The sequence below is a fragment of the Prunus mume genome, linkage group LG8, assembly GCF_029339155.1.
Source record: "Prunus mume cultivar Tortuosa linkage group LG8, ASM2933915v1, whole genome shotgun sequence".
Lineage (NCBI taxonomy): Eukaryota > Viridiplantae > Streptophyta > Magnoliopsida > Rosales > Rosaceae > Prunus > Prunus mume.
The window spans coordinates 15054690-15125597 of NC_142705.1; the positions used below are offsets into that span (position 1 = coordinate 15054690).

General features: G+C 36.1%; 5 protein-coding genes, 2 non-coding genes and 2 pseudogenes across 9 annotated transcripts; 5 read left to right on the plus strand and 4 right to left on the minus strand.

The window, feature by feature from the left end:
• Positions 1–18709: 18709 nt before the first annotated feature.
• Positions 18710–19703, minus strand: LOC103335867 (uncharacterized; annotated as a pseudogene).
• A 4118-nt stretch (positions 19704–23821) lies between these two features.
• Positions 23822–27840, minus strand: LOC103342431 (uncharacterized). Its single transcript, XM_008246055.3, has 6 exons — positions 27673–27840; positions 26369–26423; positions 26231–26268; positions 25509–25563; positions 25359–25408; positions 23822–24514 (listed from the first exon to the last, which is right to left on the minus strand). Exons 1-6 carry the CDS (start codon positions 27802–27804, stop codon positions 24071–24073), a joined length of 774 nt encoding a protein of 257 aa, XP_008244277.3. The 5' UTR covers positions 27805–27840; the 3' UTR covers positions 23822–24070.
• A 3831-nt stretch (positions 27841–31671) lies between these two features.
• Positions 31672–33536, plus strand: LOC148914818 (uncharacterized; annotated as a pseudogene).
• Positions 33537–38535: 4999 nt separating this feature from the next.
• On the plus strand, positions 38536–40886 carry LOC103342432 (calcium-binding protein CBP-like). The gene is made up of 5 exons (XM_008246058.3): positions 38536–39164; positions 39740–39786; positions 39891–40066; positions 40187–40205; positions 40639–40886. The coding sequence occupies exons 1-5, from the start codon at positions 38621–38623 to the stop codon at positions 40741–40743; spliced, it is 891 nt and encodes a 296-aa protein (XP_008244280.2). The 5' UTR covers positions 38536–38620; the 3' UTR covers positions 40744–40886.
• Positions 40887–46785: 5899 nt separating this feature from the next.
• On the plus strand, positions 46786–51106 carry LOC103342433 (vacuolar fusion protein CCZ1 homolog B-like). 2 transcript variants are annotated; one of them, XM_089042900.1, is made up of 10 exons: positions 46786–47094; positions 47195–47288; positions 47486–47669; positions 47767–47805; positions 47910–48019; positions 48594–48689; positions 48888–49343; positions 49872–50027; positions 50448–50677; positions 50817–51106. In XM_089042900.1, exons 1-10 carry the CDS (start codon positions 46901–46903, stop codon positions 50845–50847), a joined length of 1590 nt encoding a protein of 529 aa, XP_088899026.1. In that variant the 5' UTR covers positions 46786–46900; the 3' UTR covers positions 50848–51106. The 2 variants fall into 2 exon arrangements, with proteins under 2 accessions (XP_088899026.1, XP_088899027.1); XM_089042901.1 differs by lacking the exon at positions 47767–47805.
• Positions 51107–51659: 553 nt separating this feature from the next.
• TRNAK-CUU (transfer RNA lysine (anticodon CUU)) lies at positions 51660–51732 on the minus strand. Its single transcript has one exon. It is a non-coding gene; the product is annotated as a tRNA-Lys (tRNA).
• Positions 51733–51861: 129 nt separating this feature from the next.
• On the plus strand, positions 51862–51934 carry TRNAK-CUU (transfer RNA lysine (anticodon CUU)). The gene has a single exon. It is a non-coding gene; the product is annotated as a tRNA-Lys (tRNA).
• A 319-nt stretch (positions 51935–52253) lies between these two features.
• On the plus strand, positions 52254–59577 carry LOC103342434 (PROTEIN TARGETING TO STARCH (PTST)). Its single transcript, XM_008246062.3, has 9 exons — positions 52254–52376; positions 53100–53134; positions 53400–53709; positions 53868–53957; positions 54619–54687; positions 56122–56227; positions 57564–57652; positions 58947–59059; positions 59132–59577. The coding sequence occupies exons 2-9, from the start codon at positions 53115–53117 to the stop codon at positions 59232–59234; spliced, it is 900 nt and encodes a 299-aa protein (XP_008244284.2). The 5' UTR covers positions 52254–52376; positions 53100–53114; the 3' UTR covers positions 59235–59577.
• Positions 59578–64688: 5111 nt separating this feature from the next.
• LOC103342435 (alpha carbonic anhydrase 4-like) lies at positions 64689–67933 on the minus strand. Of its 2 annotated transcripts, none has more exons than XM_089043638.1 (7): positions 67754–67933; positions 66123–66310; positions 65887–65993; positions 65612–65714; positions 65161–65319; positions 65017–65070; positions 64689–64891 (listed from the first exon to the last, which is right to left on the minus strand). In XM_089043638.1, exons 1-7 carry the CDS (start codon positions 67866–67868, stop codon positions 64814–64816), a joined length of 804 nt encoding a protein of 267 aa, XP_088899764.1. In that variant the 5' UTR covers positions 67869–67933; the 3' UTR covers positions 64689–64813. The 2 variants fall into 2 exon arrangements, with proteins under 2 accessions (XP_088899764.1, XP_008244285.2); XM_008246063.2 differs by having other exon boundaries at positions 66123–66340; positions 67754–67931.
• Positions 67934–70908: the final 2975 nt, after the last annotated feature.

Below are 70908 nucleotides of genomic sequence, written 5' to 3' on the forward strand. Positions count from 1 at the left end.
AATTGAGACACACGACGTTTTTTCATAACCGACGTAGTATATCGATTCAACGACGGTAATTTTAAATGACCGTCGTTGATAATACAAAAAACCACAAAAAATGTTTCTGAAAATTTTATTCTTACCTTCTTCTCAAACTCCAAGGAAGGATCCATGATGATGTCCCTCATGAAGCGCATCACATAATACCCGCATTAACACTTCTGGGTTGCTTTGGTGTGCCTGGCGAGTTTTCAGTTGGTGCTTTACGGCCAGTACGCCTATGTGGGAATTATAAATTTTTAAAGCACTGTTCACGATGTTTTTGCCCTCCTCATCAACCACACGATTTCAGGGAGGATCCAGAAAATAGACGGTTTCCCTCTTTGCCCTCACAATCAGCAAGACCCAATGACGGCTGCACAAAAATAAAATAAAAAACGACGGTTAATATAAAAGTCAGCACGGAGAAAGCGGCGTTTATATAAAAACCGCGTATTATATAGTTTCACGGCGTAATAACTTAATCATCGACGTCATTATAAATTTATCACGACGATAATTAACTACCGACGTGGTTAGTTGTTTCAAACGACTCAATAAATAAATAACCGACGTGGTTAGATGTTTCAAACGACACAGAATTAGTTAAACAGTTTTATAAGTGGTCAATTAGTGAAAATCATACAAACAAAATCCTTTTAAGGAGACTAACCCTGGATTGTAAGGCATCATGAAAATCTGTTCACCATCTGTTTTTTGAAGTCGACTGGCTACAATTCGTGATCTATCAGTTAGTGACCCAGCGTTGGCACTAACTTGAGCAGGGTCGATAAAGCCAACCATGCTGCACATATTTGCTTCTCTCAAAACATCATATAAGCACCTAAATATATAAAACAAACGACGGTTATTTATACACAAACGACGTATTATACAATTTCACACGACGAACTGAAATAGAAACAAACGTGATAACTAATTTATCACGACGGTAAAAAAAGAACGACGTGGTTAGTGGTTTAAAACGACGTAATAATTAAACAACCGACGTCTTATGATATAATGTTTGATATTTGATTAGGACAAACCTCATATATACTGCAACCACAGTAGCCCCAATTTCTTCCATGCCTGCAAACTGTGTAATATCTTCATGCAAGACGAAGGTACTTCGATCTGCACCAAACACCTCCTTCTCAATGTTGAAGGTCATGATCTTCTCCTGAGGCTTTAGTGTCGTTTCCACATAACGACAAAGGGACTGTAAGGAAGATGGCACCTCCACATTCGAATAATCAACTACTTCATTACCCTGTTTAAAGAAATAAAGCAAAATAAAATGACGTGGTAATTCATTAAAAACGACGGTTTAAATTAAAAAACGTCGTCTTATTATAATTTAAACGACGATAATTAAATACCGTCGTTTTAGATAACTATCGACGTCGTAGAAAATAAATTCCGACGTCTAATGTGAAAACAAACGACGGTTTAAAGAAAAATATCGACGTCTGAAATGTGAAAAACAAATTAAAAAGGCAAAGTTATGAGAATATACCTCCTCGTCATGCTTTTCTTCTTCTTGTTTTTCTTCTTTCTTCTCTTCATCATTTGTGTCTTCCTTTTGGCCTTCATCTTTTTTCTCTTTTTTTTCTTCCTTCTTCCCTTCATCTTTGTTTTCTCCTTTCTTCTCTTCATCTTGATTATCTAAAGCCCCAGATTTCTGTTTTAAATAATAAAGAAATATATATATAAGACAGATTGTACAGAGAGTAAAAAAATTAAACCAAAACGTCGTGGTAAGGCATAACCTAAGACGGTATGTAAGAATTATGGACGTCTTAAAATTATTAAACGATGGTAAATAATAAACGTCGTGGTAATTGTATATTACGTCGTTAAGGACTAAAACCGTCGTCTAAAAACCACAAAGTACGACGTCTAGTGGCGTGTAAAACAAGTAAACTAAATACGACGTGATATTTAAATAAACACGATGGGTTATTTATAAAATCGTCGTGGTATGTTTTTAAAACGACGGGTTTATTCATAATAACGACGTCTAATGTAAAAAAACAGAGAATTCAAAGTTCAGTTATGTTACCGTTTCTTCCTGCTGTTTCCCATTTTTGGCAGTATCATCCTCTAAATGTTGGGATCTCCCTTCAGCCCCAGAACAGCTTGCTTTATCAGACATTGGATTTATGGGACTTTGCTGTAGACCTTGGTTTTGAGAGGGGCTAGTTTTCGGTTTAAGCATGCTTGGATCAAAATTGGGGATGAGGTGGGAAAGTTGACTTAGTAAATGTTCCCTCTCAGCCTCTACTAATTGTTTGGTTCTAGCTTCCATCTTCTTAGTCTCCTCTTGAAGGACAAGTCTTACACTTTCCTTCAATTGATCAGCAAACTTTACCCTCTGTGGTCTAGGTAAATTGAAGAATTGCCTAGGGGAAATCCCAGCACCTACCCCTCTTACTCTCCCTGGATGCTCGGGACCCAAAGCCAAGGTCAAGACATCATTATGCGATTACACTCAGTGCCTTCACCACTTGTTTTGCAATTCATCCTAAAACAAAGACATACAAAAAAGTCAGCACAAGAAAACACACGACGGTTATTTATAAACAAAGCGCGCATATATAATTTCACACGACGCACCAAAATAGAAATCGACGTTATAATATATTTATAACGGCGTTAATTAAAACCGACGTGGTTAGATGTTTAAAGCGACGCAATAAATAAACCACCGGCGTCTTTTGCTGTAATTACAGAAAACGAGTTGTGATTCCAGATTTAGATCTTTCACGGCGTTTTTGAAAACATTTCGACGTAGTAATAACATTAAAACGACGAAAAAATTAACCACCGACGTCTTATCTATAATTACAGAAAACAGAGTTGTGATTCCAGTTTTAGATCTTTCACGACGTTTTTTAAAATATTTCGACGTAGTAAAATCATTGACACGACGAAAAAATATAACATAAGACGTAATAAGAATTATATATACACAGTTTAATAAAATTTTAAAACAGAGTGTGTAGGCTTACAATTAATTTTGCTTTCTCTGCCACCTTTGGATCTGGGATGTTACCATGTTTGTCCTGTCTAGCTTTCTTCCATAAGGTAGATCGATCAATTTCTACCCCAGGCATGGTTTCCTCCAATTGATCCTCCAAACCAGCATATCCTTTTCGAGACAATCGATGATTGTACTCAAGTTTCTCCCTAATCTGTGAATGTTGAGAATGCACAGACTCAAATTCTTTGGATAACCTTGAAGCTACAAAGGCATCCCATTCTGCTTTCTCTATGAATTTATATACTTCAGGGGGTTGGCTTAATTTCTCCCTCTCCTTGATGTATGGAAGGATATAATGCCTCGTCAGTGTAGACTTGAAATCCTTCCATTTCTTGGCAGCAGAAGATAACACCGAGGTCTTGCCCCTTGACCTACCACAAAAGCCATGTCAACGGCTTCCCAAATCTGCTCCTTTATATCATTGGGGATTTCAGCCCATTTCTTGTCCACAAGTGGGACTCTGGAGCGTGCCAACACACCAATGTAGGACTGCATCTCAGTATGTGCAGGGCCACATCCTTTCCCCCTTTTATTGTACTCAACAACTGGCTTGATTTTCTGCAATTTTCTCTTCACAACACGAGGCATTGTGCTCATACCTCGACCTGACTTTGAATCCTCAGAAATTGTTGTCGGGCTGCTTGGTTCTGTCTCAGCAGATGAAACAAACTTCATCTTCTTCAAGGGCTTGTCTTGAGGAGTTACCATTCCAAGCTCCTTACCTCCATTTTTTTGGAGCAGAGTACTTACTTTGGTCTTGAGAAACCATGGTTACAGAATAAACAAACCTGTAAGTGAAAATATTTGGAAAAAATTAGAACACAAGCAGCGGTTATTTATAAACTACGACGTGTGATAAGATTTTACACGTATGATAAGATTTTACACGACGTAATAACATTACATCAGACGTAATAAATGTTTAAAGAAGAAACAATATAAATGTTTAAACAACGACGAAACAATATTAAATAAGACGTAATAAGAACTTATTACGGCGATATTTACACGACGTCGTGATATTCATATTAACACGACGTAAATATTAATATACCGTCGTGTTATGGATATTCACACGACGTGAATAATAAGCTACCGTCGTATTTATAAGAAACCAAAAACATTTTTCTTTCTCTGTGAATGTTTGATTGCAGGTTTAATTTCTCTGAAACATGGTTTTTGTTTTCCTAATTTGATAAAATACAAAGAAAAAAAGCTTTGGCATCTTTTTATAGACGACGGTATCTTAAAACAACGTCGTGGTATGAACATTCACACGGCGTCAATAATAAGATACCGTCGTCTATATAAGATACCAAACCCTACTTTCTTTCTCTCTGTATTTTATCAAATTAGGAAAACGAAACCATGGTTCGAGAAATCAAACCTGCAACTAAACAAGAAAATAAAAATTTGACCGTCATTTTAAAAACAACTTAGATCAATTTTAAGACGACGCTAGGACGACTGACGAACCGTCGTGGTCTACATATTTAACCACGTAAATACAAAGCTACCGTCGTCTTATTTAGTTGAATTAGTTGTGTTCAAAGTTGAAACTTTCCCTCTCTTTCTGTATTTTATCAAACTTGAAAGAATAAAAATGATTTTCGCCAGAAAAAAGGTAAAAAGATTTTCAAAACAAAAACAGTATGAGCATGCAAAATAGCAACAAAAATAGTGAGAAATGAAAGCTTACCTTTTGCGTGCAATGAAAGCTTTCTCTCGGATTTTGGTGTTTAAGTTCAGAGGCGACGACGAAGACAAGAGGAAGGCGATGAGATACTCTGCGTGCTCGACAAGGAAAAAAGACGAAAAGTTTTCTCTGGGAGATTGAAATTTTTTCTCGGGTTTGGAAACAGTGCATGTGTAAGTCAGGTAGATGAAAAGTTGTATATGTATACAAACCGTTTCATAGTAATAAGACGGCGGTTTACATATAACGACGACGTATTAATAGACAAACTACGACGTTAATTTGAACTTATGACGTGGTACATAATACGACAGTAGTGTTGTAGGTACCGCCGTAGTAAACTCCTAAATAAAAGTCGATAACTCAATATCTCGCGTCATGGTAGAAATATTTAACACGACGGTTGTTTTAAATTTACGACGTGTATTTTTATAATATACGTCGTTTTATTGTAATATACCGACGTGGATAACACTAAACTAAAACGACGTATTTTTTTACGACGTGGATTCGTTTTTACACGTCGTTATGTGTAATATAACCGACGTGGATTTTATTTTTTTATTATAAATATATTTTTTTCTCCTTTTTCTTCTAGTTTATTTTTCAAAAACAGTGCCTTATACATATAGTTTTTTTTCCCGAGGAAATTAATGTTCTAGAATTTATAAAGTTTCTTTTCTAGGTGACTGATTTAAATCAAATAAAAATATAAAACAACGATTGTTTTTGTTATACCGTCGTTGTTTCTTGTCGTCTTAAGTAAGAAGAAAACGACGTAATGTATTTGTTACCGTGAGGATTATTTTTGTTAAACGTCGTTATGTATAATATAACCGACGTGGATTTGGTTTTTTAATTATAAATAGGGTTTTTTTCCACGGGTTCTTTCAGTTTTAGTATTCGATTAGGGTTTCAACTTCTTCTTGCCCCTTTCTCTGTCTCACCTCATCTCTTGGGAGGCAATTGTTTGAATGTTGGTTATCTGTGGTTGATTGCAAATCACCAATTTTCAATAAATTGTCTCTCTGATTGCAAATCTGTGGCTGCCGTCGTGAAGTTTTAGGAGGCAATTGTTTGGATGTGAATGTGTGTGTGCGTTTGTGTAGATACACAAACGCACACGCATCATTCACTTCAAAAAATTGTCTCTCGATTGCAAATCTGAGGCTGCCGTCGTCAAATTTCAGATGCAATTTTTTGGATGTTAATGTGTATGTGCGTTTGTGTATCTCAAAGACACAAATACACATACATCATTAACCTCTAAAATATTGTCTTCTGGTAAGATTATGATGAGCAACAGAGTTCCATCTTGTAAGATTTCCTAACCCTTGTGATCTCGAATAATCTGATTATGTCGGCGGTTTTCTATATAAACCGTCGTGGTTATTTCAATTCTTGTCGTTAAGTAGATCTACCGACGTAGGATAACAAAATCCAAGAAATAAATTGTTAAAAACAATTCTTATTCAGACGACGGTTTAAATATAATGTATGACGTATAAAGTGGACAAATACGACGTTAAATTCTATAATACGTCGTTATATGAAAACCCCAACTTGGTAAGAATTAAAGATGTCGTCGTAGAAATACGAGAAAGACGTCGTTATATTTACCTTTGCCGTAGTTGTACATTAATTTAATACGGCGGTATTTTGTATTTTACCGCCGTGGATTTATTTGTAATTATACGGCGCCTTATACGAAAACTTGGTCGTGTTAATTTCCGGGTAAAAACGACGGCTTTTTTTGAAACCGTCGTCTTTACTTTCTACGTCGGTCGGTTCATAACTTCCGCCGTTATTTGTTGGCTTCGATTTTACCTCTTGAAAATCCTATTTCAATAAGACGTCGGTTTTTAAATTAAGTACGTCGTGTTTTATGAACAGCCATTTGAAACTCCATTTTTTAGTTGTCTAATGTGTTATTACACGGCGGTTTTATAAAACCGTCGTCTTTTAAAAAACAACGACGGTTTTCACTTAGACCGTCGTGTTTTTCTGGTCGTCTTTTTCACTTTTTGTAGTAGTGCAAATTCATGCCACTATTTACCTTGAGTTGGAGCACATGCATATATCATTTATCTCTTAAGGTTGATGTGTCAAATTTCTAGTTACTTAATCTACTTTTGTGATAGGATTAATATTAGTTTATATTATATAAGGTTTTCCATGCATATTTCCTTTAACCACCAAACAATTATCTAATAGGATCTTTGTGCTTGCCGACTTATACTTGTATAAATAGGACCTTTCAAATTTATAATAAGAGTAAGAAACAAGAAAGAAATGTGAGAGAGAGTAAGAAGGAAAGAGAGTGGTGATGGAACTCTTGGAGCCTGGTTTGGATGATAGTACATGAAGATAGGTAAATAGGTTGTCTTGCCAATTTATTTTAAGGGCTCTCATTACCGAGGTGAGTGGTTTATGTAATGTGTTCTAAAAGTTCTTATTTTGTAATAAAATATGAAAACCATGAATTATCGTGGATTTGTTCTATTTACAAATATCTCTCTATTTCAAGTCAAGCATGTATAATTTGAAGCAATCTTTCACACTATATATATATATATATCGATTGGAATATTTGTGAAGTATGTATTATTCATAGAACATGAGAACTTCAATGTTGGGGTTCCCAAGGGATAGATGTACCACAAGGGGACATAGGACAGTAAGGCCAATAGGGGTCACGTGGTTGGTTACATGCTACGAAGGATAACCGAGATATGAAGGGATGATGTGATATGATATGGATTGGTGTATCTTTTCATGATATTTTCTAGAGTGTGTAAAACGGCATTACTTGACTAGCATATTACATAATCTACTCATTGAGCGATGGTTGCTCATCCCTCACCCTGTTTAATTTTTCAGATGAATTAGTGGGTAAGACAATGACTAAAACAGTTGAGGCTGAATTAGATGATAGTGATAGAACTTTATTTATTTATCGTAAAGTTGTAAGATTTTGGATATATTTTTATAAGATAATTTTGTTTTAAAATCTTGCTTCTTTTCATTTTATTTTACTTTTTATTTTCTTACGTATCGGGTGCGGGGTTTTCCATTGACCCCGTGTCCAGCGTGTGATAAAGAGTGGACTTCCCATGGGCAATCTCATCCACCTAATCGCCAACATTTGTATAATAGCTGTAAGCTTTTGCTCCGGAAAAAGTCCCAAAACCCCAGCAGCATCACACTTTTGAACAAAGTATGCATCATAATTGCAAATATCATGCATGACTTTATTGAACAAATGGGGTTGCATTCTATATCGCCTTCAAAATCAACATCAGAGTACAAAGAAGTTGGGATAAAATAATCTTCCAAAAGATTCTTACCCCGAGAATGCATATGTCTGTCCACATTCGGGCCACGGCTGACTTGTGAACCACAACGGCGACCTTGGTTCTCTTCATCAAGCAAAACCACTGCTGTGACAACTTGTTGATCTTCTTCTCTTTGCAACCTTTGCCTTTCAGCTCGTTTACAGCTTCTCTCATTTGTTTCTTGCTCTTGCCTCTCCAAGCATCTCTTCATGTCTTCCATTGAGAATGGAGTATGAATTCTAAACTATGAGAAATGAAAATATAGAAAGATGTGGTGTGAGAGGTATGAGGTGAGCCTCTGGTTTTATAAATTTTTTTGACCAAATAGAGATGACACGTAGCTCGATTTTAGAGAATGAAAATCTTATCCAAAATTTGAAATTTGAATGTTGAAATTCATCAGAAATTTGAAATTTGAAATTTATCTGAATTTTGAATTTTGAAATTCATCATAAATTTGAAATTTGAAAATTATCTGAATTTTGAAATTCATCATAAATTTGAACCCAAAAGTCTTATCTGAAAATTTTATCCGATTATGAGATATGAATAATCTTGACGCGTAGGAACCCGAAAATCTTATCCAAATTAATTATTGAGATAAAAACATTTGTAAAAAAAAAAATTGAATAGTAATTGCCATTTTCCATGGCAACGGGTAGAAACACACATTGCTTTTTACAAGGGCAACCACTATTCATGTGAATAGTGGCTGCCCTAGTAAAGAGATCATATTTGAACCATGGAGGAATGCTGACCATGGGTGGCTAGGTGGGTTGGATTGGGTTATGGTGGGAGGTTTGGTGGTGGGTGCTGAAGTTTTTTTTTTTTTAATTTAATCTTTCTAATCTTATAAAATATTATTAAAAAATTGTTTTTTATATTTAAATTAGATTTTGAAATTTTTTTAATAGTTAAAATTTCTAAAGTATTTATGCCATGTTAGCAAGTTAACGATTTTACTAACCAAATTGACGAAATTGAGGAACAAGGGACATAGAAATAAAGCACATAGGGTATAGTGACCCAGTTTGAAATGTATGAGGTAAAGTGAGATTTTCGGTAAAGCACAAAGGGCACAACACATCAATAATTAAACCTGAAGTTTATATTTTTATATTGTTCCGCCAACAACTTGAAACGAAATTTATCCTATTGTCTAAAGAGAGTGGAGGATTCATCAAAACAATGAATAATCAAGAAGAGGAATGAAATGTCTACGAGCCAAGATCGGATGTGAATGTCTATTGAAAAAGAAATGCTTAATTATTGATATGTCCCCTGAAACTTAATTTGAGTGTCACCTTACCCTCTGAAACTCGAGCACCTTGGTGGGGTGCACCATAGGCCCTTAACGAGTAATCTGCCCGCGTAAGACTTATTTCAGTTGCACATGTATTGAGGATTCTGCCGTGCCTGTCTGGAGAGCAATAGTCTTGGTTGGACTGCTCGTCCCTAACCATATATGTATTGAGGATTCTGCCATGTGGTCTAGTTAAAAACAGTCCTCGTGTTGAATTGTTTTTCCTTGGTACATAAGGATGGTGAAGTGCATGTGTGTGTGTGTGTGTATGGATATATGTGTGGATTTATTTCCCTGTTGAGGTTTCTTGAGCATGTGCATTGAGAGTACTCTGCACAAGTACGATTATTTGAATATACAGTTTTACAATAAGGATTTGTTGAGGCCTGAAAAATCTAAGGTTAGGCGTAAGTACGTTTCTAGCCCGGTATAACACTTAATCGAGAAAGAAGCCCGATAGGGGTACACAGGAATTTGTCGTATATGTTTACACAAGTTATGATCTGAATGCCACGTCAAGCCAATATGCAACCCACGACGCAGAGAGGTCGCAATGACTGTAAATGTACTTGTCCCAAGAACCCACACTCATTATCCTGTCAAGCACTGCTGGGCCCAGCCATAGCTCGTTACAATGCGGCATAGCCTGAGCACAAACACGCTAAATGACACACAATGTTGAGTGAAGAGAACCTTTATTTTAATATCGAGCCACACTACAAGCTTAAGTGGGTCCAAGCCACGCAAATATCTAAGGCTTGCTAAGCAAATTGTGGTATGGATGGTTACGAGTGTTCATGAGGCCCATTGATGGTCCAAGAAGTGGAAGTTTTGGGCTGCTTGGGAGCACCAAACTCATGCCTATTTCTTGAGTCTAAATATATGGGTAAGCATAAGAGAGAAAAAACAACCCGGCACCTTAAAGAAATGGCCCAACACCTTAGAGAAATGGCTCAGCATCTTAGAAAATATCCCAGCACCTTATTAAAACCAAATCAAAACCAAGCCATCGTTAAAACCAAGCGAAACCCATGTGCACGGGCTGTTGGAAGTAAGACACCTTTTAGACCAGCACCTTTATCCGTTCTTTCCTTTGCAAGTTTTGGTAGGAAAACCAATAGGAAAAGCAAGAGGCGCCTCACCCAAGATGGAAGAAGTCAACTGCAGGAAAACCTCGGAGTCCTAAAATGCTCTGTCCCAATGTGCTTGGATTAAGGAATTCTCACCCAAAGGGATTGAATCAAAGGAAGTGAAAGGAAATAGAGGAAAGGACTTGACAAAATTTGGGGGAAAGTTAGCTAGGGTTCTTGAACCAAAAGAGGCTTCCAGGGCCTATAAAAGGAGGCACCTTATAGCCAACGAGACAACCATCCAGAGCACAAGCAAGCAATCGTAAAGCTGTTGGAAAACCTAATCAAGCCACCCATTCTTTTACCCCCTATCTCTCCCTCTTTTCTCTCATCAAATCTTCCCAAATATCCCTCTCCCCTTGCTCTAAACCTCTGCTTCCCAAAAGAAATCCAAGCTCTCTCTCTCTAATGATAAACTCATGGAGGCTTAGCTTCCAAGCCACAAGCTCCTCAGGCCAAGCCATAATATTGATTTGTAAACAGTTGTCTATCTTGTTGGTGAAAGAACCAAAGTGCTTCCTAAGACTTCACGAATTTTTCAAAGCACTATTGGGGCTTGATTCTTAAACTTAGCACAAGGATAACTATATCCATTTGCTCTTTACAGCAGTCTAGGCCCATTTGCAGCTACTAGAACGAAAAAGCCCATATAGGATTCAATGAACAAGTTTACATTTTTTTCCAATAATTTGAGAAGTATTGATTATATGGTTTTCCTTATTGTACGTTATGATATGAATTTTACTAAATTGAAATATTTTCTAGTATCGGATGACATTATGTACTTTTACTGAAGATGGTGTTTTGGTATTATTTTCTAAAACAGAGGGGGTTATTATGTTGAGTATAATTTATGTTCAAGCTTTATTTTCGTCCACTCACATTTTCTGTTTTGCGCCCCCAAAGTTCTAGATATCCGAGGTCGAGACCACCACATCGAGGCATCACCGTTGTCCGCACCGTAGGACTTCCTTCATAACCCATTGTCTTTATTCCCGGGGTTGTAAATAGTCTTAACTATTATGTGTGCCCTTACCTTGTGCATGTTGAAAGTTAGGATTATTTCTGTGCTGGTTTGCAGGTACTGTAATTTGATAAATGTTCCAATTATAGGGAAGACTTTGCCGAAATTTTGGTAGGAGTCGAATTGTCTTCAAGTTTAAATTACGGCTTAAGGGGCTTATTAGTAAAGTGGGAATCCGGGGTGGTCCTGTCATCCTTGCCATTCGAAGTTATAATACTGTTCTCATTCAATTGGTCCAGGCTTCAATATGCCATCTAATCCGTGGCCTTATACCTCACAATTTTTATTTGAACGCAAGATTTCCCCAAATTTGTTAAACCTCAATAGCACAATACACCCTAACTTGTTGAGTTAGAGGGAGAAGACTGCACTTAACAGAAGATATGGAACGTCTTTAAATTATAAACTTTGGGAAACACAGTGACCTATTTGGCTAAAAAAATTTCTCAGCAACCAAATTAAATTTTCATGTAAAACCCAGCCAAAAATGTATTTAACTCTTTTTTCATACTAAAAAATTCAAAACGCAGAGTTTTGTTAAAATAAAGGAGTTTATAAACAAAACCACATAGTTTTATATGAAACCAGACGTGATGAAACGAATCCCACCCGAGTCTTCTTCTTTGCCAGGAAGATGCCATTGACAGCGCCTCTACTGTACATCAACATCAATTTGGACGACTCAGACTAATCCTCGTATAAGATTCTCATTCAGTGGTTCGCACTAGAGCCTCTGGCCACTTCAAAGTCTTAACAGCCTCTTGTTTTTTTGGTGGGAAGAAAATAGCCTATTTGACAATCTGATATTCACAAATTTAACAAAAACCGATTGAAAATTGCATACGGGAAGTTGGTCAGTGGAGTTGTTTTAGAAGATTCCTTTTATACCAATTCCATGACGTCCACAATATCTCCAAAAATATAATACAATACAGGAAGTCCAATCAATATCTTATTAATTAAGATACATTATTAAGCAGTTTAATTTTTAGAGGAATTTGTAATTTCTATATATAAAAATCATGGTACGAATTATTTTACATAATTTATCATTTTACGCACATCATGATCAAATCATGCATTAATTATATCATTTTTACCTTCGGAATCAACTTTCTTCTTTAAGACTTAAGGGACCTCCAACTAATTAGGATCTTATTGATTGGATTTGTTCTAATTGGTCTACTTTTTACCCTCTCTTTTGAAAAGGTTTTTTTTTTTTTTTACCACTTGTTTGAAATTTTGGGATCAACGTAATATATTTACTTTTCGAAATAAAATTTTCACATATTATCATGGTTGGAGATCCAACATCGAGACGTAGTCACTTATTACGGGTGAAGGAAAATCATAACAAAGCGAAGACAAAAAAAGGAAACCTTATGTCATTGAAAATGGAGGAAGAATGGAGAATGGGGGAAGAAAAGAGAAGGGAGGAAGAGAGAAGGGGAGAGGAGAGCACTGACGGAACCTTATTTCATTATTTTTGTATATATGAAATTTAATTATTTATTTTCAATAACATCGTCACCACCACTACTACCTCAACCTCCATCACCACCACTTTCAACATCATGATCATTTTAATCATTATCCATAATTACAACAGTTGAGTAAAACTGACACATAAGTTGAGTAAAATTGGATATCTTGTCTTAAACCATTTCAGACGGCTTTGATATTGATGATAAGTTTTTTGGCATCCAATTTTTGCATTAAGAACAAGAAGTATCTTGCTTTCTACTATTTGCTTGCTTAATAAACCATTAGAAACACGCCATCTGCGGTTGGCAACATCAACTATTAGTTCTAACAGCATATTGCTTTCTTTCAAGGTTCATGGGTTATAAGATGTTGTCCCACCCCAACCCTCGGATTTACAAAACCTTGGGTTAAGACGTGATTCACACCTTAATTATAGAATTTAATAAAAAAACTATAACTAAAATGTGAAGAAGACATTTAAATAAATAAAATAGATATTTCACATAAAATATTCTGAAACGCGGAAACGATAACATTTGAAACCATAAATTTTTTACATTATTTTACAAGTTAGAACTACTCGAGAGTTCACTTAAAGAGTAGCTCATTATTCAACCACAAGCTATGTTACATTCTATAGACATGCCAAAAATCATCACAAGCTCTAGATTTCAGGTTCGGTACCTGCAAAATCTATTAGGGGGTGAGCGAAACCACAGCTCAGTAGGGACATAAACCTTTTCACAATAAATTGATATAATTAAATTAAGTGACGAATAATCAAGCAGCCAAATTTCACATTATTAGTAACAATGCATGAATGCTCTTCATCTAAATCCCGTTAATTCATATAACTGGACAAGCAGACCTGCACGTCCCATACCATGCTTTTACCACTTGGTCCCGAATGCCCATTTATATGAACTAGCACCCATTTCAATCATCCCATAATTCCCCTTTTGTTAGTCATCTTGTCTAACTCCCTTTCGCCAGTCCCGAATCACCCAATAAAAATCATGTGCACTGTGGGATCCCGAGACACTGGTACCTGCCAAGAGTTAGACTCAACTACACAAAAGACCATTTCCATTACCCTCTTTTCCACCATTATTTTCTCAACCCAAGAACTCCAAATAATTTACATGACATTATATAGTTCACATATAAAAACAATGTAATTATTTAAATATTACCAATGTACATATAATCATGCCCACATTATTCAAATAGTTAAGATTACGTAAACACCCAATACAAGTACCACGCATAATATAATGCTCACAAAATTTAATTAGATCAATCCCTGAAAAAGGCCCCCAAGAAACCCCTACCTTGATACCAAAGCTTTTGCTAGAAATGTAATGTGTTTTCCCAAATTTCTACCACCTTCACAAACTTAGTCTTCCTCTCTATCTTCTTTTCTTTCTCACTTTCTCCTCTTTCGATTTCTTTTTCTCTTCTCATGCACAACTATGCATGATGATTAGTAGTGAAGGGTCCTATTTATACTAAACAGAGGCGGCAACTATCCTATACTTTCATTGGCTGCATGTTGATTTGCTTCAGCTGTGGATAACTATTTCTAAAATCATAACAGCTCATGGTTAAGTTGCTTAGTCACAAAGACAGATGTGAGCCTTAGTGTGCAGTAAGCAAGTGTAAATGAGTTCCACGTTTGCTTAGCTAATATGCAATGCAATGTAAACTTGCCAACTATAACAATTAAAGTTAAGAGGTGTTGCATGCAAAAGGTTACGTTTTCTATTGCCCAACTATAACAAGATCATGAACTAATAGTGAAAATTTGCACAAATGCTAACTACGTATGTGGAGTGTAAAATAACTCTTATGCATGAATTATTTTATTTTATTTATTTATTTATTTTTAAATTTAGATAGAAGAAAGAGTTCAAAATAACTATATAGGATAAGTAAATTACGTGAAGCAAATAAACGAGATGCTATTTAAAAGCAATTGTTTAAGAACATCATTTGAATTTGCATTAAGTGAAGCAAATAAAACATAGACTTCCATAAATAATTATAATTATAATTTAATACTTACTAAAAAATAAAATATTAACACTTTTAAGAATAAGGATTCTCACAATCTATCCCCCTTAAAGAAATTTCGTCCTCGAAATTTAAAACTTACTGGAATCAGAGAACAATTCTGGATACTTCTTACGTATTTCAGTTTCTAATTCCCATGTAGCTTCTTCTGTATTCCCATGTAACCAAAGAACTTTAACCAATGATATTATTTTCGTACGTAACACTTGTTCCTTATGATCCAAAATTTGTATTGGTCTTTCCTCAAATGACAGTTCTTCATCTAAATTGAGCTCTCCCCAATCTAGAACATGGGTTGGATCAGGTTCATACTTTCGAAGCATAGAAACATGAAAAACTTTATGTATATTCGAAAGTTGAGGTGGTAATGCTAACTTATAAGCTACTTCACCAATCCTTTCCAAGATTTCAAATGGTCCAATAAACCTTGGTGCTAATTTTCCAGTCTTTCCAAACCTTTTTACTCCTCTTCGTGGTGAGACTTTAAGAAATACATAATCCCCCACATAAATGCTTAATGGTTTCCTTCTTTGGTCAGCGTAATTCTTTTGTCGACTTTGAGCAGTTAAGAGACGTTGTTTGATAACTTTAATCTTTGCAGTTGTCTCTTGTACCAAATCAGGTCCTAACAACACAGTTTCTCCTATTTCAGTCCAACATACAGGTGACCGACAACGTCTTCCACATAAAGCTTCATAAGGTGCCATTTGAATACTAGATTGATAACTGTTGTTGTAGGCGAATTCTGCCAATACCAAATGATCTTCCCAACTTCCTCCAAAATCTAGAATACATGCTCTCAACATGTCCTCTAAAATTTGAATGGTTCTCTCTGATTGTCCATCAGTTTGGGGATGAAAAGCAGTACTAAAATTTAGTTGCGTACCCTAATGCTTTCTGTAAACTTCCCCAAAATTTGGAAGTAAACTTGGAATCTCTATCTGAAACAATCGAAACAAGAATCCCATGTAATCTTACTATCTCTCGAACGTAAAGCTTTCCAAGGTTTTCAGTGGACTCTGTTGTTTTAACTGGTAAAAAATGTGCTGATTTGGTAAAACGATCTACTATAACCCATATTGCATCTCGTCCCTTTGGAGACCTAGGTAAACCTGTAACAAAATCCATGGTTATATGATCCCATTTCCACTCTGCTACTGGTAATGGCTGTAATGAACCTGACGGTTTCTGATGTTCAGCTTTCACTTGCTGACATGTGAGACACTTTGCTACAAATTTTTCTATATCTCTTTTCATACCATTCCACCAAAAGTTACGTTTCAGGTCAAGATACATCTTCGTTCCTTCAGAATGAATTGTATAGAATGAATGATGTCCTTCTTTCAAAACTTCTTTTCTCAGATCAGAAATTTCTGGTACATACAATCTATCCAAATATCTTAATCCACCGTCTGCGTGGACATTCCATCCATCTGGTGTCTCTCCAGTTGAAATCTTAGTTCGAATGTCTTGAGACATAGAATCAGATTCTTGTGCCTCAATTATTTTTCCAATCAAAGTGGGGTGAGTTACTAAATTACATAGATATGCATGATCCTGGTGCATACCTACATACAAGTCAAAATCATAGAGAGATTATACCATTTTCCACCTTTGATCATATAAACTGGCTATGACTTTTTGAGGATTTCGACTTAAATCATCTGCGACCACATTAGCTTTTCCTGGATGATAATGTAAATCAAAGTCATAGTCTTCTAGATATTCCATCCAACGCCTTTGTCTTAAATTCAACTCCTTCTGAGTGAATAAGTACTTCAAACTCTTATGATCTGAGTAGAGTTCAAAATGCTCTCCATATAGATAATGTCTCCACACTTTCAATGCATGAACAATAGCTGCCAGTTCTAGATCGTGTGTCGGGTAATTTTTCTCATGTGATTTCAATTGACGAGAAGCATAAGCAACAACTCTGTCAGATTGCATCAAAACACATCCTAAACCATGCAATGATGCATCAGTATACACTATATAACTTACACCTCTTTCTGGTATAATTAACACAGGAGCTGATGTTAATCGAGTTTTTAACTCTTGAAATGCTTCCTCACATTTATCATCCCAAATAAACTTAACTCCCTTTTGTGTCAATTTGGTCATTGGATTAGCTATCTGAGAAAAATCCTTGATAAATTTCCTATAATAGCCAGCCAAACCAAGAAAACTTCGAATCTCGTGAACATTTTTCGGCTGTCTCCAATTCAACATTGCTTCTACTTTTGCAGAATCCACGGCAATGCCTTCTTTTGAAATAACATGTCCTAAAAATTTCACTTCTGTTAACCAAAATTCACACTTACTTAGCTTGGCAAATAACTTGTGTTCTCTCAATGCCTGTAGAACAATTGACAAGTGTTGTTCATGCTCTTCTTGAGATGATGAATAAATGAGAATATCATCAATGAATACAATCACAAATTGATCCAGATAAGGTCGAAAAACTCGATTCATTAAATCCATGAAAATTGCCGGAGCATCTGTCAACCCAAAAGGCATTACTAGGAATTCATAATGTCCATATCGCGTTCGAAATGCAGTTTTCGATACATCTTCTGCTTTTACTCGTAATTGGTGATAACCAGAGTGAAGATCAATCTTTGAGAAGTATCGGGAACCTTGCAGTTGATCAAACAGGTCATCAATCCTAGGTAAAGGGTACTTATTCTTAATGGTGATTCTATTCAGTTGACGATAGTCAATACACATCCTCAGACTTTGATCACTTTTCTTCACAAAAAGTGCAGGAAAACCCCATGGTGAAGTACTAGGACGAATGAAACCTTTTCTTTCAAGTTCTTGAAGTTGTATTTTGAGTTCTTTCAACTCTGCTGGTGCCATTCGATGTGGAGGTATAGAGATAGGTGATGTGCCAGGATAGATATCTATAGAAAACTCCACTTCACGTTCTGGGGGTAATCCAGATAAATCTTCTGGGAAAATATCACTGAAATTCTTTACTATAGGAATAGCTCAAATTTCGGATCACCCAGATCCTTATTGGCCATGTGAGCAATCAATCTCAAATAATTGCAATTTTTATTATCCAAGATTGATTCAGGCTTGCAACTATTCCTATTTCCATAAAAACTGAATGTTTTCCCCTCACTGACAGTCATAGTCACCATCTTTTTACCGCAATCAAGAATAGCTTTAAATTGGGTAAGTAAGTCCATTCCTAATATTATATCATACAACATGAATTCCAATATCATCAGGTCAACAACAAGTTTATGATTTGATATCTCTATTGGGTAGGATTTACACAACTTATTAACTTCAACACATTTACCCAATGGAGATCCAATCATCAACGAGGATGATTTCATAAATTCATATTCTATTCCAAGAATAGATGCAAATGATACGGATATGAATGAATTTGTAGAATCGGGGTCAAACAATATTCTAGCCCACGAGTTAAAAACTAGAAATGTACCTTCCACCACAGTAGGTTCATTCGGCTCTGTCACTTGTCCAACAGCATATACTCGTCCTTGAGTGAGTTGTTCTGACCTCTTTGCTGTTCCTGGTGCCCTAGGCCTTTGTTGTGTAGGTTGTCCCCTTGGACGTTGTGTCTATTGATTAACAGGACCTATAAACTGATTCAGTGAATCTTGATATGGGGCTTGGTACGGAGCACGGTACTGTGTTTGTGGGGCTTGAAATTGTTGTTGTGGTGCACGAAACTGTGGTTGTGGTTGTGGAGCAACAGGTATCTGATATGATTGTAGCTGGGGAAAATCCCTCCGGTAATGTCCTATCTGTCGACAATGATAACAAAATCCTGAGTTTTGAGTTGCCTCAAATGATCTTGGATTTTGATATCGAGAACGAGAGGGAAAAAATCTTTGGCGTTTGTTACTTTGTCCCCCGTTAGGATTCTTAGGTTCAAAAACTCTCTTAGAACTAGGTATCCTTTGTTCGGCCATTAAGGCACGATCAACAACTTCAGCATACTTTTTCAATTTAAAAAGTTCTACTTTCTCCTTGACTTCTAGTCTCAACCCTTCTTCAAATTTCTTTGCTTTTGCAGACTCATCAGGAATCATGTAAGGAGCAAAACGCATAAGTTCTTCAAACTTAGCTTGATATTGTCCCACAGTCATATCACCTTGATAAAGATTAGTGAACTCACGTACCTTCATGGTTTTCATAGTTTCAGGAAAATATTTCTCCAGAAACATTGTCTCAAAGACAATCCAAGTTGCAACCTCAACATCAGGCATAGCCAAGACAGATTCCCACCAATGATAAGTTTGTCCTTCCAAATAGGTAGAAGCAATGGTCACTTTCAGGTTTCCTAGGAACTCTTTGTTCATTCATCTTTCTCTTTATTTGTCTTAACCATTCTTCTGCTGCCATAGGGTTTGGATCACCCTTGAACACAGGTGGTCGTGTCTTACGAAATTCTCCTTGAATCCTCATTATTTGATCATGTTGAGTTTCCTGATGGGGTTCGTGGTTCTGTTGATTTGTCTCACGAATAGCAGATGCCATATCTTGAATGGCTAACATTATTCTCATACTATCACTCACATCATTCTCATTTTGTCCTTCTACTCCAGTCATCTTAGTAGTTAAACCTTGATACCAAATAATTCCACAAGATTAAAATATATATATATATATAATATTAAAATAAGCATATTTGTTATATGCACAATGTAAGACACATAATGACAGATACCAATAAAAAAATGTTGATGCTAACAAAATTTAGTATGGATATAAATAGATTAGTGAATCGAAGAGTCAAGTAAACTAAATAAAATGACTAAATGCTATACGCGTTAGCAATCAAGTATAACATGAATAGACTATATCAAAATAATAACAAGCACCTTAACACATTCACAATACGAAGTATGAGAATGTTGCATGCTATATTTATGAAAACTCCAAACTATGCTGAAATGTACACAAGATTTTAATAGAATCTAACAAAACTAAAAACTGCCACTAGTCTTTGTAAGTTAAATGCAAACCTATATGATACAGTAAAAAGAATTGCTAGTGTGTAAGCTGATGAATTGCACATAACTGAGTTAAATCACTCAATATATCAAGATCAAAAATACTGGCATGACACAAAAATAATTGTTTGAAGTAACACATATTATGAAAAATGAAATTGACAATTAATTAATTCATGGCAACTTTTTATGCAATTAATCATGTCAATAGAAATCAGAAAGAAAAACATACCTATATATATAAAATTGATAAATTATATGAAAAAAAAGAAATATTACAGAAAATCAAACATGCTCATTAAACATTTATAAGTTGTTACAAACCTATTTTAACAAAATAGTCACAAACCTATATTACAAGGAACTTTCTATTTAAAACCCTTCATAAGGCTGCTTACCAAAAACTATACATACCAAAATCAACTTGTTAGACTTACACTATCTTATTAGTCAAACTTCTGAGAGAATCTATTCATCATCAGAACTAATATCTATAACTTCAACAGGAGGGATAATGGGCTCGGGATATTCATTTTCATCATCAGAACTTATATTGATGATAGTTGGACTAGGATTTTGTTGTTCAATGATAACTACTGGAGCAGATGACGCAACAGATTCAGCAGATAAAGCATCAAGGTCCAGAAGTTCCAAATAGGCTTCATCTCCTGGGTCTGGCACAAGGGGTAAGTTTAAGTCCTGTGGTTCTGGAACATAAGGTAAGTCTATTCATGGTGGTGGCCACATATCAGCAGCAATAATTGCAGCATCTTCTAATACCTGGTTGTAAGAGTGTGCTTCAATATTCAACTGATATTGACTCCTTATGCTATTGGCCTGCAATCAATGTCTAACAACAAGTCTTTGCATTTCTGGTGTATAAAACATCCTTCTATACCCTATCTCTACAACTTCATTAACGACGTCCACATAGGCTTGGTTACGTAGACGGCTATGGTATACTTCTTCATCTATTGGGATAAGGCCTTCGGGTCCCATTTGGAACCCTCCCCATGTATCATTACTCTGATCGGGTTGCATCCTAAACAATAATTTAACAGGTCAGTGAATAACAAAACAATTTAATGAAATCGTAAAACTATGCTCTGATACCAACTTGTCACACCCAACCCTCGGATTTACAAAACCTTGGGTTAAGACGTGATTCACACTTTAATTATAGAATTTAATAAAAACTATAACTAAAATGTGAAGAAGACATTTAAATAAATAAAATAGATATTTCATATAAAATATTCAACAGAAACGCGGAAACGATAACATTTGAAACCATAAAATTTTTACATTATTTTACAAGTTAGAACTACTCGAGAGTTCACTTAAAGAGTAGCTCATTATTCAACCACAAGCTATGTTACATTCTATAGACATGCCAAAAATCATCACAAGCTCTAGATTTCAGGTTCGGTACCTGCAAAATCTATTAGGGTGAGCGAAACCACAGCTCAGTAGGGACATAAACCTTTTCACAATAAATTGATATAATTAAATTAAGTGACGAATAATCAAGCAGCCAAATTTCACATTATTAGTAACAATGCATGAATGCTCTTCATCTAAATCCCGTTAATTCATATAACTGGACAAGCAGACCTGCACGTCCCATACCATGCTTTTACCACTTGGTCCCGAATGCCCATTTATATGAACTAGCACCCATTTCAATCATCTCATAATTCCCCTTTTGTTAATCATCTTGTCTAACTCCCTTTCGCCAGTTCCGAATCACCCAATAAAAATCATGTGCACTGTGGGATCCCTGAGACCTGGTAACTGCCAAGAGTTAGACTCAACTACACAAAAGACCATTTCCATTACCCTCTTTTCCACCATTATTTTCTCAACCCAAGAACTCCAAATAATTTACATGACGTTATATAGTTCACATATAAAAACAATGTAATTATTCAAATATTACCAATGTACATATAATCATGCCCACATTATTCAAATAGTTAAGATTACATAAACACCCAATACAAGTACCACGCATAATATAATGCTCACAAAATTTAATTAGATCAATCCCTGAAAAAGGCCCCCAAGAAACCCCTACCTTGATACCAAAGCTTTTGCTAGAAATATAATGTGTTTTCCCAAATTTCTACCACCTTCACAAACTTAGTCTTCCTCTCTATCTTCTTTTCTTTCTCACTTTCTCCTCTTTCGATTTCTTTTTCTCTTCTCATGCACAACTATGCATGACGATTAGTAGTGAAGGGTCCTATTTATACTAAACAGAGGCGGCAACTATCCTATACTTTCATTGGCTGCATGTTGATTTGCTTCAGCTGTGGATAACTATTTCTAAAATCATAATAGCTCATGGTTAAGTTGCTTAGTCACAAAGACAGATGTGAGCCTTAGTGTGCAGCAAGCAAGTGTAAATGAGTTCCACGTTTGCTTAGCTAATATGCAATGCAATGTAAACTTGCCAACTATAACAATTAAAGTTAAGAGGTGTTGCATGCAAAAGGTTACGTTTTCTATTGCCCAACTCTAACAAGATCATGAACTAATAGTGAAAATTTGCACAAATGCTAACTACGTGGAGTGTAAAATAACTCTTATGCATGAATTATTTTATTTTATTTATTTATTTATTTTTAAATTTAGATAGAAGAAAGAGTTCAAAATAACTATATAGGATAAGTAAATTACGTGAAGCAAATAAACGAGATGCTATTTAAAAGCAATTGTTTAAGAACATCATTTGAATTTGCATTAAGTGAAGCAAATAAAGCATAGACTTCCATAAATAATTATAATTATAATTTAATACTTACTAAAAAATAAAATATTAACACTTTTAAGGATAAGGATTCTCACAGATGTTTTTCCTTTTCCTTGTTGTGAATCTCTCATTTATAATGTTACTAGATAATACATGCAATCTTTAATTAGTTCATAAGAAAAAAAATTATATATGAAGATAATTTTTTCCTTTTTGTTTTGGCATGGACTAGATATACATAGATATTGTACAAACAAAAACAAAAACAAAACCAAAAAAAAAAAAAGAAGGATGAACATAGATCGATGAAGAGGGCTATCATCTATATGATATGATGCATAGAAACAAAAAATTAAAATAAAATAAAATAACAGCAACTAAAAACAAAAAATTAATAATAACAGCAACCAATAAAAAATAATAATAACAGCAAACCTTGACAAGCACACATGTTATATGATGTGCATCGAATACAAGATGTGCAATTGCTTGGATATATGACGGAAAAGTAGAAACAACAATTGCTTGGATATATGACGGCAACAATAACTATTCAACTATTCATACATGATGTGCATCGAATACAAATAACCACAATTGCTTGGATATATGATGATGTATAGCAACAACAATTATTCAAGCACGGGAAAGCGTAGAAAGCGTAGAAAAAGAGGAGATTTTTTACATCCACTTGACAAGCACACACATTCAAGGACTGGAAAGCGTAGAGCACATTCAAAGTTTCTAGGATTCACATAAGATTTGTCAAAGCCTTTTGTATTTATACTTGCCACTTTATTTTCTAACGAAATCGGGCAACTTATTAATTCCTTCAAATTAAATTATTTTTTGAATACACCTAAATTTTGTTTGACTTTTAAAAAGTCCTAACTAAATACACTTAGATTTCGATGCATTTTTTTAATATCAATTGAAATATGAATTGAATACACCCAAACTTTTACAAACTCTTTTAAAATCTGAATTGAATACACCCAAACTTTTACAAACTCTTTTAAAATAAAATCTGAATTGAATACACCCAAACTTTTAAACTATTCTAAAATCTTAATTGAATACACCCCTCTAAAAGTTGAAAATGAAAATAAGATAATCTGTACACTTGAAATACACCACCATCAATTGAGCAAATTGGCAATTTGAAGTACCTCTTTGTGCTTTCACCGTCTTCACCAATTAGTCTTTGTTCAATCTCCGCGTTCATCACAGATCTCATTTGGATTATCATTTAATCTTTTAGCAATTAAGCATATAAGAAAGATGGCAGGCCAAAGGGATACTTTGATAGGATTATCAGCATGCAGAAGGAAGCAAGCGAATTGAACAATCGAGCAAATACACTGGGCAATTCCCCCAAAAATTCCCATAAAGTCCAGAACAGTACCAAAAAGCCCATGCTGGGGATGTGGATGATAGAACCACCACAACCGTCCCCACGGCCTCAATACAACTCTTTCCTTTCTACCCTTGTAAATGAGCTCCCAGATGCAGACGAGTACAGCTGCAATAGCGAATATCATAGCAAACAGTGCATATAGGGGCTGGCTTGGGGAGGAAGCCTGATCAAAAGCAAGTGACAAAATCTCTAGGCAGAGGCCGGTGACTAAGAACCCCCACTCTCCCGAAGTTGCCTACAAAAGAAACTAGTATTACGTCATAAAAGTTCATAGATATCTTGTAATAAATAAACGTTGGTTCATGGTTAGGAAGGAATTCATTCAGTTAAAGTCAACAATCTTGTACACCAGCTTATTCTAGAAAAATAAGAAAGAAAAGAAAATTGTACAATAGCTTGGATACTCGATCAATTCCTACAGCTTGGATAATTGACAGACGTGCTTTAAAGAAAATTACAACATCATTCCAAAACCAAAAACAAGAAATCAACGAAGTGGAAACAGGGTACCTTTGGGCTAAGCCTACGTTGACAAACTGATTTATATAAGCACAACTGCCTGCTGTGGTGAACGTTGACCAATCCTCTTGGGCTACATTAAGTTACTAGAAAAAAATATATAAAGAAATTGAGAACAAAAGTGGGACCACCCACACGTAGCGCATTGTAAGCCGAAACAAATCCCTAGCCGCCTGCTTGTTTGGCAGCAGAGAAAATCAAGGAAAGAAAAAACTCCTTGTCTTTCTCTCTTTCATTTTGTGAGTTCTAATCCAAAATGCTCATCAAAATAAATATCATCCATTCAGTAGAAAATGACGATCTAATTTGCAACCTACGATTAGCGATCACTGAATTTTTAGCAGTCCAAATTACTCAAATTAAAATGCTGAAAATTGTTTTAATTTCTTTTGCTATCCAACCCTTTTTTTCTCCGTAACCAAACAATCAGGCCAGCAAAACCTCTAAAACCACCACGTTACACCAGTTCTAGATCTTAAACGGGGGTGTGTTCCTATTTTTTTAACGAAATGAAAACAAAAACGTAAAAACTGCATAAGCTGAGAGAGAGAGAGAGAGACCTGGATTTGAAGCTTCTTCTTCTTTTCATTGGATCGATCACCAGCTCCAGCTTCATAAGATCACATAACAAAGACAGAGAAGGAATGAATACATGACATAAGCACACACATAATGAACTTTTACTTGGCCTATAAGCTTAAAGATGATACCATCAATAAACTGCAGTGCTGCTATTTGAACGTACATAAGAACTCGAATCTCTTCCTGGTAAAACAAAGATGAATAACAAAGTAAAAAAACTGATGACAATCATAGTCCCCCAGAACTATAGCAGCAGTAAAAGTTCACAAATAAAGTCTTCAACTGAAAATAACAGAGTAACCACCAGCTATATTCAAACATATATAGCTTGCAACCACATTTGTGCATCTGCATGCCTATATGCAGTTGTTTCTCTTGTACAGTCCTCATCCCATTATCAGTTATTACATCAGATTTGAACCACTCTCAATGCATCTCAGCATTCAATATATACAAGGTATTAAAAGTTGTTGCAGGTCTGAAAACACAAACATTTACAGAACTATTAACAAACAATTGATATAACTAAATGGAGCCCAAATGTTACGAACTAAAACTTTGCTTTATTTCTAAAGGAAGAATTCAAAAGCCTATTTTTCAATTATGTTTGTTTTGATCAAAATAATCTTTCGGGTTAATTATCACGCAATATATCAATCCTCAATTCTTTAGCATGACCCTAGTATTATACCATAAAATCAAAATTAAAATTAAGTTTTTCAGGCCCATAAGATACTATTTTGAAGTATCTTTCACTTTCAGCATTAATATAATTTAGCAAATTTCACTTGGAAGTTGGAAGTCGGAGCTAATATATATATATATATATATATATATATATATTTCAAACCTGTCCTCGCTTTTCATTGGATCGATCACCAGCTCCAGCTTCATAAGATCACATAACAAAGACAGAGAAGGAATGAATACATGACATAAGCACACACAAAATGAACTTTTACTTGGCCTATAAGCTTAAAGATGATACCATCAATAAACCGCAGCGCTGCTATTTGAACGTACACAACAACTCGAATCTCTTCCTGGTAAAACAAAGAAGAATAACAAAGTAAAAAAACTGATGACAATCATAGTCCCCCAGAACTACAGCAGCAGTAAAAGTTCACAAATAAAGTCTTCAACTGAAAATAACAGAGTACCACCAGCTATATTCAAACATATATAGCTTGCAACCACATTTGTGCATCTGCAAGCATATATGCAGTTGTTTCTCCTGTACGGTCCTCAAATAAGATCTTGTCCTATTATCAGTTATTACATCAGATTTGAACTAGTCTCAATGCATCTCAGCATTCAATATATACAAGGTATTAAAAGTTGTTGCAGGTCTGAAAACACAAACATTTACAGAACTAAATGGAGCCCAAATGTTACGAACTAAAACTTTGCTTTATTTCTAAAGGGAGAATTCAAAAGCCTATTTTTCAATTTTGTTTGTTTTGATCAAAATAATCTTCTGGGTTTGAAATAGTATATTATGGGATTTCAACAACTATCATGATCATTTGGTGGAGTAATGGGATTTCAAAAGACAGTAGGACCAACAAGATTTTCAGGCCCTGAGTAAAAAAAATCATGAATCCTAGTATATATAGGATTCCTGGTGATTAACTCTGAAGTAAAGGAGGTTGCAAACAACACAGTTATGGAAGCAAGAGATGCTACATTCTTTGAAGATATTTTCCTGTACAAGACAAGAATTTCTAAGGAAGTACAAATAAGAGAGAAGTCTTCTAGCTCAACTACGATCGAAAATTTAGAATCTCAAGAACTTAGAAGAAGCAAAAGAGCGAGCTTTATTATCACGCAATAAATCAAAGAGTCCTCAATTCTTTAGCATGACCCTAGTATTATACCATAAAATCAAAATTTCAAACCTCACATTTTTTGTTTCAGTAATGCACGCTGATGATTTTCCTATCTCAACGGTGTAGAGGAGCCCATCAATACAACAGTACACACAAGGTAGTCGGTCGAACGTGAGTCCCAGCTGGCGTGGGGGCATCAATACCACGAGCTCTCAAAACGGACGGCGATCGAAAAACATAACTACAATAAAGAAATTGAGAACAAACGTGGGACGACCCACGAGTAACGCTTGTCTTTCTTTCTTCCATTTTGTGAGTTCTAATTACTCAAATTAAAATGCTGAAAATCGTTTTAATATCTTTTGTTTTCCTACCCTTTTTTTCTCGGTAACCAAACAATCAGGCCAGCAAAACCTCTATAAACGTAAAAACTGCATAAGCTGAGAGAGAGAGAGAAAGAAACCTGTATTTGACCCTTCTTGTCGGCCTCGGACACCTTATCGAGATCGGCGACGGCTTTTTTTCTCCATGTCCAAGAATTTCCCTCCGAACGATTCTTGTTCCCCGACTCGAGGTCTAGCCACTGCATTTCCATTGTTTCTTTCTTGGAGGATGATTTGTTAGCCTCTCGCTTGGCTTTTTTTATAGAGCCAAAGGTGGGGAGTGTCAGTCCCAGTCTTAAGCCAAAAGGGCAGATTCCGTGCATGTGCGTGCAAACGTTTGTCCTGTGACCTTCCGCCACGTGACCCATGTTTGTGGCAAAATTAACCAAATTTTGAGTATATTTAACTGAGTTTTTGGCTAATTTTTAAATTTTTTATAAGAACTAACATTTATGAAATTACGAAGAATTTTCAACAAGCCGCGTAATTTTATATGAAACCAGACGTGAAGAATTTTCAACAAGCCGCGTAGTGTTTTATATGAAACCAGACGTGATGAAACGATTTGACAATTTGTAAAGCAATTATCCGCCTCTTGTTGTTTTGGTGGGAAGAAAATAGCCTATTATTATACATTATTAAGCAATTTAATTTTTAGAGGAATTTATAATTTCTATATATATAAATCATGGTACGAATTATTTTATATAATTTATCATTTTACGCACATCATGATCAAATCATGCGTTAATTATATCATTTTCACCTTTAGAATCAACTTTCTTCTTTAAGACTTAAGGGACCTCCAACTAATTAGGATCTTAATGATTGGATTTGTTCTAATTGGTCTACTTTTTATCCTCTCTTTTGAAAAAGTTTTTTTTTTTACCACTTGTTTGAAATTTTGGGATCAACATAATATATTTACTTTTTAAAATAAAAGCGGAGATTCGATGTTGAGACACAACCACTTATCATGGGTGGAGAAAAATCATAATAAAACGAAGACAAAAAATGAAAATCTTTTGTCACTGAAAATGGGGGAAGAGAAGAGAATGGGGGAAGAGAGGAGAGGGAGGGGCACTGAGGAAACTACAGCGAGGGCTATGGTGGGCTGTAGCCCAAGTAAGCTTTGAAAAAAACTAATAATCAATATGGCCCACCAGACTTCCTTTTGCTTTGAGCAAATCCTCTCCTCTAATCGCTTAGCAGCCATGTTTGTTTTTTGCCCGTAAAGTGTGTTGCTTTTTGGTTTTTTTTTATTGGCAAAGTCTATCCTCTTTTCACCAAAAAGAAGTAAAAAAATAAAGCTCTTCAACATTAGACTCAATAAAATTCCTAGCAGGTCCTTCAATCCACAATTATAGAGGCAAGAAGTAACAGGAAGTGGTTTTCAAAAGTGGAATAGTATGTTAACCTAATTCTATTCTTATTGAGTTTACAACTAATATATATATATATATATATGAAATTTAATTATATATTTTTAATAACAAAAAATTTCAATAACATCGTCACCACCGCTACTACCTCAACCTCCACGACCACCACTTTCAACATCATGATCATTTTAGTCATTATCCACAATTACAACAATTTTATACTAAAATTTATCAAATTGTTTGACACTAATTTTTATACTAAACGTGGAACTATTTTACTTTACAACTAATTATTTTCAAAACATAGTAGAAGCAGCTTTTTTAAAAGTGACAGCAATCCTAAATTGAAAATTAGCATTTCGAAGATATAATTGAAGGAGATCTCAAGGATTTATATATGTTGAATTTTGTAAATGACAAAAATTACAGTGAAAACAAATTCCTGCTCAATTGGAATTGTGAAATGACGACTCTTTTGGTGGAAATTAAATTCGGGAATTTCGATCCCCAATTTCCATGATTTTTCCCGTACGTCATTTAATAAGTTCCATGTTTAAGTTGTCAAACAATGGAAATATCAATTTCTTCTTTTCAATTCCTGACTTTTAGCTAAATCTCGAGTTATTTTCCTCCATCCAAATGAAGGGTAACTATTTTTTCAATTCATGTTATACCATCATAAATTATTTTAAATGACATCGTCACCACTACTACCACTTGAACCACCGCCACCTCCACATGATTAGTACTTTCAATATCATGATCATTTGTCATTATCCAAAATTACAACAATGTTATACCAAAATTTATCAAACTGTTATACACTAATTTTTATACCAAACCCGAAGCTATTTTAGTTTGTAGCTAATTATTTTCAAAATATAGCAAAAGGAGCTTTTAAAAAAGTGACAGCAATCCCAAATTGATAATTAATTTAATTTCCTTCTTTAAGATTTTCAAATCGTTATAATTGCCCATAATTTTTAGGAAACAAATATGATTGCAGACTCTTTAGCAAAATTTAAGATATAATCTTGGCTTAATTATGTACATGTCCCCTGTGCTTTTAAGTTTTTCTCGATTACCACCTGTGGTGGAAAACGTCTCAAAGTACCCCCCAACGTATAAATAACCGTCTCAATTTACCCCATCCACAAATTTTTTGACGGTCCGTTAATAGTGGGCCCCACTTCGTTTTAACCTTTAAGCTGTTCGAATAAGGGTTTCTCAGTTTGTAACAAAGGGGAAATTGGGTTTAGGGTTCATTGGAGAAGAGGGTTGTTGTCAAAATCTGAGGGTTCCTTCGATTTTGGGAGAAATTGGAGAAGAAATCATTCGTTGGCGTTAGACTTTAAGGCTAGAAGGTGCGAAGATGGTGGTGCTTAGAGAATCTGGAGGTTGTCAACCCATATGTAAGTGGACCCATTGTTACTCGATTTTCTTGATTTTGGCATGTGCATTGAACTGTTGTTAGGATTTTGTTTTTGTTTTTTGTATACTTTTTGACTCTGCTGGTTCTGGTGTGATCATTGTGTGGTCCTTGCATGTTCCTAGTGTGGTGTGTTGCTGGAAATTTTTTGTTCTTTCATATATTTTTTATTCTGTGCTGGCCCCAATATACCTTATGTGGTCCTTGGGTGTTCCTTGTATTATCCTTTGTGTGGTCCTTCTTTTCTCTTTGTGTGTTTTTTTCCATTTGTTAAGTGAATGTTCCTGTTACGCAGATAAAGATGCTGATGAGGTTGTCACATTTAAGTTTTTCCATGGAGGTAAACTAGTGAAAAATAGAAAGGACAGTCAGTGGTCTTATTTAGGTGGTGAAGTCAGTTGGTTTGATTACTGTGAGGTTGACTATATGTCCATGTTAGAGCTATTTGGAATGGCTAAAGATTTGGGATATGACGATGGGTATGATGTGAGTTTTTATGGTGAAGAGTTTGGAACTAGCAGACTCATTCAAATAATATCTAATAGTACACTTTTAGCTTGTATGAGCATGGTACCTAAAAGCAATAGCAGAGTCGTAGTTTTGTACTTGAAGGTAGTGAGCTTAACTTCAAGCCAAGTGGGGAATGATAGCAGTGATAAAGAATATTCTTGTTCTGAGAATGATGATAGCAGTGATCCAGACTTTGAAGACAGTGACTATGCACAGAGTGATGAAGAGATTGAATTATTGAAGAATGATGATAAGTGGTTTGAAGGTTATGTGGATCATAGTATTTTTGACAATGATCCTAATGCAGAGCAAAATGATGAGTCAGACAATGGAGAAGAGTCACCTACACTTACCTGCCCAAATAGTTCACAAAGTGAAGATGATGCAGTGGGTGAAGTAAGAAGGAAGAAGAATAGGATGCCAAAAGGTGAAGATTTCAGACCTGAAATTGATATGGGAAGCCCAAGTTTCAAAATAGGTTTAAGGTTTGCAACTGCCGAGTTGTTTAGAAAAGCTGTGAGGATATACTCCATTAATTGTGGAAGGGAGTTGATTTTTATGCATAATGACCGTAACAAAATAAGAGCAGTATGTGAAGAGGGCTGTCCTTTTGTTATCCATGCTTCAAGTGTTAGTGGTAGCACTTACCTGCAGGTGAAAACCTTTAATCCTACACATGTTTGTAGCAAGGGGACTAAAAATATACATGCTACTGCTGGCTGGTTGGTCAAAGATATTCTAGGCAGTTAAGGCTCAATCCAAATTGGACTGCTTCTTCTTTTGTAGAGCAAGTTCACCAAGACTATGGTTACAGACCATCTAGAGCAACTGTGTACAGAGCAAGAGCCATGGCAGTTGACATTGTAGAGGGGTCTTACAGCAAACAATATGAAGTATTGTGGGAATATTGTCATGAGTTAAGAACCAGGAATGTGGGAAGTACAGTTATCATTAAATCTGAAATGGAAGGTGATAGGCCACGGTTTCAAAGAATTTACATCTGTCTTGCAGCCTGCAAGAAGGGGTTTTTAGATGGTTGTAGGCCTGTGGTTTGCTTGGATGAGTGTCATGTCAAAGGGCCTCACCCTGGGCAAGTGCTTTCTGCAATGGGAGTTGATGCAAACAACGGAATGTTTCCACTTGCCTATGCATATGTAGAGATTGAGAGCAATTCAACATGGCTGTGGTTTTTAGAATTATTGAGTGGTGATCTCAGAATTACAAATAGCCATGGTTATGTATTCATGACTGACAAACAAAAAGGGTTAATAGATGCTGTGGATGCTCTATTCCCTCAGGCAGAGCATAGACATTGTTTGAAACATCTATATGGGAACTTCTATTTGGAACATAGAGGTCTTGCCTTGAAACATCAAATGGAAGCAATTGCTAGAGCCACAACAGTGCCATGGTTTCATGCAGAGATGACAAAGATGTTGCAGTTGTCTAAACCTGCACATGATTGGCTCATGGAGAAAGATCCTAGGCATTGGAGTAGGGCATATTTCAAGAGTGATTCCAAGTGTGACATGCTTATGAACAATCTATGTGAGGCATTCAACCGTAGCATAATGGATGCCCGAGACAAGCCTATTCTGACTATGCTAGAAAGAATTCGGTTGTATATAATGTTGTTGATGGCGGGAAGAAGGGTTCTCTGTGAGAAATGGCATGGACAAGTTGGGCCAAGAATTAGAAAGATATTAGAGAAAAACAAAGCAAAGCTCAGTGGTGCATTCCTAAGGTGCTGGACATGAATCAGTTTGAAGTAATGCACCATAGTGGCCGCACCTTTGCTGTTGATTTGAATGGCCACTCTTGTTCATGCCATGCTTGGGATTTGAATGGAATACCATGTTTGCATGCATGTGCTGCAATAAGTTAGTTTCATGGGAATCCAGAGGACTTTTGTGATGCAGTGTACAAGAAAGAGGCTTATTTGAGAGCCTATCAACCAATGATTATGCCTATGACTAGCCAAGATCAGTGGATGAAGGTTAATTTACCTCCATTACTCCCTCCGAAATACCACAAGCAGCCTGGTAGGCCTAAGAAGACAAGAAAACAAGCTGTTGAAGAACCTAAACTTCCTTCTAATCCATATAAGCTTCCTAGGTATGGCATCCCTTTAAAGTGTGCCAATTGCGGTGGAGAAGGGCATAATCGAAGTAGTTGTAAGGTATGTGGTTTTTAGAATTATTGCTTTACATTTAAATGTATTTGATTTGGTTTCTAACTTGATGACTTTGGTTATTAGGAACCTAGAAATCCCAACATAAAGCCTACTAGGAAGAGGAACATTGCCAAGGACAAACTTGCAGTAAGTGCCACAGTTTCAACTATGTTTTCACTCATCAAAATTTTATATCATGGAAACTTGTAATTATTGTTTTAGGTAAGAAGGAGAGATGGTGGAGACCAAAGTGGCGGACAACAGAGTATGCAATTAAGGCAAAGGAAACACTCAAGCACTTCCCAAGGGCCTTCTCAATCCCAGGCATCTCAAGTAGTCTGCTGCTTTCTATCCCAACCATCCAAGCAGCTGATGCTTTTCAATCCCAGCCATCTCAAACACCTGAACCTGCCAAATTATCTCGAGTACAACAACGTCGGAAGAGGATGAAAGATCAACAGAGGAGCCATTTTGTCAAAGATCCTTTTTTTCATCCTTGAATGTTGTGGAAGACTTTAATGGTTGTTGGTTGTTATGTTTGGAACCTGTTATGGTTGGACCTGTTTTGGAACCTAAGTATTTGATGTATGTTATGGTTTGAATATTTGATGTATGTTATGGTTGGACTTGTTTTGGAACCTGAATATTTAATGTATGTTATGGTTGGAACCAATTTTGGAACCTATTTTGGTTTGTGCATATTTCCTAAGGTTGTTATGGTTGGAATCTGTTTTGGAACCTGTTTTGGTTTGTGCATATTTCCTAAGGTTGTTATGGTTGGAATCTGTTTTGGAACCTATTTTGGTTTGTGCATATATTCATAAGACTGTTATGGTTGGAACTGTTTTGGTTTGTGTTCTGCTTTGGAACCTGTTCTGTTTTGGTTTGTGCTTATAATGACAGGTGCTTTTGCTAGTTTTGGGCTTTGCCTCTTGCTTTCCAGATTCCAGTAAACTTTGGCATGTTACCAAAAGCTACATATCCACCATAAACTTTGGCAAAGAAGGCAGGTCCTGCTTTTTTAGGGAAAACTGAATTTTGGTTATCTTCTTCTACATTCATCAAGAAATTACCATTCAATTTACCATTCATATCACATATCAAACTTAACTAGCATTACATTACTTAACTAACTAGCATTACATTCATGTCACCATTTGTAACCTCTAAACAGCTTACCATTCATGTCACCATTTGTAACCCCTAAACAAATTACATATCTAGTAAACTTAACTAGCATTACATTACATTACACTGCCAAAGTGTCTTACATTAGATTAGCATTTGTTCTCAAATTAAATTTGCCCATTAAACTACTGCCAAAGTGCTTAACTACTGCCAAAATGCTTAACTACTGCCAAAATGCCTTACATTACATTAACATCAGGTATCAAATTACAATGCCCAATGAACTACTGCCAAAGTGCCTAGTTCATCTTCATGGCAAACACCACCAACCACGAAAGCAACATAGCAGCCCACAATATTTTTGACTTTGCTCGAATATTTGCATTTTCCTTCTCCACCCTATCAATCTTCCTCATCAAACCAGGTATCAACGATTTTGAACGCTCACACATTTCTACATCAAACCACTGAAAAAACCTACATCCTTTTTCTCCCCTTCCCTGTATCAACCAAGAACAATGACTGAAAATTTGGGTGGTAAAATGACTGAAAATTTCATCAATCACTGACAATTTCATCACTAACAACTCTATCAATTTGTGATGCCCAAAATAATGACTGAAAATTTTATCTTAAACATGCTTACCTTTGACTTTGGGCAGACTAGAAATCTTCGCCCTGGGTTTGAACTGGTCCAAGAAGTCTGCATCCGTGCTAACTTCCCACAATGACACCATTGGCCATGCCCTCCTTCTCCTTGCTTCTCTCCTGTTTCTATCATCCCAAATCTTCTACTCCACAATCTTCCAATTTCAAACTCCACCTCAGAGTTTTACAAAGAATGATTTCTTCTCCAATTTCTCCCAAAATCGAAGGAACCCTCAGATTTTGACAACAACCCTCTTCTCCAATGAACCCTAAACCCAATTTCCCCTTTGTTACAAACTGAGAAACCCTTATTCGAACAGCTTAAAGGTTAAAACGAAGTGGGGCCCACTGTCAGAACGGACCGTCAAAAAATTTGACGGATGGGGTAAATTGAGACGGTTATTTATACGTTGGGGGGTACTTTGAGACGTTTTCCACCACAGGTGGTAATCTGAGATAAACGTAAAAGCACAGGGGGCATGTACATAATTAAGCCTATAATCTTTATAACATCTGTATTTATTTTAGTTATTTTCCTTATACTGTTTTTCTTCTTTGGCTGGAGGAGGGTCAATGACGTGTTCAGAAGCAAAGGAAAGGTTATTTGGCTGAAGATGGAGTTAGTAGGCCACGACTCTCAACGGATATTAATGTTATTTCATTTTGTTATTGAAAACAATTCCATGGCTTGGGATGGAGAACTGGTTCTGAATTCAACTTGCAATTCTGTAAGGTCGAAATGATAGCTTCACAAAGACTTTTGCAAATGGAAACAAAAGTTGGTCTTGCCAAACGCGTAGCTTAGAGTTCTTTATTTCCCCCAAGATTTGAAAAACAAAAATGTTATAACACGTAAATTAGTTCGTAACATGATATAAGAATGTGACGACAATCACATCATATCCTATAAATTTTTCTACGAAAAAGAGATGTTCAATATCTCAGATGCCATTGATAATATAATCATCATTACCTTATTTGTCTTGATGCTTAACATAGACATGTAGACCTTGAAGGAAGTCCAAAACTAGCAAATAAAGCTGGCAAACACATTCCCGTTCATTCACAATTATAACATCTCTTATGAAACGACCCGAACTAAATTATACTTTGAAATCCGGGCCGAATCTCGCTTTAAATCGACACTGTAATCGTGGGTCGTAAATGACCAAAGCGCCCAAAACAGTAATATAAACCCTAAGCCCTAACTCGTGGCTCGCGCTGATAACTATAGGCTACGCACTTTACCGAGGATCAAGCCACACGTAGTTCTTTCCTCTTCTCGACCTATAATCGAATCGCTTACGTGAAACGCTCTAGGGCTGACCATTCGAGTATCACGGACTCCGTTTTGCGATCCATCAAATACTATACGATCCTGGGAAAGTCTATATTAACATATTTGAAATTAACTACGATCTAATGGTTCAAACGTATTGAACCCGGAAATCGCACAGTATGCGAGATCCGTTCGGGGTTCAAACGATATCCGAATTAAGATCCGCGAAATCCTACACACTCATGAGGACTAAGAGATCATTCTAGGACTGACTGTGGTCTCAACCCTGCTGCCCACGCGCCGCCACATGCGCTGGCAGTGCGTGGTGCCTAAAGCGATAACGCCTTGCCGGAAAAAATTCAACATCTCGGCTCAAGACTCCTACCCTAGATACAACACCCTATTTGGAACAATTTTTGTTCTTGGACCTACCCTAAAAAGTGGCCGGAAGTGGCCGAAACCGTGATCTCAAAACCGGCCGAACCCTAAGTTCGAAATTAACCCTCTCACGCTAGAAATTCCTCAAATCCTACTCAACCATCAGCTAGAGCATGAAAAATAGCTAGAAATCCATACCTTACTCGACTAATTTGGTGGCCGGAGGAGGGAGAACGGAAGCTCGAAAATTCTGCTAAAAATCGGCTATTCTGGGCTAATTACGGCTCCTACCGGTTTCGACGGTGGGGTTTGATCGGAAAGAGAAAGGGAAGCTGCCCGTCCGCTTGAGTCCGTCTCATGGCCCGTCGTGGCTGTGGTGGCGACGTGGCTCTTGAAGCCACCGACTGGAGGGAAAATTTGGGGGTTTGGTGCAACCGAGAGAGAGAGAAGATGAAGGTTTTAAAAAACTGACCTTCCAAATTTACTATTGCCCTCGAACTTATTTTGACAGTATCTCCTTCAATACACTGATTTGGGCCCACTACGTGTCTACGAATTCATCTCGCTGCGCTCTACGCAACGGTATAACTAAAATTTTCAAATTCCTTCTTGGCCAAAAAGTCAACCTTTGACCTAATAAAAATTCTAAGGGCATTTTAGTCTTTTCTCCAATAAATTAATAATTAAATATTAATTTTAGGTTTGGGTTATTACATCTTATGTTAAGTATCAAGACAAATAAAAAAAAATTCATTTAATGATATATTGTAATTCAAAATTGTTAATGGGGACAAAATGATCATAAAAAATATTCATTTAATATTAGCTCATTTTCTTAAACTTTCTCATGATAAGAAAAAACAAAACCCAAGTTCAGAGGAGAGCTTCACTTTCCCCCTACTTTCTCATATGACGGTAACCATTTCTTATGCATAGACTTACTAAACATGGGAAAACAATTGATTTCTCATTCCCAAATTTCATTTTCCATAATCCAAATAGGACCTAAGTTCCTTGCAATTATTAAAATAATAATAATAATAATAATTTGAGAATTTCTCCCATTTCTTTTTATTTTTGTTAATAGAAAAAGAGAAAACAATAGGGTTTTAATCCAGGCAAGCACATGGTTCTAATTTTTTTTACTAATCAAATTGTTTCTCAATCCAAAATTTAAACGTTAATCATGAAGATTAGTCTTAGCTAATTAAATAAGATAGAATACTTATTTTAAAATTAAAGTTGTTGTTTTGAAATTAATTATTAAATTCTTGGCTTAATTATGTACATGCCCCATGTGCTTTCCAACTTATCTCAGATTACCACTGGTGGAAAACGTCTCAAAGTACCCTCAACGTGCAAAAACTGTCTCACGCTACCCTTTCATTTTTTGAAGTTCCGAATGTTATCGTTCATCTCCCAAAATTCCGCAATAGCCCTCCCTTTGTTACTTGTTCATCGCTTATTTACCCTCCAAAACTCAGAAATTTCTCCTAACCAACACAACTAGCAGCAAGAACAACTCGAGAGGTTGAAAAATCATACCGGATCAAGAAAATGGTGCTAATTGCCCGAACGAGCAATGGAGATTTTGGGTAAAACCGCCAATTTCTTGCTTTTTCGGTGATCCAGACGACGGTTGGCACTGAGATGTGAGGGTGGTAGAGGACAATGTGCTGGTTCTTTTGATATCCATGTCGCCGCTTAGGGTGGCAGAGGAGGCGATGGCGGCAAAAAGTGCGATGAGTAATAAATGGGAGGAGCATTGCGAATTTTGGGAGATGAATGAACGTCAGAACGGAACTTCAAAAAACTGACGGAAAGGGTAACGTGAACAATTTTTGCACGCTGAAGATTGAGACGCTTTTCACCAGTGAATCGAATAATTGAAAGACATGTACATAATTGCTCTAAATTCTTTTTATTATTTCATTCAAAGAAGCCAAGGGCAACGATGTAATTACACAATTCTTCGGTCCGAGCTTTCAACTTCAATTATATATAGATCTGTTTTCCATTAGCTCAAAAGCCCTCTCTGAAATTCTCAGAACATTTTCTCATCTTCAAAAAGCTTCTGTTCTACAAGAAAACAAAATTAAAAATGTCTGGATACCCACACCAGCCTCCCGGCTACGGCTACGGCAGCACGCCTCCACCAGGCAAACCCTACGCCGCGCCGCAGCCAGGCCAGCCCGGCCAGCCCGGCCAGCCCGGCCAGCCCGGCCAATACCAAGCGCAACCGTACGGAGCTCCGGCTGCACCTTACGGCGCGCCATCTGCACCCTACGGCGCGCCATCGGCACCGTACGCCGCGCCGTACGCGCCAGAGAAGCCTCACCAGAGCCACGGAAGCAGCGGGCCGTACGCGCCAGAGAAGCCTCAGAGCCACGGAAGCAGCGGCGGGGGATACCCGCCGTCGGCTCCGGGCTACGGAAGCCCGTTCGCGGCTCTGGTGCCGTCGTCGTTCCCACCCGGTACGGACCCGAACGTGGTGGCTTGCTTTCAGATGGCGGATCAGGACGGCAGTGGCTTCATCGACGACAAGGAGTTGCAGAGAGCTCTGTCGTCATACAATCAGAGCTTCAGCTTGAGGACTGTTCATCTTCTCATGTATCTCTTCACCCAAACCAACACCAGGAAGATCGGTAACGTTTCACAAACCCTAACTCTCTCTGTTCTCCATAAGCGTGTGTATCTGTGAGTTCTTTCTCGTCAAATTGGGAAATTAGACAACTGCGATTCTTAGAGTTAACGGTGCGTTCTGTGATTTTGATCGGCGTACTCCAGACGATGTCGTTCTGGCATTGTTGCTCCCAGTCAGTGACCGGACGCTGAGTCGCCGCTAGAGGCATGCAGGCGAAATGTCCACCATGCCCTTCTTCTCTTTCGATTTAGTGGTTGTTAGTGCTGTCATTGAATGGTATTTCACGTGTCCGTGTTGTGTTAACGTGTCAGTGTTTGCGTTGAATGCGAGTGTGTGGTGGTCACGGTTCGTGGACCGTTGGATCTCAACGTCACTACGCGTTATGCTTGAGTGGGTCCCGCGTCTTCGTTCGAGATATCTCTGCTTTCTGGTCTTTTGAAAGCTATGGAATATTTCCGATGCTATAATTTGTATTCTGCAGCTTAGTTTTTTAACGTTATTCAATAAATATCTCTATTAATTAAATGAAACGGTAATTCGTATTGATTTCTTTTTCTGGGTAAATTGTGAAAACAGGGCCTAAGGAATTCACTGCAGTGTTCTACAGTCTTCAGAGTTGGAGGGTAATTCCCAGAAATTTTTTAAAAAAAAAAATATAAATTCTTTTTTTTCCTTTTGAGTAAAAAATTTGGTTTTGTGATTAATAATTTGTGTGACAACGGATCAGGGAATATTTGAGAGGTTCGACAGGGACAGAAGTGGGCACATTGATGCAACTGAGCTGAGAGATGCACTGCTGAGTCTGGGTTTTGCTGTGTCACCCACGGTTTTGGATTTGCTGGTCTCTAAATTCGACAAGACCGGAGGCAAACACAGGGCCATTGAATATGACAATTTCATCGAGTACGTTTCCCTTTTCCTTTCATATTTTACATTCATTTTCTTTTTGGTTTGTTTCACGTTGTGTTTGCTTTTATCAATCTCTTAATGTATATATTTTTTCTTTGTTGTGATTAAATGCAGGTGCTGTCTTACTGTTAAGGTGAGTTTACTTGTGACTAAATCGATTTACCATGATTTTGGGCACTCAATTTATAGTTTTAACTTGGGAGCTTCTTCTTCTTCGTCACTTGGCTCTCCGTTTTACTTTTCTAATTCAGCGTTCTTTATGTATTCTTTCTATGCTAAAAGCATAAACACAAGTTTTTGGATCCTGCTTACTTTATATGGCTGGGAATTCAGAACTTGAATGTATTGCTGCAGTTAGTTCAAACCTGCTTAACAAGAGAAGAAAAATAGCCCTTTCTTTCTTTGCTTGATTTTTTCAACTGGGATATCGGCAATTTTTATTGTACATTACTGAATCATGTAGTTTTACCAGTATTAAGAACTTCGAAAAATGGCTTTAAGTACGGCTCTAAAATGGAGATTTTCTTTTTGGCACTTATTTGTTTTGTTGTTCTTGTGTCTTGCAGGGTTTAACCGAAAAATTTAAGGAGAAGGACAAAGCGTACACCGGTACTGGAACTTTCAGCTATGAGGACTTCATGTTGACTGTGCTGCCTTTCCTCATTGCATAGGATGCTAAAAGATTTTCTGGAATTCTGGGTTTAGAGGTTAATGTAATATCTAGTTCTTTTTGCATGTTTTCTAGTGGACTGGTTGTGTTTGCTCGCTACATATAGCTTTTGATATAATAATGCTTCAGAATTTGGTTTGATCATGTTCCTCGTTTCCTTTCCTTGTAAGTTTCCTCGTTTCCTACATATAGCATTGCTTGTATTGTCATGCCTATGCAATATAAAAATGCTAAGCGTGAAATGTGAAATTAATTTGAAGGCCAATGTTTCCGAAGTGGGATATGCCGCGTTTGCAGTCACGGGCCAATATTAGGATCAATTCAAAAATGAAAGTGACCCTTTGAATTGAATCATAAAAAAACATTATTTGCGATTTGGTTTACTTGCTCCTGCATGTTTAAAAATAAAATAAAGAAAGAGTCGAGTTTGGTAATCAGATCCGTAGATTGTGTTTTATCTGTTGACCGGACGCATTCATCTGCATGTGAAGGAGGTGCCTTCCCCAAATCAACCTAGAAAGAAACTTATTTGGTGATTGTTTAATACATAGACATCCTAAGACCATCTCCACTCGATGTGTTAATACCAACTACCGACTTTGATGGCAATTTTTCTATAAGTGGTTTTATTTAGGGTTAATTCATTTCACCGCTAAAGTATATACCAGATTCCTGCCAATAGAGTCTAGCCCAATAAAAAAAGGGTTGCAGGCTAGTGATCTCAAATTCAAATCTTCATGCAGTGGCAAAACTAGAAATTTTAGAAGGAAAGTCAAGTGACCCTTGTGGCTGCTCATGTCCTTATGGTACCTTGGTAATGTGTGTGTAAGAACCTCTCCTTAATGTTTAATGTTTAACCTATCGTTTGTATTAAATATATATATACCATGGTGAGCCACTCTAGACTGACCATATTTTACCACTCTTCTATTATATTATATATAATAAATAGAATTTGTAATAAACAACTTAGAATTGAAGTTAAAATGTCCTCTAAAACAAATTAGATATGACTTAATTAGAAATATTTAGCTCTAAACATGTAAGTATTGTATATTTAAGTGTTTTATATACTTATATTTTCTATTTCAACTTTACAATTCTAGCTCCGCCCCTGAATATATACATGATTCCTTGTAACTTATTGAAGAAGGTATGCAAGTACAATCAGGCCTATACTTGTATACAATCAGGTATATACCCGATTCACACTCTTTATTTGATACACTTGTACTGCCTCCTCTTTCATGCTTTAAGTATTGAATATAAACTATGAGATGAAAAGTATACAATATTGGAGAATTCTGTTAAAAAAAAGGAGTAAATTTCTGTCCGGCTTCCTTGTTTTGCTCCGTGTATTTTCACTCAAATCTCACTTTTCACTTGTATTCTCAATTGCCCCATTCTGGCCGTTGTGCTTTCACTCTGTCTCATGTAGCCCCGTCAACTCTGTTATATTATTGTAACTTTAATTATTAAAAAATTGAAATTCAATTTTTAAGATTTTTTTAAAATAAAAAAAAGGTGCCTGCAGGCTAGGTTGGGATTGTTGTATTTATTTAAATATATATATATATATATATATTTATAAAGATGATATTGAGAGAGGGCAAGGGTAGAATCAAGAATTTATCAACGGATGAGCTAGCTAAAGTTATTAGCTTAAAAATCTAATAATCATTTTCTTTTGTACTTACAATTTCTATTGTCTTTCTAGAGATAAAAGTATACATTAAATCATATAAATCACGTTAGTTCCTCAAGTGCAAGGCTACATGCTAATTTCCCATAAGTTTTAGCATAAAACAAATACAAATTAAATGCAACCAAAAAACACATATGATCAAAATGAAAATATGTTCAACAACATAATTGAAAGTGTGCATATTTTCATGTATATTTCTATTGATGTCTTGCAACTAAATTCATAAAGAATTGAACTTTTTAGACTTTAATAGGTGAATACATACTTGGCTATATTTAAAACAAGTCAAATATATAGGTTTGATATTTTTTTAATCCCAAAAACCTCCCTAGGCTACAACCCATGTAGCCATTAGCCTAGTTCTGCCCATGAGAGAGGAAAAGCGAACCTAAGACCTTGAGTGTATAATAAATGCTCTGAACTAATTGAGTTACAAGTTACAACTTACAAGCCATTTACTATTTTTATATAAATTTTAAATATCTTTAATTTTTAAAGTTTTTTTTTTTTATATACAAGTGATATTTTTTTGGGGTGCCAAAGATGGGAAGGGGAGGGTGGAAACTCACAAACCTGAGTATCATGGAGGCTTGAACCCAGGACCACTTGCGAGCACACCAAAGGCGAATTCAACTAACACCCCATTGGTTTGATACAATCGATGTTGGGAGAGGAGGTTTTCCCACACAAGGAATACTAGCAACCTTCTCTCTAACCTTCTCATTTGGATCTTCTCCCTTCTCCTTATGACAAGTGTCACTTTCCTTACACTTAAAATAATATAATTAATGTATCACATAAGTTAGATTTTGTTTTCCAAGTTTACCCTTATTAAATGTATTAGCTTTTATATTTCCTTCTATTTATCCAAATTTTTTTACAATTTCTTTAGCACGTTGTTAAAAATTAAATAAGAAAGAAACATAAGAAAAAACGTCATTTAAAAAAAAAAAGGTTAGTTTCATGACATTGTTAGCTAACAACCCCAGACACGTCATTCTTATGGCTATTGCAGATTGGACACATGCCAATATTGAAAAAACTAGAAAACCCACCCACTCTCTCGTTGCGCTCTCTTGGCAATATTCGAATGAAGGAGTGATTAAAATCACTACCGACAGTTGCAGAAAAGGTGACGATGGATGCATTGTTGCTGGAGGTGTACTAAGAGATATTTCTGGGCAGTGGATGAGAGGCTTTGCTATTAATCTTGGTGTAGGACAAGTCTTGGAAGCTGAGTTATGGGGCATCTATCTTAGATTGAAAATTGCTTGGGATATAGGTTGCAGTGCAGTTTTGCTTGAGTCTGACTCATCGACCGCGGTACACTTGCTTAACAAAAATGTGGAAGACCTTCATCCTCTTGCTGCTATGTTGTGGGGATGCCAAGACTATATAAACAAAAACTGGGTTTGTTCTATTCATCATGTATATCATGAGTGCAACATGGTAGTGGAAAAACTAGCTAATTTGGGTTCATGTCTTCAGTTGGGTTTGTCAACTTTCCATGACCCTCCTGACAGTATTAGGTCCTTTCTTAGTGAAGATTTACTTGGAGTCTGTAGGCCTCGAGCCATTGTTCAATTTCTTTGTTGGGCATTAGCCACGTTTCTTCATCCAAAAAAAAAAGTGATATCATCATTATTTTGTGTTTAACAAAACATACGTCCTCTTTGGAGAAAAAAAAAACTTTAGTTTTCCCCATTTTAGAAAAATTAGTGCATAGTGACAAAAAACTTTAGTAATTAACATATGATACATTACCTATTTTTGTTTTGGATATGGTGGATGAGTTATAAATTTTATTTTGTTAAAAGCCAATGGCCCTACTCATGTGCTCTTTAAGCTTGTTTAATTTGTATTTAAAATTACACTTTTTACCCTTTGTATTTTATATGGGAGCCAGATCACGCCCTAGCTTTGGATTCAATCTCAAACGGAGACCACGAGGTCCTAATCAGCACCGACAACGACCATGGCTAAGAAGGTCACTGCAAAGCACCAGAGAAAGGCCTTTTCCTATGGAGAAGCAATAGGAGGACCGACTGCGGAGAAAGGCATCTTCTGTCGTTTTCTGGCGGAGAATCAATAGATGACGGAGAAGGCGTTTTCTGGCGGAGAAGCAATTGATGACGACCATGTTTTCTGGCGGAGAAGGCGTTTTCGTACCTTCAGCTTTGCCACAAGAACCAGAACCAAACTATTGTGTCATGGTTGGTTTGCCTATAATCTTCTGAGATGGATTAATCATGCATGTTTCGGTCAGATAAGTTAGATGTTTGGCCTTACACGGGTATCACTAGAACACGGTGAGAGACTGGAGTCTGTAGATGCAGGGCCAATGCACGGTGGTTGAAGGCTAGCTTTTTGAGAGGAAGAACATTCCCTCAAGACATTGAAATACATTGAAATGAGCTTTGTAAGCCTCGCTCTAAGCAAATGCTCAACGTTCTTCTTCTTGTAAATAGTAACAGCTCCTTCTTTTTCACTTTCCAAAAAGCCTTTCTCAATCTGTGTGTTTTGCTCAGAGCTCGAGAGTGAAAGCACTTTAGCCTCGTATTTGTTTTTGTATTTGTATAAGCCCTGTACAGCTTGATCAGCTAGAGCTGCTTGCAAAAGGATTTTCAGAATATAAGTGCTTTTGTCAGCATCACAGGAGTTTTGTCAACACAAGGGCCAGACTTGAGCAGCTGTTTATGAATTGCAGTTTTGGAAACTGCACTGTAATTTTGAAATCCCTTTTCCCATTCTGTCAATAATATAAGAAGCTCTACTTGTTTCAAACATTTAACATTAGAATTCTGTGATTCTACATGAACAAGAAATTTATATATACATTCTGAGTGGATAAAACACAGAAGGAAAGAAGATCAATGTAGGACTAAATTAGCAAGCCAGCCATTTATTCTTTTTAGTAAGATCAATTTGTTCAGCTAATGTGAGAACACAACACAACATAGAAAATAGAAAACTTTGTAACCATAGATTTTCTATGTGCATGAATAAAATACTGAAAGAAGAGAATCCCATATTTCCTGATATAGAAGCTAAGTCGTTCAGTTTCCTCAGACATCAACTAAAGTTCATCATTCTTCCGATCCGAACAAGAGTTATTTTGAAACCTCAGTTCAACTACAACCTCAAAATTGTAAAATCTCTCAAATGCTAGATCATATCATCTGCCACCTGCTTACGACAGCATAGAAATGCATGTGCTACACATCCTTCAAAACAAGTAGAGCGCCTGGCCGGTGGTGGGCGACCGGAGGTGGCAGTGGCGGTTGGCCGGATGTGGATATGTGGCATTGTGTGTAATTTTGATATTTTTTAATGATATTATTGTAAAATTAGGTACTATATTTTAGTCTTTGGCCTAATGCTAATTAGATGAAATTGTATTCCTATCTTCCAAATTAGCAAACTATATTGTGGTTTAAAACTAAAGCTCCCTTATATTTTCTTATTTAATTTTTTAACAAAGTAGAAAGAAAGTTGTAAAAAAACCTAGCTTGTTATTAAAAAGAGTTAATACATTCCATAAGGGTTAACTTAGAAAACAAAAACTAATGAGTAATGCTACACTTACCACATTTTTATCCCATATTTCTATACCACATGATGTGTCATATCCATGTTATATGCCACATCAATTAAATCATTGAAGTGTATTTTAATTAAGACAATTAGAAAAATAAATACTAGAATAAATCATAAAAGAAAAGAAAATATTAAATAATTTTAATTGACGTTGTCTCATTGCCACATAAGATGGATATAGGGATGTGGTATACAAATATGGTAAGAGTAGCATTATTCAAAACTAATTTGTGTGATGCATTAATGACATTATTTTAAGCATAAGAAAAGTGACACTTGTCATGAGAAGAATGGAGAAGGTCCAAAAAAAAAGATTAGAGAAAAGGTTGCTAGCGTTCCCCAACCGGTTGGCATCTTTAAAGTTTTTTAATTTTTCTCTAAATTGAATTTTAAAATGTTTAATAGTTGCATATTACCAAAATATTCATGCTATGTCGACAGGACCCACCTTGAAAGTCCTGTGTTCCTTTTTTTGGTCAAATCCTTCCCCTCACTATCACTTATATTTTTTTAAAAAAAGTGGATAAAAACTGCAAGAGTGAAAATGCAGGAAAAAAACAGCAATTAAGCAAACAGGCAGACACAGTAATTAGTGAAATTCTTCCACGCAGTTACCTACCATTCAAACTTTGAAAAAAAAAGGATCAGTGCCTAATGGCCGAGCAAATTCCTTCCATCTAATCTAATAAACCTTATTTGGTACCAAAATCAAAATCAAAGCCCAACAAGAAGCTTCGCTGTGCTGTGAGTAAGGCGTTCCAATCTCGCAATTCCTTCTCCTTTCAGCAGCTAACGAAATTTAGGGTTCAATTTGTTATGCAAATTGTTTGATTGTACCATCGTTGCAGGAAGAATTATGGGTTTGTCGTCTGCTAGTACCACATCTAGCGCAACCCCAGAAGGACTGCAATTGTGCATATTTGATTTGAGGAGGGGACAAAATGAAGGGCAAGAATTGGACAAGATATTATTTTTCTTCCCTGCCGATTTGCCCTTCTCAGCACAATTCTCTGTGATTGGGCTCAGTGAAGGACTCATCACATTTACCAGGTTTCTACTTTCTATCCCTTTTTCTTATATACATTTTATACAAGTGTTTTTTGTTTTTGGGTTTTTGATTTTTATAAGAACTTGTTTATATTTTGTGCAGAATCTTCTCTCCAGAGGCTGCTTGTGAAGCCATTGAAGCAGAGAGGCATTCGCATGTTTTTTATGAGGCGGAACCAGATATCTGGATGGTGATGGTGAGCTCTGTTTTCCTTACAAACATTCCTGTCATTGTTAGTCCTTTTCAATTATGTGTTTAGCTAGTGTTCATATATTGTTGGTAGCATGTTATAACTTATGGGTTTTTTCGTAGCTAAACTAAATTTTTTTAGAAAGCAGTTGTAGGCACTGCTATTTTGAAGTAATTTCAAATCATTGCTTCACCTTGTTGTAGGTAGTGGAGAAAAGCAAGGAGTTTGAAGCTATTTGGAGAAGTGATGCATTGAGAAAGGTTCTTAAGGAAGTCCATTATCTTTTTGTGATGTTTCATGGATCTATAAGAGCGTTGCTTGACAAAGACCCTGGTGGAGGACTAACTCGATCTCATTTGTACTATTTCATCATGGACTATCTTGGTGGTAAGTCATCATACAGTCATGTACCTACTAATTACACTGAAGTCTAGTTTTATATTGCCCTTGGTTCAAATTTCATTGTAAAATCACTAATTGCCAGCATTTCAAAAGCGGTCTCCATTCGATGGGTGCTGCTGGGGTAATACTGAAGTTGCTGTATCATGTCCTCTCGATTGGATTTTTCTACCTAAGTAATGCTGAAGTTGCTGTATCTCATATGTATGGTTTTACTCTCTGGGGCAGATTTTCTGGTCGGGAAGAAACTACTGTTACCATCATTCCGTGACTGTTTAAAGGAGCGTGGAACTGTACAGATGCTTACTGTAGGGCGGGAAGCAGCAATTGAAGTACAGGTTTGTTTTCAGAATATAAATTGATCATATGTTTATTTAATGCTACATTTTTATTCAAGATTCTTCCTTGGAAGTGATTAATGTTTTAGCATGTCCTAGTCATAAACTTGTTCTAGGTTTGGTGTATTAGTTGTTTAGATGCTCATTTGGGTCCATGAGTTCCTCTCCATGGTTGAATGTTTTTTTTTCAGCTTCCAGATTGTGGTATAATTTGGAAAGATGGTTGTAGTACATGTACTGGTATTATGTTTATTCTCTACTTTTCTTATCCATATTCCTTATAAGTTTTATAGACATACCTTACTAATTTTTTTACCATAACTTATAATACAATGCTTCATTAGTATTAAGCCTGTCTATCATCACTAACTATCCTATTATCTTCTTTCTTGCCCACTTGTATTCTACAAAACTGTGCATTTCTGCACACATGTGGGCTTTTATAATCACCCTTGTTCCGACCTGACTTCTAAGTTCTACCTGAATCTCCTAATTTTAGTCTTTTACTTGTTAATGCAATGTTGTACAATTTTTCTTTTGTGTATGTTTTGAATGGTTTCATTTGTCTTTGCAGTCGCTTGTAAGGGTGCTCGAATCTTGTGCTGGGAACATACCCTGTCACTCACTGATCTTGTTTCAGGACCTGTTGGTGTCCACAACACTTTCTCCTGTATGGTTTGATCTTCTAGGCCTTTTAACTGTTTTAAATCATTTCATATGCCATTGTGTTTTAGTCTTAAAGTTTAGGAGGAGCTTAAGAACTGAGTTACATTTTTCTTGTGTAGAATTTTCATAGAAAGAGGTGCTGAGTGCATTTATTTTGTCAAATGCTAACTTTCGTGAATTTTGTTTTTCCTATCTTTGTTAGGATGACACCGTAAACCTATTTGCATATGCTGTTTTAAGGCTGACTCCCCGTGCTTTATCCTCTGGAGTAAGTTCCTGGTCCTATTTACGCAAAGGAGCTACATCCCATGTATCCTCAAGTTCTATCTTGGCCCGTCCTGGTGGTGTTCCAGAACAATTTCAAGGCTCAGATGTCAACTCTCCTGCTGGAGATAACAATTATCGTGTCATACGGCCCTTGCAGCAGGATAAGTGGTCCAAAGGGAAGGATGGTTTTCTTGTCACTGATATTTGGGGTGCAGAGGCTGGTAACTTGATTTCTGCCACCCCAACAGTTTTGCTCCATCAGACAGAGGAGAGAATGTATCTGTGTGCCCATCAGCATAAGAGCCTTACCTTAATTTTTCTCATTCCTGTTTCTTCAGTACTAATTGGGGATCAAGGTGTTTCTGTGGTGAAGCAGCAAGTTCTTGAAAATGTTAGCTTCCTAGCCCTGCTAGTAACTCTAATGCTTATGCTATCAAACTGCTTCTTTACATTTTAAACTTGTCATTAGCACTGTCATGTGGAAATCGTTACCCTAAATCAATAGAGGTCAGCAATAGAAATCCTATTTATATTGGTTCTCTACCAAAACCAAATTTCTTGTTAGATGTGTTGAAGCAACATTTTAACGTCTTTTTCATATCTTTCCCTATTTAAATTTTTATTGATTTAATTTGGTTTAATGTACTCATATCCTTTATATTCATCGGCAGGAAAAAAATAGTTTTCTAATATCCTCTATATCCTTTTTCATGTCCTCAACATATGTTGTCTCATTGATTCCTAATGAAATAAAATGTCTACTTAATCGATAATTTCTTGTAATAAATTATTTGGAATTTTACTGGTGCAATAATCATTGATTCTGATTCATGCTATTAGTTGTATTATAGAATTTTTCTTGAGATGAAAGCTGGAGTGACATCGTTTGAATTTTATGTTTGTATTTACTATTTTCTAGGTATCCCTAAAGCTGTTGAAAGTTGAAGAGAAACTATCAAAAGGATGGGTTGGTGAGAATGCATATCATGTTAGTGGATATCGATATTTACTAGTGGACGGAGACAGAAATGTATCCAGGGCTTCTCCAGCAGGAAAGGTCACAACCCTTACCAAGGTAAAGCATCCCACCACAGTTTGGCTTGCTCTCTTGTTCTGCACAATACGTGTTAAAACGTAGCCATTTGGTTGAGGATGTTCACTTTGTTTACCTGCAGCAAATATTGTATAAATATACTCCCCTGCAGCAGCTAAGGAATTATGGGAGAAAACTTAGCTGCCTATAATTATGTTCTTTTTCAGTTTTCTATTTATATGACTGGTGCCATGTTCACAAGTCTCCAGCTAGACTAGGTTGCATTCTCAGTGCATTCTTTTACCTTGGGTGTTCTCTGTGGCGGCTTGGCCTAATGCAGGTGTTTGCTGCAAAAGATAGGCTTAGTGGTCACTGACCAGATTAGATCTCATCATTTTAATGTCAATTTATTGCTTTTATGAATTGATGTCCAAGAAGTTCATTTTTCATGTTCTGTGGCAGGATTCCTTACTTGCCTTAAGTAAGCTTAGAGAAGAAGTTGATTTGGAAAAGAGTAGAGCACAATCAGATAATGCTGGTCATGAGAAAGAATTGGAAGTTAGCATCCGGGCGAAAAACAATGCTTGGGTTGTTGCTCGGGTTACAAGAGGGAAGGAACTTTATATGGTTCTGGAGAAAGCCAATGAAACCCTTCTTTATGCCTCTGATGCTGTTGAAAAGTTCAGCAACAGGTTAGTGTATATTTCCTTGGATGCCCTGCAAGTTGTTTGTGCAGTGTTTGTCTATGTGGACAATCTTTCGAACTTGTATTACTGTATACAGATTTGCTTTTATAATTTACTGGTTTGCTAATTTCTTTGAGTTGTGCAGGTACTGCAATGGAGCTTTCTCGTTGAATTAGGGGAATTCCTTGGTTTTTGATATCCATAGTTACTAACATGATAACACAAAATGAGGGGTCCTGCCTCTATGCTCCCCAAGCGATGAAATGTCAGACCTGGCGCTGTAGAGTTCTGTAAAACATCACACTTGCAAGGGGAAAATAAATAATTAAAGTTATGTTCTTCTATTCAAAGTATGTTGTAACTTGTATCCAATTTTTTATGTACTTGTAAATTATTTTTTGTTTATTAATTTACAAAGAAGTATCATCTACAAAATCTTGCTGGAAAAAAGAAAACGAAGAACAGAGAGAAGGAAAAGGCAGGTGCTTGTATGTATTAGCATTACGGGTCCATTTGGATGGAGCGATTCCAAATCTAGGGTACATTATAAGGTTAAATTGTTTGAATAAGAGAGAAATGAAGCAAACAAATGGATATCAATTTGTTTGCTTCATTTCTACATTCTTTTAACAAATTTATAGCTTTGTTGTCAAATTGAAATCCTTCTTATATATCCATTTGTTTGCCTCATTTCTACTTTCTTTTAACAAATTTATAGCTTTGTTGTCAGATCGAAATCCTTTCTTTCAAATACCTCCATTCAAACAGAAGCTAACAGTTTGCCTCCTCCACCAAGAAAGAACAATGATTTTTATTTTTATGGAAGTACAAAATTACAAGGCAAGCCAAAGGAACGATTGAATTGGAACCAAGAAACAGCGACGAAGTTTTCAAAAGGGATTTATAATTTGTTTTGGATTCAAACCAAACAAAGCACACGATAATGAATTAAAAAAGATGAAAGAAAAAAATCAATGTAAAGCATTATCGCCCACCGTGGGGCTCGAACCCACGACCACAAGGTTAAGAGCCTTGCGCTCTACCAACTGAGCTAGACGGGCTTTGTTGCTTGGTCAGCGTTTGTTCCTTTTGATAACCTAATGTCTACGCTGTTCCTCCCCTTTGAAATCTTCATTAAGCTGCTTGACAAATTCGATTATCAATGTAAAGGACTGTTGACCAAACAACAAGCCCGTCTAGCTCAGTTGGTAGAGCGCAAGGCTCTTAACCTTGTGGTCGTGGGTTCGAGCCCCACGGTGGGCGATCTTTATATATATATATATATATATTTTTTTTTTTTTCAATTTCTCTTCTGTTTTTTGGGTCAGATTTTCAATTTCTCTTAAGACGAGAAAGAGAGCCCACGGTTAGTGAAGCTCAGAGCTTCACCTGAGTTTGATTTTCTTGCCAAGACTGCTTCTTTAGCTTTCAATTTTAGGCCTTTATTTTCGTTCGAAATACCAAATTGGGCACCATCATGTACGAGTACGACACTGAAACTGCAATTTGCCACGTATCATATCCACAATTTATATAGCAATGCAAACGTGGCAATTATACATGTGGCCTCTGTTTATTGGTTAAAAAATGCCTTCGTTGACCCCTTTCTTTCTCCATTAATTTAGCACCTCCTCCAACTACCTCGTCTCTTCACACCATCTTTGCTACCTAAGTGCTAACCAGAGCTGCTAATCAAAATCTTTCAGTAAGTCAATTCATATCCTTTTTTTTTTTTTCCTTCTTTTGAGTTGATTTGTATTGTTATTGTTTTTATTCAAATTTGAGGCAACCCGTGTACGAAAATGTATTCATCACTCTGCTATGCAATAATGGTTCAACACCATTGTTCAATTGATGGGTGTACTCCGAAATCATGAAAAAAGAAACCATTTTTATGAAAACTCTAATTGTATTGTGTGTGTTGGGTGTTGGGGGCTGTGTGCTTTGAGCTGATTTTTTGCAACCATATGGCTCAAAAATTCTCACTTTGCTACAGCGTGATGCTTAATTTCATTAGATTTTGCGGTTAAAGTAACTTAAAACTATTGCACATGAATTACCATCACTAGTGATTGTGTCCTTTTGACAGAGAAGTACATGAAAAGAGGTTCAAAGTTCCTCCACTGTAGTAAATCATCAATGATGGAGTTTTTGCAAGTTCTGGTTTGTTTATGATAAATTACGGTGCTCTATTTAGCTTAATGGCGGAGTAACTGTGTTATGTGTGTGTGTTTGGGGTGGGGGTGGAGGGATCATTTGAGATTATACCAGATCCTTTTCCATCTTGCTCCCTTTAGTTTCTTTAATAAATAAATAAGTTCATAATTATCATTTTGATTTAAGAGAATTGTTGAGTTATCCCAGGTTCTAGCATGTTTCTACGACCAAGTTAGTATCGTGACCTCTGTTTGTTATATCAATTTTTCAGGAGGAACCTATCAACATGGAGATAGGTACTGTGAGGTAAAATTTTGTCCCTTTGTAAATAAATTAAGATGATTCCTCCATGTAGTAGTTGAAAAAACACTATACTCACATTGTTTTTTTCCTGGTTCATTTGCTTTGACCCTTATCGAAAACTTTAGTTCTGCATGATTTGCTCTTGCATTGTCAATCTAGTTAGTTAACATTGCTTATAGTAAATCTCCATAGCCTTTCATATTCATGGCATTGTTGATGTCGTTAAGCATTTATCAGTTTCATTATTATATCATTATAATCTCGACAGGTGTTGCCTTGACAACCAAGTACTGTGGTTGTCAAGAGAAAGTTCAAGAAATTTAGATTGGAGAAATATCCACCCATTTTCACATATTGCAACTACTTGGAAATTAAAGGTGGGATATCAGAGGTTGATAGATTGTCAAGTATCTACTGGGAAGCATTCACTGAACCATGTCTTCTGGAGAAGACATTCAATTCACACTAGTTTGGAGGAATCATCATCTGTTCAGGGAGAAACTTATAGTGGAAATGATGAATATGCACATAAAGATTCGCAGGAGAATCATCTTTCTCAACCTTTAAGAAGTAATGAGGTACTCATGCACTGGTCCAAATTGTTTTGATTTAAAAATAAATAAAAAATCATTGACAGCATCCAAATGCATGAACTTCCATTTTCTATTGGTTTAGCATTCCTGGCTACTTCAGTTTTAAATCTCAAGAGCTAACTTATGTTAAAACTCTATATCAGTTGAAGTCACTGCTGGCTGATTCTGAAAGAACAAAGCTTATCAAAAAACTAAGTGAAGCCAATCAACAAAATCGGTTTCTCAAACGACAGGTTTGAATGTATTCATACAATGTCCTTTCTAAATCGACTCCTACTTTAGTATGTCATTTAAATTCATCTTCATTGCAGTGGCCCACATTTTATGTTGCCATCTATGTTGATATCTTCATAGATTTGACTGGATTGATATCCATTTAGGAATGCATTCGAGCAGCAGTAGGCATGTTAATTCATGCGGTTGGTGCAAAAAGCATAGGACTGAAGAGTAAAGACTTACACAACAGGAATGTAGATTAATGCTTAGTGGGTCCAATTGAGAGATGAAAGCATTAATATTAAAATTGAGTTGTTGGCTTGTTTAGCATATGAGTATATCAAATTTATAGATATAAAAAGGTTCACGTATTCACAATCTCATTTCTAACTTGAAGGTGGTTGAATTGAATATACTGAAAGATGAAGATGCACACACCTCTTTCATCATTTGTGAGAAAAATTTAAAAATATATTTGATGAGTTTCTGTTCCAAATTAGTTTCTTCATATGATATCTCATTTGTCTTAACTGTATCAAGAAAATTAATGTACATGTAACTATAATTCTTGGATGCTATTAATTGGAGAGAGCGTGTATGGTTATATGGTTATTTCATTTAATTGTTCTATCAAGTGTAATAGATTTGACATCTTATGTTGATCCATTATCTCTACAGTTGCATATAAAGGAGGATGAGTTGGTTAACTTCAAGAGTGAACTTGCTGTCTTGGAACTTGAAATTCAGGTTACATATTTTACGACTGGTGGTTGTCTGCACATCTTGCATGAGCATAATGTTATCACTTGTGAGTAATTTAAGTCCCTAGAGATCAGCTTTTTTTTTTTTTAAAAAAAAATTTTTAATCACATGTGAGTAATCTGAGTCTCAAGAGATCAAGATTCTTACTTCCATGTGTCGTCACTTTAACACTCTACAAAACCTTTCGTAGTACTAAAATGGTTGTAGGTCAAGCACCATGTGGAAGGATAAAATAATTCCAGTCTTGAATCTCTTGACTTTGATATATTGTTGGAATCATATCCTGTGCAAATTGCATTTAGTTAGATGTCTGTTATTGCCTAATTTCAAGAGCAATCATGACTGAATTCTGCTAACATAGTAAGAAGTATTCTCTCAGCAGTCCAAACATAAAAAATGGGATCCTTATATCATAAACCTTTAACCACTACGACAACCACTTTACTCATACCATTCCCATCATAGCGCAAGAATGGTAGTTGTCCCTCATCCGCATCAGATTGCTTCTCTCACTGCTACTCTGCTTTGAGATACTAGACAGGCTTGAAAGTTGCTTAAGTTGTATGCTAAGTTTAGAAAATCTGTAGGTTTTAGGATTTGGTTGGGTGGAGAAAAGGCATTTAACAGTTAAAGTGGAGTTGGATAGTAGAAGACAAGTGTAAGCTGCTCTCTGGTTTCTGTAGCAGTCAGTGTAAAAGAAAAAAGATGTCCAGTGATAAGTTAACCAACATAAAAAGGAGACAAAAAAATAGGATCAAAATTGGAATGTAGATAAACAAGTCCTAGGGCACGAGACCCATGAGAATTCTACAATCTGATTACTTTTCCTGAAAACTGCATACAAATTCTCTTAAGCAAGTATGTATACAAGTGTTACAGCAGCCCTAGCTTTGATTACTTTAGTAGCTATCTAGTGTTAAACCTTCAGGAATACTTGAAAACTTGCATGACTGTCATCTGGAAAATAACGTAACACATAAAAACTGACCACTAAGTGAAAGATAAGTTCAAAACTGAATCCCAACTAGAACCCAAACCAACTTTACAGAGGGCTTACTGAGTCCTGGATAGCTATGTAATTCCTGTCAAATCTGGATGTGAAACTTGCGAGAAAGTTTGAAGACTTTCATTGTGCCCCCACAACATTTTTGGTAAAAAAATCACAAAAGAATAATAGGGAGTTACTTTCCTATATTTTAATTTCTTTTAGAACCAAATAGACCCTTAAGGACTAACTCAGACTCTCTGAAAATCTTCGTTGTAAAACATTGTAGAGGATTTGCAGAAAATTAAATTCTAAATGCATCCTAGATCAAATGACTCATGTTAAAGGCTATGTTGTCATGCATCACGGTTCACGTGATTGAATATAGTTGAAGACTTGTGATGTCATGATTCCTTTAGTTGTTCTAATGGCAGGCTTTGGTGAAATTGGCAGAAGAAAACACTAAATCTGTCATTCCACAAGGTTCAAGAAAGATTAATGGGAAATACATTCAGTCTCACCTTCTTTCTCGTTTAGAAGGTAACTTGCTCAAGCATGACTTATTTATTCCTTCTTTCTTATTCTCTTTCCTTTTGCTGCTAAAAATTGTATCTCCTTCTGTTGACTGAGAAAATGCATTTGAAAGCATCTTAGAGGATTGTGTACAAGGAATATATAGTTTTCTCTCTTTTTATGGCATGATGGTCCTCCTAAGGTACATCTCCTCCACAAATGAAATTGAGCCATTGCATTAATAGGTGCCTTGAGATGTTAATTTATATCCACATCGCTTTCTCATCAAAAAATTCTAGTTTTTTCCCAGATCATATTTATTGATTAAAAATTAAATCTATTTTCAGAGCATCTTATCCGAATAATCAAAATAAAATACATACAGACTACAATTATCAAATAAAAAAGTACTAAGAAAGATAATATAGGAACAAAGACCACTTCGGAGAGGAGTGAAAACAGGAAAAGGATCACTTGTAATAGTTGAGATTTAGAGCAGAAACGTAAGGCCCTTGGCCCGTTTGGTGAATGGGAAAGAAAGCTTGGGGATGGGAAATCAATTGCTTTCCCATGTTTGGTAAGTTAGGCATGAAAAATCGTTGTCTGGCACATGGGAAAGAAGGGGGGAAAGTGAGGCCATCCTCCCTCCATAGGTTTTACTTTCCCTTCTCATGGGAAAGTAAGGCCAGCATTAAATGCACCTTTTTTCTGACTAATTTATCCTTACTAATAATTTATAATTATAGTTTTATCCAACAACTATTAGTATTCCTTTTTGTTTTTGTTTTAATTCATAACAAAATTTTCATATTTTTAATAAGGGTATAGTTGGGAAACTAAACAAAATTTACTTTCCATTCCTACTCAAAACAAACATGGGAAAGGAAATAAAGTGATATTTCCAGGTTACTTTTCCGGCATTACCAAACATGGGAAAGGAATCACCATTTCCCATCCCTTGAGAAATGACATGGGAAATGATTTTCCATCAAATATGTTCCGTGAACCAAATGGGGCCCTTGAGTAAAACTCTTTCTTGGCATCAGTTATTTGGAGTAAGTACGGTTTTTGTGCAAATGGATGGGATTCTTGAGTTGAGAGAGATTGTTTCTGATATCCCTTAAAACATGTGGGTTACTCCTTATTTTCTCATCTTCTGAAATTTGTGTTGGGAATTGGGATAGAATTAGACTTTGGCGATGTATTATGGGTGAGTAGTCGTCTTTCTTGTTTCAGAAATGTGGTTTCCCAACTGATATTGAATTGTTTTGAATTGTAATGCTTTCATGTCACTGTTTCCATGTTTGTTTACTTTCCATATGTTCTGACAAAAGTACTGTTGCACGTGTGTATCTGTGTGAAGCTGTACATGAAAAGTTGAAGGAACAGATAAAGGATGTCGATGCTGTACAATCCAAGGAGGTTCCCTTATTTTGGTATGGCATGGCTGAGGTAAGCATATAACCTTATAATTTTCAATCCTTTTCCTCAAATTATGGAGTGCAGTAATGGTGCGTGACTTTTTGAAATATGATCATATGGGTCACTTCATTGCAAAGCAAAAGGGTTGATGCATAAGGAAGATGGCTCTAAGCTGTGTTCAACCCTTTATGAAAATAACTTGAAATTATGGAGTGTGGTAATAGTGAGTGACTTTCTGAAATATGATCATATGGGTCACTTCATTGGAAAGCAGAAGGACGTATGATGAAGACAGATGTCTCTAAGCTGTGTTCAACCCTTTATTGTAATCACTTGAGGATGGAAAATTCGGGAAGGAGGTTTGGAGATTCAGTATAAAGTGTTGGAGCTCTCTCTGGTCCATGTAATTTGTTACCTCAAAAAGCGAGTTTGGCCCCCTATATAGAGAAGTTTTAGAAGTATAACACCATTGGAAAACATTTCAAAGGATCATGATCACCTACTAACAGGCATATGACACCACACATAAATAATAATAATAATAATAATCTGCTCCCTTTAATAATTTAAAAGTATTCTTATTTTTGTTTCTGGCAAGGGACAGCTCCGGCAGGCAGGACCATGCCATGCCTAATGTTTACCGGTGGCGCTGACCAGCTTCTTCCTCTAGTCTAGAGTTTTCCAATTGAGTCCTTGACTGCACTCTATACATTCTATCCTAAAGTCATTTCAATTCCTGAACTGCCATAGGCACCGAAAAAAATAATTTATGTGTGCTTATAAATTTGTTTTCAACTGCAATTGGTCCATTCCATATGGATAGAACTAGTCGTTTTCTGAGGGTCTAACCTGTAAGGTGGCACGACAGTGCTAATGTTTGAAGGATATTCATCGACGACCTGGATGTTGTTGTGGCTGATCTTGAGCCCTGGCTTCTGGTGGGTGTAAGACAACTGTTGAACATGGTATTGGTTATGAAGTTTGTTTTCTCGTGTGGAGGCTGTGATGAATCTGGTTGACGCTGATAAGGAAGGACATGGGGGTGTCGGCTTAAGTAGGTTTCACAGATTAATCCAACCCGAGAAGATTTTCTGAGTTTTCAAGGTTTAAGGGGACCTGATAAATATAATAATTGTACTACAAAATACCTGTTATGTCTTCAATGATACTACTGGTGCCAAGTTCTAGTCCTTGTTAGGCTGACATAAAATTGCAAAAGCAGAAAATTACAGCCCTTGAATGAAATTTTAAAGTTTTGGTTCTATAGATTAGGTATTTAGGCATCGAATTTAAAACAAAATTTGTTATTATTTTGGTGTCACAGAGTGTGCAAGTTATGGGCACTTTCGATGGTTGGAGTCAAGGAGAACATTTATCATCGGAGTATACTGGTTCTTTCACCGCGTTCTCGACAACATTAATGCTCAGACCTGGAAGGTACCTAGTCACTCAACTATTCCTATTCTTTCTCCCTTTCTTCATCCTTACCCAAAAATATTATATTTGAAGGTATGAAATCAAGTTCTTGGTGGATGGAGAATGGAAGCTGTCACCGGAATTTCCTACAGTTGGTGAAGGATTAATGAAAAATAACTTGTTAATCGTGGAATAGCTCGACGTCTATAGCCATGGGGAAAGAAAGAAAAGCCTATATCATGTATCAAGCAACTGATAATACTTGTTTACTATGATATTCACCCAGAGCTTATGTCATTTAGGTCCTTAGTTGTGCTTCTGATGTCCAGAAAAACCTAGAATTTGAACTACCAGGCCAGAAAGGAAAAGGAGACACTAGCATTTTTGTATCCTTATCTGATTACAGAATGAGGATGCCATGCTGGCCTTCATAAGTTTTAAGGTAGTTTCGGCATGCTGGACGTGTCTACTATTCCAATCATTATGTATTGGATTGTACTGAATAGTAATCTATTCGTATTTTTCTTATTATTGTTGAATGTTTTGTACTGTGCCGGATTAAGAGGTTGGACATTTTGTACTGTGTTTGGTATTGTACAAGGTAAGAGGTTGTTTTCAAATGAAAAAGAAAAGCATCTCTCTCTTATAAGGCAATTTACCAGACTCTGGTATATTTAGGCCTAGTTCCAAACAATGTAGAACAACTCTGGACAATTTGGAACACCGCGTGGACAATTTGTATGTGTTGTCGAACCTTCTTTTAAAAAAAAATTGATTAACAGTACATTGAAATCACAAATACCATTTGCAAAGAGATCACATTTATATACAACATTTGACGAAGATCACATATAATGATGTATAAAAAAATTCTCCTCCACTTGAAGCCCTAACAATAAAATTAATGAATTGATGTTGTGTTTACTAATTAGGAATTAAATTCCACTTATGGAGGATTTTTGCATTTACTTCAAATCAAGAAATTGAAAAGTAAGTGGGATTCACACAAAATTAGGAATTAAATTCCTGATTTTGGAGGAATTCAATTCTTGAGTGGGAGATGGTATTCTAACTTATTAGGAATTCATTTTTTTTACTCATTATATCCTCACACAATTTTCAAAATTCTAAATGTGCCATCTACTTTAACCCAACAATGAGGACATTTCAATAATTAGTATCATTCTTACCTCAATTCCATATGGTTTAGTAAACAACTTCAATAAGAATTTGAAATCTAATTATCCCCAATCCAACTCGTCCTCAATTCAATTCATCATCAATTCAATTCCTCCTAATCCAATTACGAATTAGTAAACATGCCATGAGTGGTAAAAAAGGAGCAAGAACATCAACTATAAAATTAGCTTCTTGAACCACATGCTAAAGCTTCACATATGCTCATTGTCCCTTTAATTAAGCTTAAAGCCCTAGAGATTTTCTCGGCTTTGTTTTTTATGCGATGAAATTACTTTCTGCTTATATATATGCATCAATTATTTCTTGGTTCTAATTTGGTGGAATTGTTTTTTACTTGGATATTGTTTGAGTGAGCCAATTCATTCAATGGAATTATGATGAATTATATGCCTATTTTGGGCAGTCCAGTAAAACAATAATGTATCACATCCTAGAGGTCTTGGGCATCTTTCATTAGTAGGCTTAACCCATAATTGCATGTTCTTAGTCACGATTGTCACGATTTTGGGTTATAAGTGTTTAGGGTTTGAGGCTTGAAATAACATTGCTTTTGTATTGAGTGACCATTGGATGTCAGCGCAAAAACGAGTGACAGTCTTCCTACATGCATTGTAGTGGATCTTCTACGTGTAGTTTTTGTGCAGATGCTTTTGTTTTTCTTTGCTGCAGTTGTGTATATGAGAAACGATTTCAATATGTCAACTTAGCCTCAAGTGTAATGTCAACATGAAGTAGAGTGTCTTAGCTGGGCGTCTTGCTTAGGCTGGATGCTCTGCCTAGGAAGGCCTATAAGTTGAAACCCTAAACCCTAAACCTTATAAGTTGAAATGTGGAAATGTATGTAGTAGAAGAGCATAGAGTAGTGCTTAAAGTGCAGATGGACTCATAAGGATTTGGAATGGCAAAAGAGAGGAACACTAGTGTTAGTGTTGGATGTTTAGTTGCTGGTTTCAGTTCTTTCTACAATGTTGATGGGTTTAGTTTAGACTTCAGCACATGGTTGATGGTTCAGTCAGTGGGCATTGAGACAAGTCAAAGAAAATTTGAGCAGAAACGCAAGGAAGAAGGTTGGGTTGGGTTAGAGGGATTTGGGGAGAAGAAACTTGGTAAATGGTGGCAGGGATTACCCCTTGATCGTGGTCTATAGCCATGGGGAAAGAAAGAAAAACCTATATGTATCAAGCAACTGATAATACTTTTTTTACTATGATATTCTCTCATAGCTTATTTCTTTTAGGTCCTTTTTTTTGGTTGTGCTTCTGATGTACAGAAAATCTAGACTTTGAACTACCATGCCAGAAGGGAAAAGGATACCCTAGCATAGCATTTTAACTAGGTCCCCAAAACTTTAAGTTTGTATCTTTATCTGATCACAGATGGAGAATGCTGTGCCGGCCAGTTTTCATGATTTAAGGTTTGTTCGGTGTTGATACCGTAACTGACCAAGCAACTAGCTTGGCTAGATCATCCACGTGTCATGCTTTGAGAGGTCATCACCTTAGTCAAAGAGGCATTACCATAAGTTACAACTCTAAGCAAGGCAATGAGTCACACATCGGAAAACTACAAGAGATGGAGACTCCCCCTCACCTATAAAAGAAGACCGCTCATACATTATTATAATGAGAATATACTTCTCCGTAGATGTAGCCCATTCCTTAAAGGTGAACCACGTATATCTCGTCTTCTTTATATTTATTATTTGCCCAAATCTCCACACACATGCTGAAGGTCCTCACTTTCACCCATCATCCACCGTTCCACCCCTATCTAAGTTGACCTCCCAAAAAGAGCATCAACAGTCGGCACCCTGGACGGGTCTACTATTTCAATCATTGTGTATTCGACTGGACTGAATTGTATTCTTTTGTATTATGTTTGTCGTTGTTGAACGTTTGGTAACAGTACCAGATTAATAGGTTGGACAAGTTGGTATTATGTTTGGTATTATTGTTCATGATAAGAGGTTTCCAAATGAATAAAATAAAGGGAGTTTCACTAAAACACCCAAAATGGAGGTTGAAATTATAAAAAAACCCAACACCCAAAACACTTTATAAACATACCCAAAATCCATTATTACACACATTCAAAACTCATTTATAAACACACCCAAAAAGTTGACTTTGGGGTTGATTTTGGGTGTGTTTCTATGTTTAAATAGTGCTTGGGTTTTTTTATAAATACATGTCTAGAATTGGGTTTATTTATAAATTTGTATAAAATAAAATGGCTAAACCGTCCTTTTCGTTTCCCACTCTCTTAGGCCTTCTCCAACCCACTTAGGGCTAAACTCAAATTTTCCCCCTCCAAAATGTAACTATTTGGGTTTTGCCTGGACTCAAATAGTTTTTTCTCCCAACCCTTCGGACTCAAATTTTAAGTCCGCAACTTTATTAAATTGTTTAAGAATGGTATAAGTATAATTTTTTTATTTATTTTATGGATAACTTTTCTTTAGTCAATCTTTTTAAATAACTTCATAATTAAATTTTTTTGAACAATTTGACTTAAAAAATTTGAAATTCCACAAATATAATTTTATTCCAAAAGGAAACACACAACATAATTCTAAAAGAAAACACACAATACTTCAAATTCACCATACATGAAACCCAATATGAATAAACTAATAACCACTATTGTGGGGGCTTGGATAATAGTCCCTTGAGTTGTCTTTAGGATTACCGATAGACTGTTGACCATGTGCATGTTCTTGCATAATTTCATCTTGTTTATCCCTATAATACTTCTTCTTTCTTGGAGTAAATTTGGACACGTCCATGAACATTATTTTTTTGTTCTTGGGCTTCCTTATCTTGTTACTTCTGATACGCATAAGCATCAGCTTGATCTTGGACAAACTTGTCAAATATGATGAGCTTTCGTCCCCTAGCCTCCTCAAAAGCAATACCTTGCTTAACCAATGATTCCAAGTACTTATCCATTGTTTGTTTAGAAGGGATCTTCCCTTTTTTTTTTTTAAATTTTTTTTATTTATTTATTTGTTTTTAGCAGCCTTTTGTTTATCTTCCCCAGACCTTGGACTAGGCATGGTGATATCATCTGCGTCGTTATCCAAATTCACCATACTTGCACTAGCTCCATAAGAACGTTGTGTGGGAGGCTCATTTATATCGTTCCACTTTGGGCAATCTTTTAAGATTTTCCAAGTATGGTACAACTTGAAATGCCTATTTGGAGGCTTATTATCATTAAGAAAGATTGTTTTCGCATACATATCCTACGCAATGAAAAAATAAATTTAAGTTTGGAGTTTAATAAAATTACAAATATAAATTTAAAGTTTTAATAAGAATGGTTACTTACCACATCATGTAGATTTGAGCCACTTTGTGGGTTTGTATTGGCCTTAGTCAAGAATGCTTTCCAAAGAGAACATTGTTGGTTGATAGTCTTGAACCGAGAAGCAATGACTTGATATGTTCATCGCTCGGGTCCACTAATGCTTGGATCATTTTCCAGAAACTTTTGATATACACGTTTCCAAAATGTGTTACTTGCTTGATTGGTACCAATAGCCCCATCTTCACTGACAGAAACCCACCCTTTGCACAATGCCTCATCTTCTTCGGGTCTCCAATTCACACCTCTTTGAGATATTGTGGACATCTTCAACAAGAATGAAAGGAGATTGATGAGACTGACAAATGAAAAATAAACTGAGAAATAGATAAAATGTTTTTGGTAGATTATTTAAGAAATGGATGGGTATTTATAGAGTTTGGAGTGAGTTTTAGGGTTGGATATAATCTAGATTAATTTAAAATATTATTTTGATCGTTGGATTTAAATTTCAGCAGTTCGAATTTTTTTATATTTTTTTTACCATTAAAATAGCTTAAATTAATTTAAATTGTTGATTTAAGTTACATTTAGAATACCCAAAAAAATAAAAACCCAACGGCAACTTGGCGGACAGCAGACAAACAGCAGCATAGGATTCATCACTGCACCAACAAACAGTGGTGAAGTTTTGAACCCCAGACCTCGAACTCACAAACTCAACCATTTACCACATTTACCACTGCACCAACAAGCTTCGTTATTGCTAATATATTTAAGGGTATCATTCGAATAAAATTAAAATAATATTTAATTGTTAGAAAACCCATAAACGCAATTATGAAGTGGGTGGCTGTCGGGGTTGGGTTGACGCTGTCATTTGTATTCTCTGTGTCATTTTCCAATTGGGGATCAGTATAATGGGTAAGTAGGTAAAGATGTTGGGGAAGAATTGAGTGTTGTTTGAAGGAGTTGGGTCGTGAGGGAATTTGAAGGACATGAAAAAAAGAAAGAAAGCGTGATTCACCAATTTGTTTGTTTGATTAATCTGATTTTGATTTAATGGCTATTACTTGACCCTGTCAAAATCTGTTTTTGAACTTTCATAATCATGTGTGGAAGATGCATTTCAAGGTTGAAAATGTGCATAAATGTATATGATTAATTTTTATTTATCATGAAGCACCCAAGAAATTGGGATATGTTCCAACATGTGGTTGTAAGTTATAAACACATCTCTCTTCAATTTTTATAGACCTAAGCTGATCCTCAATTGTCTCTTGGAGTGTATAACAACACTGGTCTTCCATCCAATTGCTGAGTTGGCCTGGCATTTGCCTCAAATCCCTGAAAGCCACAAACACAAACATTGAATTTTAACTTCAGATTGAAGATGAAACCAACGGATTGAAGATGACATATGCTTTTGTTGTGGATCACCAAAAAACAAAAGAAGAAGAAGAAAAACTTACATCGTGAACGGCCTCCCTTAGCGCTCGAACTTGCTCCCTCGAAACTGTCCTCACCTATAAAAAGAAAACTAACATGTTCATAAGTGCATCTTTGGTGTAAAAGATTCAAATTTAAGAGAACCAACAGATGTTTTAGTGAAAGACCTTTTTGACTATTGTCCAAATTACACCCTCAGTGCAGGGAGGAACTGTAAGAGAACCAATGTATCTGTAATACTTTCTGCTTCCAAACTTAATGTCTCCAGAATTAATCATCCCTATGTCAACCTCTTTTGTCCCAACTGATTTTATGTGGTGGAGCAGCTGCCACAATGGAATAATTTAAAATACATAAATAAATAAAGTAAGAACACAAAATCTGAAATATGAAACAATTCAGCTGCTAAAATGTCAAGTTGGTACAAGTTCATGAGAAAAGTTGGAAGTTCTCATATATGAGAAAAAAACCATGTGATTGTTAAATCATTTCAACCAATTGTGCAGCAAAGAAATGGAAGTTACATGAAGAATACAGGGAATGTTACAATCAATTTATTATGCATGCATCCATCATGAGCATTCAAATTTATGAATGTTTAGCGGCTAACAGAAATACCTTCGAAAGGAAGGGATCAGGCCGGCCATATTTGTACACAATTCCAATAACAGCAATCTTATGAGTAGAGCTTAAATGAATGACATGAAGTTCCAAAGCATATCTGTAAAGAAGATGAGAGGAAGAAAGATGATGACAGACATTAGAAGTGGTTGAATGAAAACAAAAGCAATTGTTCAGTATACTGTAATTATATGAATTAGCATGGTACTTGTAACAATTGTTCACATCAGATAAAAAGAAAAAAAGAAGAGAGAGAAACCAAAATAAGAAACCTGGATCCATTAAATGTGTGTTCTGAGGGTGAATGCCAATGACATTGTAGCAATCCAAAGTCAGTCCCATTTATGTTAATTTTTCCAGCATCTCCCTTCCACCTCACCTGATAAAATTTCATTTTGAATACAAGTAAAAATGATCAGCTACAAATATATTCAATTAATTGGATTGAACTTCTAGTCATGGAGACTATGGAAGAGAATAGAAGAGTAGACACTCAGGCATAGCGCACCGTAATGTCATGTCCTCTGTTCTTCACAGTAGCAGGAGCTGGTTTGTAGTCCCTTTTCAATTTCCCCAAGTTAGGGAAAACCTGCACCCTTTGGTCAAGAAGATCAATTGGAGACTGCAATTTTCCATTATCACAGACTTTCCAATGTGGGTCAATCTGGCCCCATTTCTTTGGTCCTTTACCAGTTCCTTCAATATAAGTAAATTTGGTTTCATTACCTGCTCATATTCCCCAACCCAACACCAAAGTATATATAAAAAAAATATGATTAGTAACATCACAAGGTATATGTTAATGCTCAAAGGCAAGAATTAGAATAATTTTTCCTTATCTTAAACCACTTCCCAGCTGTGTCAAAAACTAAAATATTCCACTTTTCATGGGATAACCAAAGTCTCAAAGTACTGCCCATATTCACAGTCTCTTTGTGTGTGTGTGTGTGTGTGTGTGAGAGAGAGAGAGAGAGAGCATCTTTTCTTTTCTCAGACAAAGAAAAGATGTGGATGCTGTTCATTAAAACCAAAAAGATAGATTGATATTATAAGAAGCGAAAAGTTGGAAGGAAACTGAGATTGATTCAAACCTATTACAAATAGAAAGAGGAGAAGCTAATACTTTCTTTATTCCCAAGCATACCAAAAAGATGTCATATGGTCCAAAACTGAGGCATGGAATATGGTGCTCAATCACATGACAATGCTACCTAAATTCAAATGCATAAAAATAGAAGCCTACTTCTTTTCACAAGAAAGTTCAAACTGCGACATGGGTATCTAAAGATTTGAATCACCTAGATCTTAACCACATGCATAATTTTAAAATAATTAACTTGTTGCTGCCAATGAGGCATTGTTGACTTGTGGAAGATAGCTACCATTGGGTAAAGAACCATAACAATGAGAAAAAGTCTAGGCCCTAGGGGCTGCATTGAACCTTTTTATATGTACAATATATCAACAACACAAGGCTATATGTCATAAACACCATAAAGGTTGTCATAATAGAAACAATAACAACAGATGGGTGATTTTCAACAATATTGAAGATCCAGTTAATGCAAGAAACAGTATCAAAATGACTTCTTGTGATCTCATTACCTGATTGACCCATAGAATGTGAACCCCCCCCAAAAAAAAGAACCTTTATATCTTTTCTGATAAAAAGATGATACTTCAATTTCAAAGTGTTTGGCTTGATTTCTGATATGATTCAATTATGAATCACAGAACAAAAGGTTTTGAGAAAAATGGAGCTGCCATTTCAGCATTAGCCAATATATTATGTCTCTGTGTGTGTGTGTAGAGAGAGAAAGAGAGAGAGAGAGTGGCAATGTTGCCAAGGAATTGGTAAGCTGCTCACAGTAGTACAGAGATAATTTGTATTTATATTTCCCAGAGTTACTCATCAAATAAACTTCAAAAAGATTTTATGGATGTTTCCATGTGTGCTTGGATGAACAAATGTGGAAAGCAAAGAATTAAAAACAGTGTACAATATCAGAAAACAAAACCCAACAGAACAAATATCTGCAAAATCATTGCCACACACACCCTGGACAATGTGATCTTTCATCACAACATGCAATAGAAAAGAAAGAAAACAGAGGTGGAAGAGAGAGACTAAGAGCTTACCAACTTCATCATTAGGCTGATCGAGTACTGCTCTGCAAATGGTGAAGAAGGACTGATGAGGCAAGAAAATGAGAGAAGCTGCTAAAAAGAGAAGGAAGAAGTTGGAGCACATCATGTGGTCTCTAGGTTTGGTGGAGTTTTGGTGATGGAGTTTGAAATGGCATGTCAGAATGAGTAAAGAAGAGTTATTTTATAGAGAGAGAGAGAGAGAGAGAGAGAATGCATTTTGGTCTTGCAGACCAGAGGAGTATTGTGTCTTTTCCTTAACCCCACGCTCTAATAAGCATTGTAACGGTTTTCTTGGCTTTGATCTCTGGCTTTCCACCTGCTGGTAATGATGTAACGGTAAGTTGGTAAATATCACAATAGTTACCATTGGTGCGTTTACAGTTTACTAGTAAGCAGCTCGATCACAATGGGGTTGGTTTTGTAATAAGAAATGAAAAGGGGTCACTTTTACCGATTTTTAGAGTTCGATACATCAAATTTTTTTGGTCCCAGTTGCATACATAATGTTTATTTTCATACCAATTTATTACGTTAGTTAGTGCCTTCGTCAATCCCTCTGTTAAAACATCGGCATGACAGCCAATGAGTCTACATAGACTCCACATAGACACACGTATTATGCCACGTGGACTAGAAATTTTTTTAAATAATTAATTACAAATTTAACATCAAATATATAATATAATATTTTTTTAAAAGTAACATAAAACCTCCCCATGCCCCAAAAATTGAAAACAAAATACCATTATCTTTAAAATCAAATATATATTAAAGTAAAACAAACAAGAATGATGAAACCAAGCCCAAAAAAGGCCCACCCCCAGCTCAGTGTCCCCGACCACCATCCCAATGTTGAGAACTGAACTCTATAAAGCTATCTGGGAACAAGAAAGTTCGTGGAAAAATTGTACATATCATTCAGAGACTCAAAAGGTCTGTTTAAATAGAGCTAACAAGAAACAAACTAACATGAAGAAAAAAAAAAGGAAACATAGTCCCTTGTTTAACAACTCCTAGACTAGTGAGGATTCCCCAAAGAAATAGGTCAACCAACAATCAAGTACCTAAACAATAGAGATTATTGAAACCAGAAAATCCTAAAATTCCCTCCCTTAAACTGAATGCTATTCAAGCATTCAATTTACAGAAGATCTTGAATAAACTTCAAGTAACTCTCGTAACTTCACAAAGGCATCTATCTTGAGTGGTTTGGTTAAAATGTTTGCAACTTGATCCTCACTTAGACAATAGACAAGCTCAACAACTTCCTTGGTAAGATCTCGAAGAAAGTGAAACCTCACATCAATATGTTTGCTCCTTCCATGGAGCACTGGATTTTGGATAGTTTAATAGTCGAACTATTATCACAAAAAATATGTGTAGGACCTTGCTGACAGTATTGTAACTCTTCAAGAATTCTTCTCAACCAAACATCCTGACATGCACAAGATGCAGTAGCTATGAACTCAGCTTCTGTTGTAGACAAAGAGACAACCTGCTATTTCTTTGAAGACCATGAAATAGCTTCTGAACTCAACATAAAAACATGACTTGATGTGCTCTTCCTGTCTTTTAAATCTCTAGCATAATCACTATCACTAAACCCAATCAAATCTGAATTTTCACTCCTTTCATAGAACAAGCCAAAGTCAGTTTGTACCTTGCAAGTAACGAAGTACCCTCTTTGTAGTAGCAAAATGAAGTTAACTTGGTCTTTCCATAAACCTGCTAAGTAGACTCACAACATACATTATATCTGGTCGAGTAGCTAACAAATACATTAAACTTCCAATGATTTGTTTATAAAAAGTATTGTCAACCCTCTTTCCTTCAAGATCACTTGTGAGCTTTTCTCCTGGTATAATTGGATTCTTGACTGGATTGCAACCCACCATTCAAAATCTCTCAAGAATCTATTGCACATACTTCTTTTGTCCAATAAAATTTCCAGCAAAAGATTGCACCACTTCAATACCAAGAAAGTAGCGCATCTTTCCTAGATCAGTCATATCAAATTCAACCATCATAGTTTTTTTAAACTCAGCAAACATAGTTTCATCATTTCCAGTAAAGATCAAATCATCTACATACAAGCAAACAATCAAAATTTTACCTCCTCTAGATTTGATAAATATAGTGTGTTCATAGGGACACTTGTGAAAACCCACCTTTGTGAAGTATGCATCTATACGACTGTACCAAGCCCGAGGTGCTTGTTTCAGTCCATATAGAGCCTTTTTCAACCTATAAACCTTACTCTCATTTCCCTTTTGTACGTAACCCAGGGGCTGATCAACAAAAATTTGTCCTTTTAGGTCACTATGTAGAAAGGCTGACTTTACATCAAGTTGAAAATGGGCCAAGCCTTCCGTGCTGCCAAAGACACAACCAAACAAATGGTGTCGTGCCTTGTGTTGTGAATTTTAAACAACCTGCAAAATGAAGATTATAAAGATTAGTCTAAACACAAACTAATTATACTCGCAAGTGCACAAGGTCAATTGTAATTTACTATGGCAAATACGAGGTCAGTCCCACGAGGATTGAGTTCAACTTCCAATTAGTCTAACCTAATTTACTTCACAAAATACTTTACCTACTCTAATTATATTAATAAGAAATTAAACACGTAGCATACTCACGTAAACACAAAAGGGGTTTTTGAAAGAATGATTTAATTAACTAAAACAATGAAATTAAAAGACAAAACAAGTAGAAAGTCACGAAACAAAAATAAGAGAAGTTCAAATTGATAAAATCACTAGGACAATCAATTCACCACTAGTAATCCGATCTAACCTCTTATTCACCTACATATTAACTAACCATTTGATGTTGCCGCTTCATTTTCCTTTTTCATGAATTACCTATGGTATTTTGGCTAACTCGTATATTCCTACATGCAATTCACCTATCATATTTAAGTCAAATATCAACACATAGAAAATCATTAAGATAAGTGAAAATCTCTAACAAGCATGTAAACCCTAGGAGTATGGTATTTACCCTCGACGAATTACAAATCTTAATCACAAGAAGCAAGCCTCAAATTACGTATGGTATTACTATAATTTACATAAGATTAACTCAATTAAAAGTCTAGATGGTGATCAAGCATCAAGATAATCAACCAAGTTATTAAGCAT

What these genes read in the sequence shown, in the direction of transcription:
- LOC103342431 (XM_008246055.3), bottom strand. Translation starts at nt 27,804, where the DNA reads ATGGAAATGCAGTGGCTAGACCTCGAGTCGGGGAACAAGAATCGTTCG. An exon ending in CCAATGAAAAGCGAGGACAG is followed by an intron (nt 25,564 to 26,230) that starts GTTTGAAATATA and finishes TTGTTTTACCAG; the next exon opens with GAAGAGATTCGAGTTCTTAT. An exon ending in AGAAGAAGCTTCAAATCCAG is followed by an intron (nt 24,515 to 25,358) that starts GTCTCTCTCTCT and finishes TTTCTTTTGTAG; the next exon opens with GCAACTTCGGGAGAGTGGGG.
- LOC103342432 (XM_008246058.3), top strand. Translation starts at nt 38,621, where the DNA reads ATGTCTGGATACCCACACCAGCCTCCCGGCTACGGCTACGGCAGCACG. An exon ending in AACCAACACCAGGAAGATCG is followed by an intron (nt 39,165 to 39,739) that starts GTAACGTTTCAC and finishes TTGTGAAAACAG; the next exon opens with GGCCTAAGGAATTCACTGCA. An exon ending in ACAGTCTTCAGAGTTGGAGG is followed by an intron (nt 39,787 to 39,890) that starts GTAATTCCCAGA and finishes ACAACGGATCAG; the next exon opens with GGAATATTTGAGAGGTTCGA.
- LOC103342433 (XM_089042900.1), top strand. Translation starts at nt 46,901, where the DNA reads ATGGGTTTGTCGTCTGCTAGTACCACATCTAGCGCAACCCCAGAAGGA. An exon ending in ATTCGATGGGTGCTGCTGGG is followed by an intron (nt 47,806 to 47,909) that starts GTAATACTGAAG and finishes TCTCTGGGGCAG; the next exon opens with ATTTTCTGGTCGGGAAGAAA. An exon ending in AGGTCACAACCCTTACCAAG is followed by an intron (nt 50,028 to 50,447) that starts GTAAAGCATCCC and finishes GTTCTGTGGCAG; the next exon opens with GATTCCTTACTTGCCTTAAG.
- LOC103342434 (XM_008246062.3), top strand. Translation starts at nt 53,115, where the DNA reads ATGGAGATAGGTACTGTGAG. An exon ending in AACCTTTAAGAAGTAATGAG is followed by an intron (nt 53,710 to 53,867) that starts GTACTCATGCAC and finishes ACTCTATATCAG; the next exon opens with TTGAAGTCACTGCTGGCTGA. An exon ending in TCTTGGAACTTGAAATTCAG is followed by an intron (nt 54,688 to 56,121) that starts GTTACATATTTT and finishes TTCTAATGGCAG; the next exon opens with GCTTTGGTGAAATTGGCAGA.
- LOC103342435 (XM_008246063.2), bottom strand. Translation starts at nt 67,868, where the DNA reads ATGATGTGCTCCAACTTCTTCCTTCTCTTTTTAGCAGCTTCTCTCATT. An exon ending in CACACATTTAATGGATCCAG is followed by an intron (nt 65,715 to 65,886) that starts GTTTCTTATTTT and finishes TCTTCTTTACAG; the next exon opens with ATATGCTTTGGAACTTCATG. An exon ending in CTGATCCCTTCCTTTCGAAG is followed by an intron (nt 65,320 to 65,611) that starts GTATTTCTGTTA and finishes CCATTGTGGCAG; the next exon opens with CTGCTCCACCACATAAAATC.